The sequence below is a fragment of the Haliotis rubra genome, unplaced genomic scaffold, assembly GCF_003918875.1.
Source record: "Haliotis rubra isolate DU_JTF1 unplaced genomic scaffold, ASM391887v1 Scf587, whole genome shotgun sequence".
Taxonomy (NCBI): domain Eukaryota; kingdom Metazoa; phylum Mollusca; class Gastropoda; order Lepetellida; family Haliotidae; genus Haliotis; species Haliotis rubra.
The window spans coordinates 68,019-140,107 of NW_025767287.1; the positions used below are offsets into that span (position 1 = coordinate 68,019).

Consider the following 72,089-nt stretch of genomic DNA (forward strand, 5'->3'; position numbering starts at 1 on the left):
TATAGTTTCTACACATTCATGCGATACATAGAGATACTTTTGACAATTTGGCTGTTTTGTCATGTACATATTTGATAGTTCCTGGCCATTGGTTGTGTGACAGTATGTTTATGCATAGTACAATGCATTATATGAGAATACTTATGTACGTAAGGTAAGTGCCATGTTCACGCATGATATATCATTGCCTAGCCTTGCTCCAAGGCTGAAGTGAATGCTGAACCCATGGATGTATATAAATGGTATCCTTTAAGAGGGAGGGGCGGTGGGGTAGCCTAGTGGTTAAAGCGTTGGCTCGTCACGCCGAAGACCCGGGTTCGAATCCCCACATGGGTACAATGTGTGAAGCCCATTTCTGGTGTCCCCCGCCGTGATGTTGCTGGAATATTGCTAAAAGCGGCGTAAAACCAAAACTCAGTCAGTCCTTTAAGAGGCAAGTCTAGATAAGCGGACAGTAAGGACGCCAGTCTGTAAATTATTTATATTCATATTCATATTCTATATTCAGACATACATTATGTGTTAAGATGTTAATTCAGTGAATGAATCACAAAACAGTCGTTCACAAAACGTCATTTTATTACAAACATACAAAATAACATGCATGTAAAAGTACATCAAATACTATTTTACAGTATTAACACATCAAATACTATTTTACAGTATTAACACACACGCATAAATGAATACAAATCGTGTGTGTAAAGAGAACATTTTTCGTTGCAACACGTTTCACTCAAGTTATACCCTGTACGTCCAATTTCAATAAAACTGTGTCTAAAGTTCTACGTATGGCTGGATTGTTGGAACACTCAGGGGTCAACCAGGTTGGATGTGTTGTTCAGGTGACATGACGCATTTAGGTCATGTTGCTACAAAGGAAATATGAACCCCGGTCAAAGGTCAGCTGGAGACCTCAAAGCCGTAAACATTAGTGAGCTTCCTGTCCGTACCGGAAGTTGACGAATGATGGTCGAAGCTTGTGTGTAAATGAACCAGTTCTAGCCACAAGCCCAGCTTGAACACACTTGTGGTAACAACAAAGGTTGTAGCCAATAATATGATAACACTAATAATAATTACGTTTTTTACCATCTTGAATTTGTATGGTTTGGAAGGGAAAACGTGTGGCCAAATGGTATATTCAAAGTGCAGAATTGTGTCCCTTAGAATTCCGGAATGGTGGGTTCGACTCCCAAGATTTAACACTGATCGTGTTTAACCGAAGTGGTAACGGTCAATGACTCGCATGTCAGTCGCGATAATAATACTCATGATTATGATGATGATGATGATTATGATGATGATAAACTATGTTGATATCGCGCATCTTTTGCTATACAATGAGTTTGTGGAATGTCAAAATGAGTGTGTTTTGATTATTTGAATAGAAGTTTCAAGATTCTTCAAAGAGTCATTTTACTTCATATCTACATTCTAAAAATGGTTTTGCAAAAGGAAGATTTTCACAAGCGTTAGAGCAGCCCAGGATCATCCATGGTGATATTATGTAATATTTTGTTGGTGATTGTCACAGTGATGTTCGGCACAGATGGAAGACGAAGAACGTGATCTTGCGTGATGTTTGCAACGTTTTCAGTTTAGGATCCGAGCTTCCAAGCTTCATCAAGCTGATACATTGTGATGTACTGAAGTACTGTTCAAAACGTCTTAAATCCAACTCACTCACTCACTCACTTGCTGTTGAGTACAATAACCTCAAACTCGCAGGATCAAAGCAAGAGTCACGACTCTGTGTCATCTTCCGTCGGCCTTCGAGATTTCACGGAAACAGGCGATCAGTGGCGGAAGGAAAAGAGCACTGTCAGGCCGCACATGAGGATAGTGTTGAATGATGTTGTAAGGTGGAGTGATGGTTGTCCATTACTGCTGTCCGCAGCTAAATTCAAACCAATTTAAACACATTAGATGCAGTTAGTGTTTCTATGTCATACATTGGTTATTGTTTGTTAAAGGCACACAGAGTAATAGTCAAGCTATATGAACCTTTTATAATATTCAAGTCTGGACAAGCCAGTCCAGTGATTGACGTCATGAACATCAATCTACGCAACGTAGTAGTGCTATACGGTGATATTCAGTAAAACAGCTCTCTTGATCAGCCGATCACGCCAGTCGTGTCTTACAGGTTTTGCTTGCCGAAGATCAATGCTATCCCAGATCATTCAGACATTTAACCATGACGCATTTCTACTGGAGACGTAAGGAACTCTTTTTGTAGATATAAATGATAAATGATAAACATTCTTGAATTAAATCATGTACTTAGTTTTAACTGCATAAAATACCCCCATCCAACACCCTCAAACACAATGTATATGTTAAATCATACTTACGATCGCTTCGACAGTAGCCACATGACTGCGCACAGTTTTCGCGCATGTAATTGACAAACATGTCGGTGCAGTATCCTCGACGTTGCCAGTAGTTGCAGTTGGTGTTCATATCCTCACAGGTTGCAACTGAATCAAATAATAGCGAATTAATGAACGGGAAGAAGAATTCCCACAACCGAAGCCTTCGGTGTTTACATTTTACATTTACAAGATACACACAAGCATGTTCTTTCCATCGAGATTTCCAAAGATGGCGATAACATAGTTTATCATCATCATCATCATCACCATCATGATGATGATGATCATCATCATTTAACAGCGTCATTCGAGACTTACTCAGATGTTGTTAAGTTGTTTTATTGAGTTAACCAGGTTCAAATGCAAAGTAAGGGGTAGACTGGTGTAGACGAGATCGCAGCAATGGACTTTACACTTTCTCATGAATTGAGGAATAGATCTGTTGCTCAGAGGTGCAGTTAAGCTGCGTATCTGCGTAAATTACGCAAATATTTATGTGAAAACTGAACTCCTATTAAGTCTATTGCGTATAAGTACGCTTGAAGTTTTGTAAATACTCAATAAATGTGATCTTACATGCGTACACATACAAATGACCAATCTTAGCTTGCGTACCGGTGGATAGATAGAATAACTGAAGTATACTGAGAGGTTCTGTTTCAGGACATGAACTTGACAACTTGCAGTCTTTCTTATCGTTTCTCATATTACAGATCAAATGTAAATCACAAACACTAACATTAAAACTTTATTAGAGTTTTAAAATTAATGGAAAATGGAGTTTGAGTGAAGAGAGTACAATTTATTTCGTTACTCAAAGGATAATTAGGATACCCAACTGAGATGAAGACAAGCGAGTACATAACTCAATGACCCAAAACCTTATCTGTAGTTCTGGTTGCTTATATTGTAATCACGGGTGTATATGTTCTCTGACAGTCAAGTTCCACAACATTCTCTTGCTTTCTTGTTTTGTTAGTTTGCTGTTTAGTGCCACTCTATTCTATCTATATAACAACGGTCTGTAAATAATCCAGTCTGGGTCAGACAATCCAGTGATAGACATTGTGAGCATCAACTTGACATTGGGGACAACACGACATTCACCAACCTCCGCCCGGTAACATATTGTCTTGCCGCAAACACCTACATTAGCATTCGATGGAATAAATACATTTTAAGATAAGACTTGCCAACTTGGCCACTCACCTTTATCACAGACATTGCAGGATTCCTGGCAGTAGACCAACATGTAGCCTGGGTTTCGCTGGCACTCCCCCCGTTCTGCCCAGGCTTCACAGCTCTGGTGCATGTTAAAGCAAGTCCCAGTCACTGAAACAAACCAAAGTACACGGTGACATCTCGGGCATCAGGCGGCGACACATGGACGCCAAATCTAGCGGATCCAAGTACTAGGACAACCAGCTTCGTGTCTTGACCATCAACTGGACAACTCAGGAATATCCTGGGCTTCATTTAGGTTTCAAATTTGGAATCGACATTTTTAAAAAGCAGATTCTGGAATGAAAGTCGCCAGTTTGAAACTGGTTCTGGAAAGACTGGGTAAGCTGTCACCCGTAATGACCATTCGTAACTACTCGTCTCTTTCCGTGGCCTACAAGAAGACTCGTACCTGTATAGTACGCCATTATTGCCAAGAATCGTGGCGAACCAATCAAATCGCGCGTAGTGAAACGCCTTTCGAAGACTGAAAATGGCGGCAACCTCGAAATTTGAAACTTCGCTAAACTATGCAAAGCCCAATTTACACATAAACTTTGAGCTAACAGATCAGCAACTTTCAACACTGAAGCATCTTTACGAAGGGAATGACTTTATAGCAGTTTAGTCCACTGGATGTGTGATATTCTTGGATTAGTCATGCTTGGAACTTCCCTTGGATATTGTACTTGACTATTTTCATCACTGTACCCGTTTGCGCTTAGACAAGGCCCAGTCGTGAACATGGCCACGAGGGGCTTCGAGACACCACCCGGCTTGCCGGAATGACACGAGTAGTTACGAATGCCGTTATGACAAGTCTTCAAGTCTTTGTTTAGCGGAGCGAGAACTAAGATCCTATTTGAAAGATTCCCTGTTGACAGGCAAAGTGCCATCTAAAGTTAATTTCTCTGAACCAACCTGGTGCTTGTGTGACACCGCCGCCATCGCCACCGTCTCCACCGTCACCGCCGTCCCCGATGTCGCCTCCGTCACAATACTGAACTGGGCTGTTTCCAGTTCCGGGGCACCAACACTTGCAGTCTTTGCCGACGAAGCCCTCACCGGCACAGTCAGCATCGGTGATGCCAGTACAAGACTCTGAAAATAGTGTTTCAGATGTTAGATGTCAACTGGGTAAGCAGGTGCCTTCACCGGCACAGTCAGCATCGGTAATGCCAGTACAAGACTCTGAAAATAGTGTTTCAGATGTTAGATGTCAACTGGGTAAGCAGGTGCCCTCACCGGCACAGTCAGCATCGGTAATGCCAGTACAAGACTCTGAAAATAGTGTTTCAGATGTTAGATGTCAACTGGGTAAGCAGGTGCCCTCACCGGCACAGTCAGCATCGGTGATGCCAGTACAAGACTCTGAAAATAGTGTTTCAGATGTTAGATGTCAACTGGGTAAGCAGGTGCCCTCACCGGCACAGTCAGCATCGGTGATGCCAATACAAGACTCTGAAAATAGTGTTTCAGATGTTAGATGTCAACTGGGTAAGCAGGTGCTACTGGCGGAGCATGTCTGACACCCTATTCGTGGAATCCTGGTGTCATCAAGTTTCAGTGATTATTAATGTAATTTTCATCACTTTGGCTCATGATCCAATGGGATCTGATTCGGTACATGGGTCGAGACCGACCGTTCTCTTACGTGGACGTTTTCAAATACAAACAGTTTTGTGTCGCAGCTGAATGGACGTAGGTAAATACTTCGAGTTATCCAAGGTGGGGTAGCTTAGTGGTTAAAGCGTTTACACGTCACGCCGAAGACCCGAAGATATTGCTGGAATATTGCTAAAAGCTGACGAGCGAACGGTTTAACCATTAGGCTAGCCCACCGCCCCTTATCCACCATGAAACACAGGCGTTTTCTTTCTTTGTCATGCAGTGTATATCTCCCTAACAAAGTCCCGTTAATCCCCAAATTTGTTGATTTCGTTTTCTTTGTTTGTTGTTCACGCCGTATGGTATAATCGAGTCAGGACTAAACAATCCAGTGATCAACAGCATGAGCAGCATGAGCTTCGATCTAAGTAGTTGGTATACGATGACATGTGTCAACCAAGTCAGCGAGCCTGACCACCCGATCCCGTTAGTTGCCTCTTACGACAAGCATGGGTTACTGAAGATCAATATTCTAACCTGGATCTTTTGAACAATGTCCAACCAATGCATCAAACAATGTCCAACCAATGCATCAAACAATGTCCAACCAATGCATCAAACAATGCCTGAACAATGTGCAGTGGGTTTCCTCACCTGTGTCTGACACAGGATGTAGACGACACAGAGTGTAGCACAGTCTAAAGTGTGAGAATTAAGTGAGTTTAGTGTCACGCCGCAGCATTAACACGGCGTGGGAACACCAGAAATGGGCTTCACACATTGTACCCATTTGGGGAATCGAACCCGGGTCTTCAGCGTGACGAGCGGACGTTAAGCTACCCCACCGCCCTTGTGAGATGTGTACCTGAGCAGGTGTACATCTTGTTTGCCAGTTTGATGTCACTGAAGCTGTGGCCACGTCGGTTTCCGATCCTGTTTTGAAATTCCGGTCTGAGGGTCTCGATGGTGCGCCGACCATTCACAGAGAACGCCTGCAAGCATGAAGATAACGGAAGGTCAGTTACATTGTTGGAGGGGCGAGTGAGTCAGAGAGTGAGTCCAGACATTCTCGGTAGTGTGTACTGATCAATGTGCTGAGAGGGAGGGAATCCCGTTGTTACCTTAGATCTTCTGGCCAACACACACACTGCATCCTTACCGCAACACATCCACACCCCAACGTGTTTAATATGTCTAGATCATCGTGATACAGCTGGAATAGTGCCAAGTGCGGGGCAAATCAGTGAGTGAGTTTAGTTTTACACTGCACTCGGCAATATTCCAGCTATATGGCAGCCGTAAATAATCGAGTTTGGACCAGACGACCCAGTGATCAACAGCATGAGCATCAATCTACGCAATTGGGAAACGATGACAAGTGTCAACCAAGTCAGCGAGCCTGATCACCCAATCCCGTTAGTCGTCTCTTACGACAAGCATGGGTTACTGAAGATCAATTCTAACCAGGACCTTCACGGGTAAAAAAACAACAGACATGCATTTATCTTACCGTACTGCCATAGTGCATGATGCTGGTGTAGTCGTAAGGAACGCCGAAATCGTCGATGACTGCTGTGGAATATTTCTGGAAGTTGAAAAAGACGTTGGGAGGGATGTTCTCCCTCAGTATTCGTACAAAGCGGTCCCTGTCAGGCCTGGTCTGTTCGTGGTGGAATCCAACGGCGTGGCCGATCTCGTGAATAATTGTCCCTTTCTGTAAGTAGGATAAAACGACTGTTATCGATCTGTTCCTGTGGTATAGTGGGTGAGTTCAGTTTTACGCCGCTTTTAGCACTGTTCCAGCAATATCCGGGCGGGGGAACACCAGAAATGGGCTTCACACATTGTACCCATGTGGGGAATCGAACCCGGGTCTTAAGAGTGACGAGCGACCGTTTTAACCACTAGGCTACCCCACCGCTTCTCCAGGGATATAACGTTTAGTGCACGTGCTACTTAATCTGGTACGGATGGTGTTCATATTGTGATGTTTGGATCCCAATTTGAAATTTTATTTACACGATTACCAAATTGTATAATTACTACCACTACGGTCAAACCCAGTTAATCGTAAAACGACGATATAAGATTCAACAACACGTCACAATCCTTGATCAGCGGCTCCTGGAGTAGGAATCACTTGACCCAATTAGCGACGGGAGGTCATACGAGTATGTTAGGTATTCATTAATATCCTATAATCACCGTACATATTTAATTTTACGGTATGTTTTTTCGTGGTGATTTTTGTAGTTTTATGTTTGTTTTTGTTCATGAGTGTTTACCTGTCTGCAACCTTGTGCTAGAGTGACGGCCTGAGGACCACGCCCCAACATCCCCACGAACGAAGAACAGCTGAAACGAAGACCACAAGGTACTGGATCTGCTGACAACAATGCTGCATGAACTCCATATTGCACTTAATCATCAGTTAATTTGACATTTTAAATTACCCACAATGCAGGTCGTAAATTCGATGGTTTTTGGTTGGTTTGTTTTGCTTCTTATTGACCTTGAAAAGGTCAGCAGTGATGACCTCGTCCTTGAACCGTCGATTTAGGTCCACGTTGTTCTATTGCAATCATCTTGCAAGCGGTGCATTTCATATTAACTTAGATCACCTACCCGCCGCCATCTTGAAATCTCATTCGGTTCCCAGTGCTTCTCTGTGGAAACGAGAGGCACGTGTACATCTCCCAGTCGTTGATCGCATTCTGGATCTGTCGCTGGTCGTTGGTCGCTGAGAACAAACATCACATGACCTTGATTTCGTGCACGGTATACCAAGGTACCAATACCACGGTATTACCCACTCAAAAGTTGGTTTGTCATAATTTGTCACAGATTAAGAAAATACTCGTCTAAGTTTAGCTGACTACAATGGTGTAATTCTAGGTATCCAAAGCCTTTCGTCCTTTGCCTCAACCTAAGTCGCTCAGCTGATATCCTTACTTAGACACAATGGGGGCGGTAAGGTAGCCTAGGGGTTAAAGCTTTCGCTCATCACCCCGAAGACCCTGGTTCGATTCCCCACATGGTAGTCCCCTGCCGTGATGTTGCGGGAATATTGCTAAAACGGCATAAAATCATACTCACTCACTAAGTCCTACCGTTAACCAACTAGGTACAGCACAGGCAGGGCGAACAGCAGTCTATGTTAACTTAGGCTCAGTATTATTCGTTACACTGCTATGCTGAGTCTAACAAACACACAATAATATATTACAAATGATAACAGCGGAAACACTCACAGAATGTATTTGCGGTTATCTCGTATGGGATCCTCTTTGACGTCCACCGAAGTCGCGTGTTCCGGACGGCTTTCCGCTTCTCTCTGGTGTTTCCGCTGGTTTTATTTCTGAGGATTGGAATGACAATAGTCAACAGCTACAAATAGATTCTACCTAGTATCGGCAGGTTTAGTGTCGTAATGAACAGACACAAAACGATGGCATGCCTTGATAATAGTTTCCCAACAACTGATTTTGACAAAAATACCGTAAAACATGGATTCAAATAATCTATTATATGACATTAACGCGAAACACTGTTGATTCATCACGACTCACCAGAAATATTAAAATACTAATAACAATAACAATAATAATAATAACTGTAATCATCATCATAATGATGAATATGTATTGTTATTCTCCCAAAATAAACTGGGATACAATAATGTGATATATGATGGGATGATTCTATTTTAAGACTGTAAAACAAAACACAATAATTACGACTCAGGAAAATATTCAAAATGTCTTTGCTTAAAGACCGTGGGATATATGAATTATTAAATATAATATTAGATAATCATGATAATAATCGGCCCTTACAGTTTGATTATCTCCCTCCACTGGTCCATCGTGAACTTCATGTCGAGTTCCACCTGCACCTCGCCAGCGGCCTCATCCATGAAATCGAACTGGGCGCCTGTTGAGACAAGGGAGTGAGTGACGGTGGGGTACATTCGTAACCAACTCGTGTTATTCCGGGACAAGCCGAATAGACGAAAACCCATCATTGATGACACAACCATAAGGGATAGGATGGGTATTGCAAAGTACCTAAGAACCATGTTACATTGAAATTATTGTTGCATGGTATTTCACAGGTTAGTTCACGAATGTCAGGGCGATTTTCATCATTTGGATCAACTCGGTATTTTCCGCTAACTATTGAATGCATACGGTATTGAAGTGGGACAAATGATTCACATTGCCGTATTGGTTTACAACGTTCTTCTATAAAAGTTCTATATAAGTCACCGAGGTGTCCGAGCTGTACAGCGGTGTTCTGGTTCTAAGAAAGTAAAATACTATATGGATGACAAACTCTTTTATTATATTATGATGCGACGTTTCGGTATAGATTCTTATACCGTTGTCAAGCAAGAGTGACACTTGCTTGATCAGTCTTGCTTGACAACGGTATAAGAATCTGTACCCAAACCTCGCATCATAATATAATTATAAAAGAAGTTGTCATCCATATAGTATCTCACTAATATTACTCATGATAGTATCATAGTAAAATATTGAGCACATCCCGAGTGCCTTTGGCAATGATTAAAGACTTTAAATACTTCAGGCTATTCAATAAAGAAACAAATTTGCATTCATTGTCATATTCTTACTTGATGTAGCCGCGTTTTGAATAATTTGGTCCATCGTCAAGGAAGACACGGTGCTCAGAATCTGAAAGAGATATTGGTCAGTATGTCAGCATAGATATTCCAGTGGTCAGCCATCTGTATGTTTCCATCCATATAACGCTGAAGGCTGTTGGGGGGAGGTGGATCATGGGGGGTTACCGTCATGCGGAACCCCACGCACCCATCCAGCCATCACCCCCTCTCACCCCCTGGAGATCCTACTACGACAGTACCCTTAACTATATTTCGATGTAAGAATATATTACTATGTACTATAGATGACATATAAGACATTTTATACAGTAAAATGTTTCATTAAATGATAACTCGTAAATGTAGAGGAACACTCTTCTTTTGATAGACAACTTCTCTATTGCAACATATGCGACGGTGTTTAGCATCTACACCGAAACGTCGCATCTGTTGCAATAGAGAAGTTGTCTGTTCATAAAGTGTTCATCTTGATCATACCAGCTTGTAAATGCCACTTAAAGAAGAACTCGTAAATGTGTACAATTTATAGATTGTCAAAATCTATCTCACCTGAATAAATGAAATCACAGCGAGAAATGAGGCAAACTTTGTTAAGGCCATGTTGAATATGACCATTACTACAAGTCTGGTATGAAGTGATGTGCTGCTGTCGGTCGTTTATATCTTGCTCCTAGCACCCCTTACTTCCTGTGTGCTGTCCGGCTGACCGACATGCAGTGTGTCATCTGAACAAATCGTGCTCCTTGACCAACCCCGGGGTGACAATTCACTTTGGTCACGTGTACCCATGTACTTCCAAATATGGAAACTATTTCATATTTCATGTGAATTGACGACAGCTTTAAACTTCCGTGACGAAACATCAACTGTGAGAAAAGATCGAAACGTGAAAGTGACTAAACACAACGAGGTGACGAGTTTGCTTCAAAGAATGAATGTGTAACCATCACATTGATCTATGCGAGCGCTGTCGTGATCATTTCTGAACATGCTGTGTCACCAAGCAGTACGAGTTGACCCCGCCTGATATGCATGGCGTTATCACAAGGAAAAGGTGTTGTTGGGCAGACGATTTATGTAAATAGATTAATTTAAATGAAGAAATATGTGTGTGTAAAGCACGTTTAGTGTCAACAAATACCCAATATTTCCGCCTGGATAATATAGTCAGCCACAAAACACCTATTTGTTTAATATTGAACAAACTTTAAGGATAACAATTTCTTTTTATTCGAAGAAGTTGTTATCCATAAAGTTTGTTCTATATTGTAATTCCCAACTTCTAAGATGCCACTCAAAGAAGTTACCTATTTGTTTAATTATCATACCCCTAAAATATCCCCAAAAGGTTTCAGCGTAACGAATGTTTATTAAAGGTAAACATAATTGCTTAGTTGAAATAGCATACGGTGCGTACTCCTGTAATTCTTCATATAGATGGACTTTCGTCACAGATACAGCGTTTCTCATCCCTTGCAATGTCCATTACGTGGAACAGTAAGAAACTCATGGTCGCATCGGTCTATGGTGGTTGTGAGAAGCGATTAAACTGATCTAGGGCTACGGCATTCCTAAGCCAATGGTAAACAGTAGAATTACGACAGGTCGTAACGTTACGAATGCTTTGTGGATCAGTGCCCCCGTTTCACAAAGATATGGTAGGGCTACGACTGACGTAACTCCCCATACCGTAACATAGATTTCCGACAGTCGTAGCGCTACGATAACTTTGTGAAACTGGATTCAGGACCCTGCGGACCTTTCCACAAATCTGCAGTAGCGCTAGGCTGAACATGGCGTACGACTGTCGTGGCACTACGATCGCTTTGTGGAACCCGGCCCTGGTCAGACTTCGCTTTTTGTCATTCATCGTTTCATTTCCCAATTTGACTGGCTTGTAAGCACACAGAAACGCTTCATCCTTCGCTTCTTGATATTCAGTGAGTTGACATCAATGTCTAAAGCCTTTACTTTAATATTTCAATTCATCGTATGCTAGATTGATTTTAGAATATATTGACTTTCAACTAACTCTCTCTGAAACACAAGTTTTCTGTTAGCAAATTTCCGTTGTTTCGTTCCCCAGGTTAGAAAGGCGAACTCAACTGGAGCTTTTCTTCACGAAAGTTCATAAATGATAATTTAGTGGGAGTATAAGTTAACATGAATGTGAGTTACAGCATAAATATTCCTGGACAAATACTGACGATTAAACCCAGGATATTCGAGAATGCGTCAAGAGCTTATGTTACATCCAGTTCATGGTACATGGTAGCCATATTTTAACGTTATTATCAATCCCCCGCATAGTCGACGTTATAATGTAGCTGACTGCAGTATATAGTCGACGTTATAATGTAGCTGACTGCTGCATATAGTCGACGTTATAATGTAGCTGACTGCTATATATAGTCGATGTTATGAAGTAGCTGACTGCAGTATATAGTCTACGTTATAATATAGCTGACTGCAGTATATAGTCGACGTTATAATGTAGCTGACTGCAGTATATAGTTGACGTTATAATATAGCTGACTGCAGTATATAGTCGATGTTATAATGTAGCTGACTGCAGTATATAGTTGACGTTATAATATAGCTGACTGCAGTATATAGTCGATGTTGTAATGTAGCTGACTGCAGTATATAGTTGACGTTATGATGTAGCAGACAGCAGTATATAGTTGACGTTATAATGTAGCTGACTGCAGTATATAGTCGATGTTATAATGTAGCTGACTGCAGTATATAGTTGACGTTATAATATAGCTGACTGCAGTATATAGTCGATGTTGTAATGTAGCTGACTGCAGTATATAGTCGACGTTATGATGTAGCAGACTGCAGTATATAGTTGACGTTATAATGTAGCTGACTGCAGTATATAGTTGATGTTATAATGTAGCTGACTGCAGTATATAGTTGACGTTATAATGTAGCTGACTGCAGTATATAGTCGACGTTATAATGTAGCTGACTGCTGTATATAGTCGACGTTATAATATAACTGACTGCAGTATATAGTCGATGTTATAATGTAGCTGACTGCTGTATATAGTCGACGTTATAATATAGCTGACGCAGTATATAGTCGACGTTATGATGTAGCTAACGACTGCTGTATATAGTCGACGTTATAAAGTAGCTGACTGCTGTATATAGTCGATGTTATGAAGTAGCTGACTGCAGTATATAGTCGACGTTATAATGTAGCTGACTGCTGTATATAGTCGACGTTATGATGTAGCTGACTGCAGTATATAGTCGACGTTATAATGTAGCTGACTGCTGTATATAGTCGACGTTATAATATAACTGACTACAGTATATATTCGACATTATAATGTAGATGACTGCTGTATATAGTCGACGTTATAAATGCAGCCGACTGCAGTATATAGTCGACGTTATGATGTAGCTGACTGCAGTATATAGTCGACGTTATAATGTAGCTGACTGTAGTATATAGTCGATATTATAATGTAGCTGACTGCAGTTTATAGTTGACGTTATGATTTAGCAGACTGCAGTATATAGTTGACGTTGTAATGTAGCTGACTGTAGTATATAGTCGACGTTATAATGTAGCTGACTGCAGTATATAGTCGACGTTATGATGTAGCTGACTGCAGTATATAGTCGACGTTATAATGTAGCTGACTGTAGTATATAGTCGACGTTATGATGTAGCTGACTGCAGTATATAGTCGACGTTATAATATAGCTGACTGCTGTAGTATATAGTCGACGTTATGATATAGCTGACTGCAGTATATAGTCGACGTTATGTAGTAGACTGATATAGCGACGTTATGATGTAGCAGACTGCGGTATATAGTCGACGTTATAATGTAGCTGACTGCAGTATATAGTCGACGTTATGATGTAGCTGACTGCAGTATATAGTCGACGTTATAATATAACTGACTGCAGTATATAGTCGACGTTATAATGTAGCTGACTGCTGTATATAGTCGACGTTATAATATAGCTGACTGCAGTATATAGTCGACGTTATAATGTAGCTGACTGCTGTATATAGTCGACGTTATGTAATGTAGCTGACTGCAGTATATAGTCGACGTTGTAATGTAGCTGACTGCAGTATATAGTCGACGTTATGATGTAGCAGACTGCAGTATATAGTCGACGTTGTAATGTAGCTGACTGTAGTATATAGTCGACGTTATGATGTAGCTGACTGCAGTATATAGTCGACGTTGTAATGTAGCTGACTGTAGTATATAGTCGACGTTATGATGTAGCAGACTGCAGTATATAGTCGACGTTGTAATGTAGCTGACTGCAGTATATAGTTGACGTTATGATGCTGACTGCAGTATATAGTCGAGTTTATATAGTATATAGTCGACGTTATAATGTAGCTGACTGCAGTATATAGTCGATGTTATAATGTAGCTGACTGCTGTATATAGTCGACGTTATAATATAGTGACTATATATAATGTAGCTGACTGCAGTTTATAGTTGACGTTATGATTTAGCAGACTGCAGTATATAGTTGACGTTGTAATGTAGCTGACTGTAGTATATAGTCGACGTTATAATGTAGCTGACTGCAGTATATAGTCGACGTTAGGATGTAGCTGACTGCAGTATATAGTCGACGTTATGATGTAGCTGACTGTAGTATATAGTCGACGTTATGATAGCAGAGTCAGTCGACGTTGTAATGTAGCTGACTGTAGTATATAGTCGACGTTATGATGTAGTGACTGCAGTATATAGTCGACGTTATATAGTGACGACGTTATAGTCGACGTTATAGTAGCTGACTGCAGTATATAGTCGACGTTATAATGTAGCTGACTGCTGTATATAGTATATAGTCGACGTTATAATCGATAGCTGACTGCAGTATATAGTCGACGTTATGATGTAGCAGACTGCAGTATATAGTCGACGTTGTAATGTAGCTGACTGTAGTATATAGTCGACGTTATGATGTAGCTGACTGCAGTCGACGTTATAGTAGCTGACTGCGTATATAGTCGATGTTATAGCAGCTGACTGCAGTATATATCGACGTTATAATAGTAGCTAACTGCAGTATATAGTCGAATGAAGTAGCTGACTGCAGTATATAGTCGACGTTATAATGTAGCTGACTGCAGTATATAGTCGACGTTATGATGTAGCTGACTGCTGTATATAGTCGACGTTATGATGTAGCTGACTGCAGTATATAGTCGACGTTATGAAGTAGCTGACTGCAGTATATAGTCGACGTTATGATGTAGCTGACTGCTGTATATAGTCGACGTTATAATGTAGCTGACTGCAGTATATGGTCGACGTTATGATGTAGCTGACTGCAGTATATAGTCGACGTTATAATGTAACTGACTGCAGTATATAGTCGACGTTATAATGTAGCTGACTGCTGTATATAGTCGACGTTATAATATAGCTGACTGCAGTATATAGTCGACGTTATGATGTAGCTGACTGCAGTATATAGTCGACGTTATGAAGTAGCTGACTGCAGTATATGGTCGATGTTATGAAGTAGCTGACTGTAGTATATGGTCGACGTTATAAAGTAGCTGACTGCAGTATATAGTCGATGTTATGAAGTAGCTGACTGCAGTATATAGTCGACGTTATAATGTAACTGACTGCTGTATATAGTCGACGTTATGATGTAACTGACTGCTGTATATAGTCTACGTTGTAATGTAGCTGACTGTAGTATATAGTCGACGTTATAATGTAGCTGACTGCAGTATATAGTCGACGTTATGATGTAGCTGACTGCAGTATATAGTCGACGTTATAATGTAGCTGACTGTAGTATATAGTAGACGTTATGATGTAGCAGACTGCAGTATATAGTCGACGTTGTAATGTAGCTGACTGCAGTATATAGTCGACGTTATGATGTAGCAGACTGCAGTATATAGTCGACGTTATAATGTAGCTGACTGTAGTATATAGTCGACGTTATAATGTAGCAGACTGAGTTATATAGTTGACGTTATAATGTAGCTGACTGCAGTATATAGTCGACGTTATAATGTAGCTGACTGCAGTATATAGTCGATATTATAATGTAGCTGACTGCAGTTTATAGTTGACGTTATGATTTAGCAGACTGCAGTATATAGTCTACGTTGTAATGTAGCTGACTGTAGTATATAGTCGACGTTATAATGTAGCTGACTGCAGTATATAGTCGACGTTATGATGTAGCTGACTGCAGTATATAGTCGACGTTGTAATGTAGCTGACTGTAGTATATAGTAGACGTTATGATGTAGCAGACTGCAGTATATAGTCGACGTTGTAATGTAGCTGACTGTAGTATATAGTCGACGTTATGATGTAGCTGACTGCAGTATATAGTCGACGTTGTAATGTAGCTGACTGTAGTATATAGTCGACGTTATGATGTAGCAGACTGCAGTATATAGTCGACGTTGTAATGTAGCTGACTGCAGTATATAGTTGACGTTATGATGTAGCAGACACGAGTTATATAGTTGACGTTATAATGTAGCTGACTGCAGTATATAGTCGATGTTATAATGTAGCTGACTGTAGTATATAGTCGATATTATAATGTAGCTGACTGCAGTATATAGTCGACGTTATAATGTAGCTGACTGCAGTATATAGTCGACGTTATGATGTACCTGACTGCTGTATATAGTCGATGTTGTAAATGTAGCTGACTGTAGTATATAGTAGACGTTATGATGTAGCAGACTGCAGTATATAGTCGACGTTGTAATGTAGCTGACTGCAGTATATAGTTGACGTTATGATGTAGCAGACACGAGTTATATAGTTGACGTTATAATGTAGCTGACTGCAGTATATAGTCGATGTTATAATGTAGCTGACTGCTGTATATAGTCGACGTTATAAAGTAGCTGACTGCTGTATATAGTCGACGTTATGAAGTAGCTGACTGCAGTATATAGTCGACGTTATAATGTAGCTGACTGCAGTATATAGTCGACGTTATAATGTAGCTGACTGCAGTATATAGTCGACGTTATAATATAGCTGACTGCAGTATATAGTCGACGTTATAATGTAGCTGACTGCAGTATATAGTCGACGTTATGATTTAGCAGACTGCAGTATATAGTCGACGTTGTAATGTAGCTGACTGTAGTATATAGTCGACGTTATAATGTAGCTGACTGCAGTATATAGTCGACGTTATGATGTAGCTGACTGCAGTATATAGTCGACGTTATAATGTAGCTGACTGCAGTATATAGTCGACGTTATGATGTAGCAGACTGCAGTATATAGTCGACGTTGTAATGTAGCTGACTGTAGTATATAGTCGACGTTATGATGTAGCTGACTGCAGTATATAGTCGACGTTATAATGTAGCTGACTGCAGTATATAGTCGACGTTATGATGTAGCAGACTGCAGTATATAGTCGACGTTATAATGTAGCTGACTGCAGTATATAGTCGACGTTATAAAGTAGCTGACTGCAGTATATAGTCGACGTTATGAAGTAGCTGACTGCAGTATATAGTCGACGTTATAAAGTAGCTGACTGCTGTATATAGTCGATGTTATGAAGTAGCTGACTGCAGTATATAGTCGACGTTATAATGTAGCTGACTGCAGTATATAGTCGACGTTATGATGTACCTGACTGCAGTATATAGTCGACGTTGTAATGTAGCTGACTGTAGTATATAGTCGACGTTATGATGTAGCTGACTGCAGTATATAGTCGACGTTATAATGTAGCTGACTGCAGTATATAGTCGACGTTATGATGTAGCTAACGACTGCTGTATATAGTCGACGTTATAAAGTAGCTGACTGCTGTATATAGTCGATGTTATGAAGTAGCTGACTGCAGTATATAGTCGACGTTATAAAGTAGCTGACTGCTGTATATAGTCGATGTTATGAAGTAGCTGACTGCAGTATATAGTCGACGTTATAATGCAGCTGACTGCTGTATATAGTCGACGTTATGATGTAGCTGACTGCAGTATATAGTCGACGTTATAATGTAGCTGACTGTAGTATATAGTCGACGTTATGATGTAGCTGACTGCAGTATATAGTCGACGTTATAATGTAGCTGACTGCTGTATATAGTCGACATTATAATGTAGCTGACTGCAGTATATAGTCGACGTTATGACGTAGCTGACTGCAGTATATAGTCGACGTTATAATGTAGCTGACTGCAGTATATAGTCGACGTTATAATGTAGCTGACTGCTGTATATAGTCGACGTTATAATATAGCTGACTGCAGTATATAGTCGATATTATAATGTAGCTGACTGCAGTTTATAGTTGACGTTATGATTTAGCAGACTGCAGTATATAGTCGACGTTGTAATGTAGCTGACTGTAGTATATAGTCGACGTTATAATGTAGCTGACTGCAGTATATAGTCGACGTTATGATGTAGCTGACTGCAGTATATAGTCGACGTTGTAATGTAGCTGACTGTAGTATATAGTCGACGTTATGATGTAGCTGACTGCAGTATATAGTCGACGTTATAATGTAGCTGACTGCAGTATATAGTCGACGTTATAATGTAGCTGACTGCAGTATATAGTCGACGTTATGATGTAGCTGACTGCAGTATATAGTCGACGTTATGATGTAGCAGACTGCAGTATATAGTCGACGTTATAATGTAGCTGACTGCAGTATATAGTCGACGTTATGAATGTAGCAGACTGCAGTATATAGTCGACGTTATAATGTAGCTGACTGCAGTATATGGTCGACGTTATAATGTAGCTGACTGCAGTATATGGTCGACGTTATGAAGTAGCTGACTGCAGTATATAGTCGATGTTATGAAGTAGCTGACTGCAGTATATAGTCGACGTTATAATGTAGCTGACTGCAGTATATAGTCGACGTTATGATGTAGCTAACGGCTGCTGTATATAGTCGACGTTATGAAATAGCTGACTGCAGTATATAGTCGACGTTATGAAGTAGCTGACTGCAGTATATAGTCGATGTTATGAAGTAGCTGACTGTACAGTATATAGTTGACGTTATGATGTAACTGACTGCTGTATATAGTCGACGTTATAATCTAGCTGACTGCAGTATATAGTCGATGTTTTAAGTTAAGTACAGCGTTATTCAAACTTGACTAGGTTCAAAACATTTGCCAAAATACTCCAAAGGAAATATTTCAAAACTATTATACCCACTTTAAACATGCCACAGTCTAATGACCTCTTCCGTGTTGTACTATTTCGTTCAAGGAGTTACCCATTACGTGAGTACTTTGCGCCTTCCTCTCTAGTTTGTTAGCTCGCTTTGTTAGCTCGCAGTTTACAAAAATCGAATTATATAGAAGCTGCTATTTAGGTTTGTAAATAAATGTTTTGCAAGATACGAATCGTGCTAGCTGTTGAATCAACAGTATCCACAGAGAGATATTCGTGTGTTAGCCTTTGTAGCTGATCAGAGATATATAGTGTCCTATCAGTGGCTTAGGTCCGATTTTGAAATTGATCGTTACATGCCGGACTAAAGCATGAAACTTTGCATATTGAAAGAATATTGTGGGTTTAATCAAACAAAAATTGGGTGCCCGATTTTCAATGCGTGGTTTGCCTTTAATAGTAAGTTCATTTTAGGGGTACGATGACGATAACTTCAAGACTGAAGAGGATGTGTTGTCGGTAAGTAGTATACCATTGACGTCACTGTATTTACTTCCTGTTACACGCATATCTTTGCGTCATACCACGTAATGCTAAGTAAAGCAAATATGGAACTAAGAAGTAGAATTTAGTAAGTTATTAACATCAATTAAAATCATAGTTGATTATTTTTACAACTCTATGAAATTGTAAACAATACTAAATCATTGATTTCCCGTCATTGACGTCCGATGTAATATGCAACGTCGGCTGAGGCTATTCATATATATTTCGCAGTTGCAAACTAACCCAGTTGCAGAAATATTTTTTGCCAAATAGTCTACGATACACGTTTATGTAAATAACATACCAAACCTATCAAATTTAATTTGAAATAAGGACATACACGTAAATTCTGGTCGGCCTGATAGTTACTTCTGTCAAGGGAGATAACTCTCTATCAGACTCTCCGATAATAATTTCGTATCAACACATTATAATAAGTATATATTAATATATGAATCTGGATGTTTTTGCTTGATTATTTAGATAAGTAGCTATTGAACACGGAAGAAACTATCAACATTAAATTTTACAGAAAGGCAACATAATACAATTTGTTTTTTCATCACGTTTTTTTTCTAAAAATGGGTAGGTAGGATATATTTTATTTGTACTTATATTTTTTTTGTACACAATGTAAATGTGAAACCTGGGAGCAGACACGGATTTCACAAGTCTGTTGGCTTTATCCATGCCACATTTACCAGTGCAAAAGATAAACAATATTTAGTAATAAGAACAAAAATCATTCTTACATGTGGCCTAATATTATGTTTATTAAGATTTTCTTGTAAAGGGCATAAACAGAGTTGTATATTTTTTGTTATTTTCTCGTGCAGGCTGTATGCAGTTGATGGGTATTCTGAAATGTCGTCAGATATTTGGGAACAGTGCATCATTTGTGGTACAGCTGGCAGTGAACTGAGATGTCCTGGAAAAGGAAACAACCCTCAACCGCTTGAATGTTATGAAGATTTCATAAGATGTATGAAAGGTTTTGAGGAGTTAGGGAAGTTACCTTTCAATTTACAAAACTATGATTACCATAATGCTTCACAGTTGTTGAAGAATCAAGCAAAATGGCATAAGGCATGTCGTCTGAAATATGCATCATCAAAACTCAGCAGATTACAAGAGAGGGAACAAAAGAGAGCTCGAGAAAACATGTGTGAGACCCCGAGAGAAAATCAAAACGATCACGTGAATCACGTCAGATCTGTGATGAGCGATGTATATTCTGTCAAGAATCAGAGGGTTTGTTACACAGGTGCTCTACTTTATCACTAGATGCCAATGTCAGGAATATGGCAACAGACATCCAGGACACTGATTTGTTGTCAAGGATTGCAGGTGGAGACCTCGTTGCAATCGAGGCCATGTATCACAATGCATGTCTGAGGATTTACAAAAATAGACACAGGGCGTTAATAAGGGAACAGAACGGACTTGAATCCGATGATTCACATCAGATGAAGGAATCTCAGGTCTTTGCAGAGTTGGTTTCCTACATTGAAGCCTCTGTCGAAGACGGAAAGTATATATTTCCCTTAGCAGATCTATATAAACTGTATTCTGATAAACTGTTCATATTTGGCTATGACAGGATCACCAACAAATCAAGGTTGAAAGAAAGAATACAAGATCAGTTCATCGGTCAATGTCAAGAACAGACAGATGGAAGGAATACTTTGCTTGTTTTTAATGATGGAATGCGATCGATGATGAGAAAGGCAATGCAAAATCGTGATTTAGAAGATGAAGCCCTTACACTTGCCAAGATTGCTAAACGCATAAGAGGAGATATGTTCAGTGAGGACCTCTTCCAGTTTTCTGGTACATTTCCTGATGATTGTGAACAGAACTCGGTACCCCATAGTTTGAAATCATTAGTGTCGACGTTACTGTATGGTCCCAACATACAGGATGACGACATGACTAACACAAGAGCATGTCTCACAATTTCTCAGCTAATCCTCTTCAATTCAAAAGAGAAAAGCGCAAATCTTCAAAAACCTCGCCATTCCAAGAAAAGAGAGCCCCCACTTCCACTGTATATCGGCTTGGATGTTCACACACGAACACGGAATAAGAACATATTGACTCACTTATATGAACTGGGACTCAGTGTCAGCTATGAACGTGTTTTAGATGTAGGAGATGCACTCACTAGTGCCGTTTGTCAGCGCTATACATCCCAAAACATGGTTTGCCCACCACAGGTTCGTAAGGACATATTCACTGTTGGGGCTCTTGACAATATAGACCATAACCCATCATCTTCTACAGCTGAAGGCTCATTCCATGGAACAAGTATCAGCATTCTGCAGTTCCCAACCACTGATAACCCTGGCATTGTCATGGAACCCGTCACTCTCAATCCGGATTCCAGCACAGATACTCCTTCCCTTCCCGACAAGTACTGCATCGTCCCAGCCGTATCCTGCAGTATTGACGCTTTGTCAGTGCCTGAAGTGATTGTCACAAATGCTTCTGGAGTGGTTGAAAGATCACAAGAAGAGGAAAAGAAATGGACCCTCCAGAGCATATCTCTCCTTCAAAAGGACAAGCTTGAAAAGACTGACTGTATCTCTTGGGGAGCATACCATGCATCGCAGCAGCCTGAAGCATCAACTGAAGCCGGTGTTTCTTGCCTTCTGCCACTGTTTGATGAGAAAGCCGCAACCATTAGTATGGTCAAACATGGTATGGGTATCATTAAAGAAATAACTGCATTCTGTAATCCAGGTCAGGTTCCAGTTATGGCAGTGGATCAACCTCTTTTTGCACTTGCAAAATACGTACAGTGGGGCTGGCCAAACACTTTTGGAGAAGATATGTTCACAGTGATGCTTGGTGGCTTACATACCGAGATGGCTTTATGGAGGATGTTGGGAAATCTGTTGGAGGATTCAGGGTGGACTGTGGCTCTGTTTGAGGCTGGAGTGGCATCTTCGGGAACTGCTGATTCATTTCTTACAGTATCCCACGTGACAAAGACTAGGCATGCTCACCAGGTGACCGCTTTGACTCTGGCGAAACTGCAGAGAGATGCATGCAGAACATTGAATGGAGAATGTGAAGAGGAAGCATTTCAACAGTGGAAGAAACAAATGATGCAGGGGAGGCCAATGTTCAAGTTTTGGGATCTCATCCTTCAACTGGAAACACTTGTACTGATCTTTGTCCGATCTCACCGTGAGAGGAATTTCCATATGTATGTAGAGGTAATGGACCTGCTTGCCCCATGGTTCTTCATCTTGGACCACACCAATTATGCTCGCTGGCTTTCTGTACACATAAGGGATATGAAAACTCTCTTGGCATTGTATTCGGTCGACTTCATGAGAAATTGGTGTTTTCCAAAGACTAAACGAACATTCTCGGCCATGCCATTAGATCAAGCCCATGAGCAAAACAATAAAACAGTCAAGGACTCTGGTGGAGCAGTGGGTTTGACAGAAAACCCAAAAGCCCTGAAAAGATGGATGATTGCTGGACCAGAACAATCACGTCTGCTTCAAGAGTTCGACAAGCAAACAGACAAAACACAGTGCGATTCCAAAAGCCATGAACAGAGTGAATCTAGGCAGAACAAGTTTAAGACTCAAGCATGCCAGCTTTATTACACAATCGCATCAATGGGAAATCCATTTCTGGAAGAATCCACAGATTTGATGACCCTTGATGATCATGATTGTGTAGATGAATCCGTGAGCAAAGCTCTCAATTCTCTTGAATCTGTAGGTAGAGAGCAGTATGATCTCTTCGTTCAAGATACCTTTATGAAGAGAACACAGTCAATCCATGCCCCAATCAAGAAAAACTACGTGCCACTGTTCAAGAGGAGACAGCCTAAAGCCAAATCCAAGATTAGAAGTCAGGTTGATGATATCAAAAGTGACTACAGTCTGTTCAGTCAGATGTTCATAGCCTGCCAAGTGCGCCAAGCTGACTTGTCCGAGTTCTTTTGCCACGAAAACCATCATTGGCCAGTTTCCTTGTCTCAACATGGAAAGCTCCGCCTGCCATCCTGCAAATCAGAATTGCTTGATTGTTTTAAGAAGCATGTGCTTGGAGGAGAACAACCTCATGTGGATGCGAAGATCTTTGATGGAGCAGCCGTTGTCCATTCTCTACCAACTGGCGAAGCAAAGACATTTGGTGAATACTGTGACATGGTGTTCTTACCATGGACAGAAAGGCAGTTGGGCAACTGTAATAGAATTGACATTGTGTGGGACACATACATAGATGGGAGTCTGAAAGAGGCAACCAGAGAAAAGCGAGGAAAGGGGAAACGGAGGAAGGTGTCACGGCAAACAAAATTACCAGCAAACTTTCCATTGTTTCTTCGAGATTCGAAAAACAAGGAGGAACTATTTGAACTTCTGACAGGTGGAGTCGCAGGATTCACCTATGAGACAGGCAAAAACGTCTTCATCACCTCTGGTAGAAATGTGTCCTCAAACAGCAGTGAAGTGATGAATCCCAGTGATCACGAGGAAGCTGACACGCGTATTTGTCTACATGTTGAGGATGTTCTGAAGAAAGGTGGCTCAAGTGTATTGGTGAACACTGTCGATACTGACATCATCATAGTACTGGTGGGAAACTTTTCAAAACTAGAAGTTCATAACTCATCTCTTCAGATATATGTGGCTTTGGGAAAGGCAAACACTTCAGGGTGTTTGACGTCAATTCCATCTACAAAGAACTTGGACACACTAAATCAAATGCTCTTCCATTCTTTCACGCCTTTACTGGGTGTGACACCACTTCACAATTTAGTGGGAAAGGGAAAAGGACAGCTTGGAAGACATGGCTTGCATATCCAGAAGCTACCGAAGGTTTTCTGTACCCCGCACTTGAACCATTTAGTCCGGTCAACGAACACTCATTAGCATTTGCTACCATTGAACGATTCGTGTGCATTCTGTATGACAGCAGCACTTCACTTGACAAAGTCAATGACCTGAGACAAGAGATGTTCTGCCAAGGAAAACGGGTGAAAATGATGAACAATCTGCCACCAACACAGGATGCTCTCATCCAGCACACAAACCGGAGTATCTACCAAGCCAGCATATGGTTGGGTAGTCTAATACCAGAGTTGAATGCCCCGGACCCAAGTTTCCTCGGATGGAGAAAGGAAGACAATACTTGGTGTCCAGTTTGGATGACAATACCCGAGGCATCAAAAGCCTGCAGGGAACTTATCAAGTGTGGATGTAAATCCCAGCCACTCTGTTCTAGAAAGTGCATATGCAAACACTCAAAGCTCGATTGCACTTCCCTTTGCCACTGCAAAGGCAACTGTGAGCACTGAAGGTGCGTAAATGAGATTTCATGTCAATTTTGTCATCTCTGATTTGTAATATGACTCTAAGAATGACATAAAATAATATAATTGGCCTTTGAAATGATTATTATTGGATTCCTGACCATCGAAAATGTAGATTTTCCTTTTTGAAGTACCAGTTTCTGATAGGTATTTACGAAAATAGAACAAAATATGGATTTGGCCGCCATATTGGCCGCCATCTTGGATTTTGAGAAAAGTAGGTCACCAAAATCGGGCACCCCTACCTATTATGATTCAGCAATGTATTTCAAGGTTGTATGCAAAGTTTCATGCTTTAGTCCGCCAAGTATCTATTTTCACCCTAAGCCACTGCACTAGCAGCACAAAATAATTCACTAGCCCGTAATTTGAATGTAGACACGGGTTTCACCCATTCGGGTTGCTAATATGATGAACATTTTTATCAGGCCATAATCTTGCATGATTTAAAAGTGTGTTATAGCTTAACAAATCGGAGAGAGTAATATATTTACAAAATGATCCCCTGAAAATTCACTAGACAGTCCAGCCAGTGACTGTGGAGATTTAATGGCCAGACTGGATTTTTACTAGCCATAGGCTAGCAGCCCAGTGGCTATTTCGATCACTGCCAACAAGTACCATATTTTAACATCTTTAGGTTTGACGCAGCAGGGGATCGAACCCGCGACCTTCTGCTCTCCGGGCAGACACTCAAACCACTACACCACAGAGGCGGTCCTGCAACTAGGTGCTTGTGAGAGATGTTGAGTGAGTGAGTGAGTATGGTTTTGCACCGCTTTTAGCAATATTCCAGCAATATCACGACGGGGGACACCAGAAATGGGCTTCAGAGAGATGTTGAATAAGATAAAGTTTGTGGTAGATAACTGAAGCTAGCACCCCATGCATGCACACACATTGATGTTCAACCCAGGTGAGTTTGGGATGATAAGGTGCCAGTGTAATTGTGCAGCTGGCAGGAATCAGTCCTGAACAACCAATGAACGTATCGTGACACATTAACAAACAAAATTTATTCACTGAGATGAACAGACTGTGACAATGTAGAGGCAGTTGTTTAGAAGATAAACCATGTGCCTATTGGACTGTTTGTCCTTATCCTGTGTCAACCTTCTTGATTCAGATTATCTGAACTGTATACTGAACCAACCACCATGCAGAATAAAGATTGTGAAAATACTTTAAAAAAATGACAACGTACAAGTTTCTATATACAAAGTGTGAATTCAATACCCTCAGTGAATGAGTGAATTTTAACAGTATTTCACAACACAAGCGGGTGCTGGTTGTAGATGTTTCAGTTAGAACTAGCGGCTACTGACAATGGATCAGGACAGAATCTGGATCGGAATCTGTTGTCAGCTCGATACAACTGTACACGGTGCTCACATCAGCCTTCAGACTATATAGTTCAAAGTAAAAAGCTGCCTACATTGCAAAATTTTTCAACAATGTAGATGGTCACACATGCAAACTGTTTCTTTATCTACAAGCAATGGGCTTTTCAATATCACATTTCCACTGCAGACGATATAACTAGTACACAGTTCCTGGATCGATTTTGTCAGACGTGTGAAAGTTTTCCAGCTGTTGCATCCTGACACAGATTATATAATACAACACCATCCATGTAGAGTCGTAGCTGCCATATATGGAACACAATCCAGAGACACGATCCTACTAAACATGTACACATGGCGTTTCCCCTGCAAAAACTGTTGCGATACCATTATGAATAATAATTACATTCATTTCTCTCACAAAGCTGTCAAATAAATGACACTTGCAACACTTGGCTATTGAGCATCATACACTGACGGAAGACACAGACATGCCACATGCTGATGTGCTGGAGTTGTATTCAGTGTATGATCTACATTTAACCACAGAAGGTTGTGGGGTAGACGGGTGATACAAGGGTCTGCTGACCCCCAACACTGCAGATATGTCTACAGCTTCAGACATCTTTAAGATCCTTTACCTACATCTTCAGACATCTGGAAGATCCTTTACCTACATTTTCAGATATCTGGAAGATCCTTTACCTACATTTTCAGACATCTGGAAGATCCTTTACCTACATCTTCAGACATCTGGAAGATCCTTTACCTACATCTTCAGACATCAGGAAAATCCTTTACCTACATCTTCAGATATCTGGAAGATCCTTTACCTACATCTTCAGACATCTGGAAGATCCTTTACCTACATCTTCAGACATCTGGAAGATCCTTTACCTACATCTTCAGACATCTGGAAGATCCTTTACCTACATCTTCAGACATCTGGAAGATCCTTTACCTACATCTTCAGATATCTGGAAGATCCTTTACCTACATCTTCAGACATCTGGAAGATCCTTTACCTACATCTTCAGACATCTGGAAGATCATTTACCTACATCTTCAGATATCTGGAAGATCCTTAACCTACATCTTCAGACATCAGGAAGATCCTTTACCTACATCTTCAGACATCTGGAAGATCCTTTACCTACATCTTCAGACATCTGGAAGATCCTTTACCTACATCTTCAGATATCTGGAAGATCCTTTACCTACATCTTCAGACATCAGGAAGATCCTTTACCTACATCTTCAGACATCAGGAAGATCCTTTACCTACATCTTAAGACATCTGGAAGATCCTTTACCTACATCTTCAGACATCTTTAAGATGAAAAAAATATCCCTTATCTACAGTTATATCCAGCATAAATGTTGTTTATGTCTATAATGCTATGGAATACAGTCAACATACGTTCAGTGATCATGTTACACAGATCTCCTTTACAGTTTCAGAAACATACATTCCCCCAAACCAACAGTGTTCAACTCACTTCCCTCACTCCCATCCTCTGTCTGGTGTTTGTAAACATTTCCACCGAGGTTATTGCCCTCCCCTTACTCAGATCCGGGAGGGAATTCCCAATGTGTTGTTTTACCCCACCTTGGGGTTGATGACCTCCGATACACAGCACCCAGGTGGGTGACCGACCCTGAAGAGCAGCTGACACATATTTACACAAGCCTTTACCTGATTCATGCTTATTGATAATGTACATCCTTCTGTTCCCGCAGCACACTGGCTGACTGTCACTTTAGTCTGATACTGTGCTCTAGCTGCCCAGCACTAGTTTGTGTGGTTCAACATAACAGACCTAACATTGTTTTAGTCTTACAAACATGGGTATCCACCAAGCAGGAAGAATCTTGGCAATTGGCTGCATATGATGCCTACTTGCTCAGTTAGCTTAAACAGTCCACAAGCCCATAAACATATTATGTCACTTAAGGAAATCCTGCATGGGGAACAGCGGTCTTCATTCTTTCATTGAACAGTGATTGAGTGACTGATTGGTGTTGTGGCCCCTGGTGACTGTGGTGGTGTGTTGTGGCCTCTGGTCACTGAGGTAGTGTGTTGTGGCCCCTGGTGACCGAGGTGGTGTGTTGTGGCCCCTGGTCACTGAGGTGGTGTGTTGTGGCCCCTGGTCACTGAGGTGGTGTGTTGTGGCCCCTTGTCACTGAGGTAGTGTGTTGTGACCTCTGGTCACTGAGGTAGTGTGTTGTGGCCCCTCGTCACTGAGATAGTGGGTTGTGGCCTCTGGTCACTGAGGTAGTGTGTTGTGCCCTCTGGTCACTGAGGTAGTGTGTTGTGGCCCCTGGTCACTGAGGTGGTGTGTTGTGGCCCCTGGTCACTGAGGTGGTGTGTTGTGGCCCCCTTGTCACTGAGGTAGGTGTGTTGTGACCTCTGGTCACTGAGGTAGTGTGTTGTGGCCCCTCGCCACTGAGGTAGTGTGTTGTGGCCCCTGTCACTGAGGTGGGTGTGTTGTGCCCTCTGGTCACTGAGGTAGTGTGTTGTGCCCTCTGGTCACTGAGGTAGTGTGTTGTGGCCCCTGGTCACTGAGGTGGTGTGTTGTGGCCCCTGGTCACTGAGGTGGTGTGTTGTGGCCCCTTGTCACTGAGGTAGTGTGTTGTGACCTCTGGTCACTGAGGTAGTGTGTAGTGGCCCCTCGTCACTGAGGTAGTGTGTTGTGGCCCCTTGTCACTGAGGTGGTGTGTTGTGCCCTCTGGTCACTGAGGTAGTGTGTTGTGGCCCCTGGTCACTGAGGTAGTGTGTTGTGGCCCCTGGTCACTGAGGTAGTGTGTTGTGGCCCCTGGTCACTGAGGTAGTGTGTTGTGGCCCCTGGTCACTGAGGTAGTGTGTTGTGGCCCCTCGTCACTGAGGTGATGTGTTGTGGCCCCTCGTCACTGAGGTGGTGTGTTGTGGCCTCTGGTCACTGAGGTAGTGTGTTGTGGCCCCTGGTCACTGAGGTAGTGTGTTGTGGCCCCTGGTCACTGAGGTGATGTGTTGTGGCCTCTGGTCACTGAGGTGATGTGTTGTGGCCCCTGGTCACTGAGGTGGTGTGTTGTGGCCTCTGGTCACTGAGGTGGTGTGTTGTGGCCCCTGGTCACTGAGGTGGTGTGTTGTGTGCCACTCAAAGAAGTCATACCATAGGACCTCTAAAACATGGTACATCATACTGTAGGACCACTAAAACATGGTACATCATACCATAGGACCTTTAAAACATGGTACATCATACCATAGGACCTCGAAAACATGGTACATCATACCATAGGACCACTAAAACATGGAGTCTGAATATACTTGTAAAGTGGAGTATCCATGTTAATATGTAGCACACTATCTCAGGAACAAATTATACTACAAACTACACTTCCACAACGGCTATTATGAAACACACCTACATGCTGATTAATGATATTTCATATATATTCCCCTTGAACTGTTCCGGAAACTTATGCCAGCCATGCCTGCATGCGTCCTTGGTCTTATTGGTGCTGAGACAATGCCTTCCTTTCATAAACTACATCAACCAATATTCAGAAGCAAAACCACATGTGTTTCAAAAAATTACACCAAAGACATTAGAGTTATTTTAGCCTTGCAATGCAGCCACTAGGCTCTGCTAGCATAGTTAAGCTTCCTACAGAAATAAACATCTTCAAACCAAATTCACACAGCTAAATGGAACTCTGAATTGAAAACAGGTGCCCCCTTGCTAATGCCTCACAGTTGAGAAGACAGTTGGCCTCCAGTTTGTTTATTCAAACACTGACAAGGGTTGGATAAAAACTACATAACTGCAAAACTGGTTCATATTGTCCCTGGAGACATGGAATAAACTGGCATGCATGATATGTTGATGAGTGATAAAACAGCACTACCTGATGTCATTGATGTGTTCTGTGGTGTATGATGTGGGCCAGTCTGTGGTTAGTAGACAGTAGAAAAGAATCAAAGCTGGACCAGACAAACCACAATCAACAATGCAAGTTCCTGTGCCCCAGGTCACCACACAGTCAGCCATCTCACACTATCTAACCACCACGTGCACCCAGCTTCTACAAGATATTTGGGACCTGTCCATCCAGCAAACAAAGGGCTAAATATCAACACAGTCACGCTTACCGCTGCCACATCAATCACAGCACACTTACGTCAATGTATGAACTTTGCACAGATACTTGCAAAAAAACAATAGTGAGTGAGTGAGTGAGTGAGTATGGTTTAAAGCCACTTTTAGCAATATTCCAGCAATATCACGACAGGGGACACCAGAAAATGGGCTTCACACATTGTAGGGGAATCGAACCCGGGTTTTCGGCATGATGAGCGAACACTTAACCAATAGGCTACCCCACCGCCTCTCAAAAAATTAATAACTAAGGGCACAAAGAAAAGAAAAAAGAGATTATTAGCTACATGTGTTTTGTAATATAATCCAGATTGTGCAAGCCTGTGGCCAATATAATACCTACTTCTTATTACTAATTCACACAAGGATATTACTTTCATCACATTGTGTCATAACTGTTATATTTGGTTTAAAGACATAGTTTCAGTCACAGGGGTTCGAATCATTGTTTGGACAATACTTTTAAAAAATTAAAATCTAGACTTTTGCAATCATATATTGTTTTTATATGTTATAATTAACAAATATTTCAAATTTGAAAGAAATGAGTGACGAAATGACTATTTTAGAAAATTCTACCGCTACACGCATTACATAAAATACACAAGGGGTGACTAAAAACCTGATCGAAAAACCGGACAGCCCGACTATTTTAACGTGAGGTTCAATCAAACCGTACCTTTTTTCACAAAACATTGTGTTGAGCTTGTAGGTCATTCTTTTACCTTTCTGCTCATCGTATTCAATTTGTCTAACTGCTTTTCATATTTGACCACTGACCCTCGCATTAGCACTACCCTCTGCTTTGAACAAACGTCTGAGCACTCTTCAGTAAACATCGACTGTTTCAGTAGATCTTTTAGTGTGCGGAAACATTATTAAAGCAGTTTTGAGACACTAAAATCATCACATGGGCATAATGTAAACAAGAACAAAGATCCATTTTCAACACCGACATGTGCGTTGATATTTCATGTCAGCTCGCTATTGTCTCGAAAATTGTACACATAAAACATGGATCTTAATGACCACATTGATTGAATATAGTTAGCATCTTATTTTAGCAAATTTGATGACTTGGTCCCATTTTCTCCTTATGTATGCTGGAATTAATTGAAATGGTTGTTAACACATTATATAATTAATAATAAATAGATCTAATACGTTTGAAACAGAAAACTGATTAATTCAACAATGTATTTTTTACAATATATGTGCTTTCAAAAATGGAATAATAATAAAGAAGAACATATTTATTAATTTTATTTATTTGGCATATATCATTTCAATAACATCCATATCTATTCTTCCATTTTGCATGGGGTTGATCATGGTGATGCAATAGGCATAATGATCCCGGTATTACAACTTTTGGGTGATGCCTGTTATGTACTGGATATGGAAAATCACATGACTATGATATATATAAAACTGAATATACTCCATTTCCCATCCCACTCCAACTCCAGATACAGCTACAGTTTTTTTATGTAATAGGAAAACGGACACATTATGAAATATTAATAGATGGAATCAGATTAACTGTTGACAGAACTACACCCTGATAGTTGTAGGTTGTCACATATTGTGCTGGAAAATAAGAGGCATATAACAAAATTATAATAGCTCTAAATTATTTATTTAAAACCGAACGAGTAATTTCGTTATATACCTCTGATTTTCCAACACAATGTGTTTATCTCCATTCTACCATGACCTCATTATTAAGATTTTAAAGAGATACATACTGTGTTGGAAAACCAGAGGTATATAACATGGTTATATACCTCTAAATGACTTTAATTAACCAATCACAATCCAGTATTTATTTAAGTCATGGTAGAATCATGGTTTAAAAAGGTGAATCAATATCTTCACATTTCCCACATCTTGTGTTAACCTCACATATTTAAATCCAAGTCTAAACACAATATTTTTAATATGAATAGCCTATGTGGTACAGCCAGAGTCGTCCATTAGGTAGCATTGGCAGTCTGTGTTCATCCAAATATAGGCGCCTGCACCAATACTTAATAGCCCTTGGTGTAGACAAGTTGGAGAGGGGCCTGGCCACATTCTTCCCAAACTATAGCATTGTTTGTTGTTTTACACATTTAAATGAGAAACCATTTAAACATTTTATGTAATGAGCGAAGCAGTAGAAATTTTTAAAATATTCTTTTCCTCACAGATTTTGATCAAATTTGAAATATATGTTAATCATAACATATAAAATAAATATACAATTGCAAAATTCTCTATTTTTATTTTTAAAATAATCATTGTCCAAACATTGATTCGAACCCCCGTGGTTTCAATCATGAAAGAGACTTTAGAAATAGCATAGGAATACAATGTCTGATTGAACTGCAACCTTTCTATAATACATTCAAATCGCTACACCCTAAGGTTACATGGTTTCCTCTTGTGGAGTGATACATGAAGGTTTCTGAACACGTGCTTCCTTTTGGGGGACTTCATTTGCAAATTGTTCTGATCGTCAAACTAAGTTTATCAGACTTGTAAACTGGTAATCATACCTTTTCTTATTTACTTCTCAGATGGTTCAAACAGAACATGAACCGAAGCAGTGTAACGTAATGAGAACTGCCATATCCATTTACTGTGACCTTGGATTCATTCGCATATTTAAACACTTCAACACTTTTATTTATTAGTTTAAAAATATTTCACCTAAATTAAATTTACTACCCTAAAAAGTTTTCTCACATGAAAGTATTCTGTCTGCAGGGACAATGGCCTGTGAGTGTGTGGTCCCATTAGCATCTATACATGGCCTGATTACAAGCAGACCCACTCCAGCTTGGTGTGTGGGCAGCTAGCTTACAACACCACAGGCTGCAACATGAAGCCCATCTGCAGGCCCAAACTCAGAACATACCGGTACCTCACTCATCTTGTCCTGGGTTTGTGACAGCATTTACCTTTTATCATGAATTTTTGCAATTAGAAGCTATCAGATTGTATTGCAAAAAGTATAATAATATTATTTAACATATAAATGGATAAGATTATTTATACACAAAATGAAAACCAATTGGATAAACTTTGTATCACAATTCAATAGATATGCAGATTAGCAGGGAATTCTTTGGTTATTACATCAACGTATTGATGGTTGGCTCAATATGTGTTCTCAATATGTTCATATTTGGGATTGCTGATTTTCTGGTTGTTTTGTATACAAACATGGCTGTAACTCATTTGACACAACATGGCACATAAGGTGTTTTCACTAAAACATTGCGTTGATGTGTGGCTTCTAAATATACTCTATTGAGTAAAATTATGTATCATTTTATTGATGGAATAACATAAACAGAGATAATTACCCATGTTTGTTCAAATGTTAATTCCACATATTAGGCATAAATGACATGAATTGATATTCCATAATATATATTGCACACAAAACACTCAGTTAATTATCTCTATATCTGACCCTCTGCTCCAAGGTCCAATTATTGTTTTTCTATCAATAATGCAACAAGTTTTTGAGAAATAAAACATGTCCCGAAAGCCCAGAGCCGAAAGCTTGCGTTGCCATGGAGAAAGTAGGTTGTGAATCCTGAAAGTAGTTCATACAAACTCGGTAATAGGATCCTACTGTCTCAGATGTTTAAAACATGACTGTAGTCAAAACACGGTCAAAACAAAACCCGTTAAAGGTAAACACTTAGAATGATTAAGAATAGAGTCTACACTGGAGAGGTCAACAGTTTCAGGAATAGGACACCAACCTAAACAACTTGTGCCTGTTTTTCTATGAGTTCAGTACGAAAATTATTCTATTATAAAAAAATTAGCCAAGTTGAGTGTGTCTGATTGACATCTATCTCAGCATGGCTGAGTTTATGACAACATCAGCGTACATCACAAGATACATCTAGCCATGTCAGGTTACTATTTGTCTCTAGTTTGACTCACTCTTCATCAAAGACGGACACAATCCATAGAGAGGTCAGCCTCCGTTTGGCCGGGAGTGCGGCACATTCCTCCTCCACTAAAGCACTGTATAATTAAATACACGTTATCTCGCAGACAAAATGAATAAAAACTTATTAAGACCAACATGAAAGAGTAACCACAACTGACAAAAAATTGCCATACTTACAAAACAAGTCTTAATTCTTTGGTTCTGAAATAACTCGCTCTATTGGTATTGAAATCAAAGAGGAACCCTTTGAGAAAAAGTTGCATGATGACATAATACAATAAATCTCTGATTTTATCTGACATTTTTACATATTATTCCACTTCAAAGGGAAAGTTTTGGAAATCATTCAAGAGATCTTCTGTGATAAAATCTTCATTTGGGATGATTAATGGAGGACTGTACATAAGTATGTATACTGCCATCAGACCGTTTGGCCAACAGACGCTCAGTGATGGTTTCATCAGTGACCCATTCCTGGTGGTCCTGCTGTGCCAGTGTTCCAAATCCGCCATTTTCCATTACAGGTTCCTTTCAGCAGCTAAGAGGCAAGCCTGATTGAATTAGAACAAAAGTACTTCCTATGGCGACTGCCTATGAAGTCCCTACTTACTGAATGCAATGAAAGAGGCAAGGGGATCATCTGAGGGGATACTGCTTGGGGCTTGCGACGATATGGACAATGTACGTCATGGTTTCACTCTACAAAGAAGCAAAGGACAGAATAGACAGTCCACCACCAGCGCCAGACGCAAATGCCAAAAGAAGAACTAAAATGGTTGCCGCAGCAGACGTCATTGTTGGCTGTATAGCCTCTGGGCCAACTGTTAACTGACCAGTAGGCAACAGGTCACATTTGTCCGAACTGTAATTATCAGTTCACCTTAATCAAAGTCAAGAAAAGGACGTATTTCACAGCATCAGTTTCGCATTTGGAACAAGACACATATACCCAGGTCTGAAGTGCCACCTATTATATAATTACTGCTCCCTCAGGGGAAGGGTTTCAATAGATGGTACTCATTGGCTTCTTTCTTCAGTTTATGAATTGAAAGATGGAAATCTGAAGGAAGACAAAGTAATTTCATTCTGCTTTAGTTTCCAAAATCAATCATTGTTGTATACCAGATACTGGATGGCTAACTGTGAAAACACAGTTACTTTTCAGTTTTATTGTGAAAGGTTTGTCACTTGTCCTTCCATAACCATATTGCGATGTTCTATGATCTTGTTCAAGGGAGTCACTGTTATGGTGAGATATAGGAGTTTGGTTTTGAAGCACACAAACCATCATATAAGGCGTGTTCTATGACCACAGCAGGTCAATGGAGCTAAGCAGGATCCTGACCTCCACATAACCCGTCAGTGACGCTGAGCGTGTGGAGTGCAATGGCCAGCAACAGTCAGAACGGACACTGTATTGTTCTGAGGACAGTCGTGACTATTTGCCTAGCTACACCTATCTACATGCATGTCACCAAGTGTACATGACATGTCTACCGTTGACTGACCGCTTGCTGACCAGTGGGGGGCAACTGGTTGAACTGTGGGGGACCGGACAGACTGACCCAATGACCAGGGTCAAGTCAATAAGGCTGGTTTAAGCATGTCCAGCTGGAGCTGAGTCAGCACTTCTGACTACAGTAAGACACCTTACATCAACCCATGTGTCCACCACAGATATTGTCTGTCTCTGAGTCGCATTATTTACCCTTCCGCCCAATCCTTTGTACAATGCTAAATCCCTAAATGAAGCAAGTCTAGATTTCCTCAATTTCTGAATCTTCTTGTTCGTTTCTGTCAAAGTTATATATATTGAGAAACTAAGCATCAGTCTACCACACTTACATTTACAAGTCATCCACTGTGATATTTCCCTTCCATTAATATAATCTGTTTGAGTAGCAGTTGGTGTTTCCCATCACAATAACCTTTCACCTTCTGTACAGTGTTCCAACTTGCTAACCAGTAGTGTAGGAGTATATGTGCTTGCTACAGACAGTCCTGGTTTGATCCCCCAAATGGTGTAAAACATAATCTTCAGTACCCTTCCATAGCTGCAGTGGTATTAAAATCAGCACGAACTCTCTGCACTCAATAGCAATACAAAATTTCAAACCTCTGCCAATGTAACTCTTTTCAAAGCCAAAAATAACACACTGTAGCTGTTTCTGACAAGGATATGCGTGAATCTCAGAACTTCGTAACTAAAAAACGTAGCTTATGCATCAAATATAGAAGAGTAAGTCATGAGAGTGTTCCAAGCTGGCAAACTCTGGCATGCTCATGAACTTTGACAGATATACATGTGAAACTACTTCCACAAGAAACAAAACCTGCACGCGAGTTTCATGGCTAATAAACACCGCTACCATTACTCAAAACCAGGGCTACAAAGTAGTGCATCTCAGGATTGTCTTCCCTGAAACACAACGTGCACCAAACAATATGTCTCCAGTACACTAAGTAAGTCGACGTGAGACTTGTCTCATCAACCACTGGTTCACCAGACTCAATATTCACATGCTGCCATTACATTGGTGGACTATTACTGACATCAAACATTGTTCACTAACAATTTTCACGTCATCAAGAGGGTACCCTTCACGGGTCTACACTGGAACCCCAACAGGGCTCATAAAGTATGAAGCATGCTGATGATGAATATAACCATCCCGTCCCAGCACTAGTTGCTGGTGATACCATCTACAGGTGTTTGGGAAATCCCCCGAAGTCATCGCTGTCAATAGCATCATTGTCATATTGCATACACCTGGAACACACCTTTTCTGTCACAGCAGACCATGGTCATATCTGTTAAAATAATCAAGAACCTGAACTAGGGAAAGTTCTAATGTTGTTTTCCCACATTAACACCAAGCAACACAGCAGCTGGACGGTTCGTCATGGTAGACCTAATATTCAATGACAACATTTACAACAAAACCACTTTCCCTCTGTTAGTCATGATTAACAAATAATGAACCAAATAGTATAGAAATAATATGCTACCATGTTTTTTACAACTTCATACAAATCTAGAAGATCTCTAGATTGTCTTTGGTCATTATACACATTGTATCAGTATATGCATTGTTACTTTGATTCATTATATATCTTGTTTATGTAGTTTATAGAATCTTGTCACGGTTTCTACATGGAATGTTTGCGCAATAAAATATCTTGTATCTTGCATTTTAACTCACAAAATTATTTGAAGCACATTTCTCAGCATACAGAAACAGTACTGTTTCCACTGTGCCGTGCAGTGCACTGGAACGTCATATGTCCTGTGTGCCCAGCATGCAACAGGTCTTACTTCTAGGATGGAACGTGTAATGACAAAGTTTTTTCTGGTGCTATTAGATCCATTGTTTGTTTCAGACAGTTTTATATGCTTTTGCTACTTAAGTTGTGTGGCTGTGTCATCTCTACACAAACTAATCAATATTCCAAACACAACAGTGAATTATTGTGTGAGTGAGTTTAGTTTTATGCCGCTTTTAGCAATATTCCAGCAATATCACGGCAGGGGACACCAGAAATGAGCTTCACACATTGTGCTTATGTGGGAAATTGGTAAATGATTGTGGCAATAGGATGCTTTGCATCAATGTGTTTTTCACTAGATGTGTTTTGCCAACTTTAGAAATGCAACATCAATTCAGCCAATAGGACAACAGAGATGGTAAACACCAAATGTCTCCGACAATGGTAGGATTGTCATGATGTCAGAAATCAAACCGATCGTCTACCCTATGTAAATGTCTGGGTCAGTTGGTTACCTTGACCATTATCCAAATGTGTAATCGTTGGAGAAAGGGGGATAGTTAAACTATAACTAAGTTAAAAGATAAAAGATACACATCTGAGACAAATAAAAGTACACAAACGAAGATATACTATGACAGAACTGACATGAAAACACAAAAAGATCTCAAAGCTCAACATGAACTTCATAATACTCTGAAGATCACATTGCCATCAAAATTAACACACTTTGAGGGTCACATTGTCTAAAAGTAACAGTAAACCATGAGGACAACAATGGTCCAGCCCTCGACAGAAGTGCCAAGTATGCCCGTCTTGAAGCCTTTGGTTGCCTTGACACTGATGGATGTTATTGATGAACTCCGATGTGACAACAGTAATGATGACGAGTATCAACACTTCCAGAAACAGCATCCCTCCAAATAGCCGCTTCTAATCTGGGCTGCACTCAAGGACATTGCAGGTGCTCTATGTAATTGGTACCTACAGCAAATACTGACAAAATCACCCCAAAACATTCACTATTTATTTCTACTCTTCACAGTTAACACAAAAACAAAATAACGAAAGTAACAGAGAACATTGACACCTTTTATCTTGTTTCAGCATAACATTCCTCATATAATAGATATGTGACTTATGAATTCTATTTTTTTCATATTGAAGTCTAAGTGTCAAGTTTCCATGGAAATGAAAACAAAACAAAACACAACATCCAAAGTTATATACAGACATAAAAATAATCATGATCAAACAGATATTTTGTAATCTCCCTCAGGTAATCATTTCCACTGTAAAATCATTGGTCCAACAGCAAATGTTCACATATTTCTCACAATGTTACAGTAATTTTGTCTTTTCATTCTGTTGGAGAAAAACAAAACAAAATGTAAAATCATTGGTCTAACAGGGACTGACAATTTGTACATTTATAAACTATGAGTGTCGCATTTGTTGCAGATGTTTCAACTCCTATAACAGATGGCATTTTAACATATTTCTCCCATTACAAAGGTACACAGAAGGATTTGTTGCAGATTTGCTAACAGATATCTTTTCTCAAATTACACCAACAAATTCTTATATTGGTCTAAGGTAAAAATAAGCCCATGTACAAATTCTATTGCCATAAATATAAGAAATGCACACAATATTAACATAAAGAGATAAACTAAAATGATTTAATTTTGCTTGAACAAAACAACAGGTCAGTGTCCCTTTTCACAGAACAATTGTAGTGCTAAGTCTTTCGTAACATCTATACTTTAACATAGACTTACGACAGTCATAGAGCTCCAGTCATTTTGTGAAACGGGTACACAGAGATGCCAGAAAGGTGCACTTTCAAAGTATCATTAATAAGTGAAGACACTCCCAATGTACACAGTCATCACTCACAAACTGATGATACAAAGTTAGGACAAGAGAGCCAAATTGCTGTTTAAGATCAATACTTCAGCTTTCCAACATGGATAGAATGTATGACGCCCATTCTATGTCTCCATCTAAGACATGACTTGAACAATGATAAAACAGCATGGGTCACAATACGCACACTTAAACACTGCTGTTGACGAGGAAGGGGAATTTTCCCTGCACTGCATCAATAATGTTGCAACTACTTTGCATTCATCGCAGGATGAGATTTTAAACAATTTTAATAGAACTCAGCGCAAGTGGTTTGATTCCCAAGGGCTTTATTAAAAGACTTGAAAACTATTTTAAAAAATCAATTTTTAAACCACATGACAATTGTACTTTGATTGGTGACCCAATGTTTCAGTGAGTGAGTGAGTATGGTTTTGCGCTGCTTTTAGCAATATTCCAGCAATATCACGGCAGAGAACACCAGAAATGGGCTTCACACAATGTACCCATGTGGGGAATCGAACCCGGGTCTTCAGCATGACAAGCGGACGCTTTAACCACGAGGCCAATGTTTCAGAAATACAGCAAACTAGTGATATAATGCACTCAAAGGGACATCTCATTTTGGTTTCTTACAACCATAGTTCGTTCATTCTGAATAAAATATACAGTCCATTGTATCCAGAAACGCAGTTACTGTATTGCTGAACCACTACTCAACTCACCAGTCCACTCACTCACTCCTTAAATAATTTTTCACAGATTTCTTCCAATACAAAAAATTTATAGCAATTGTGTTAATAAGTGCTTGTCTTCAGATTTGGCACTTCATTTACCTCAAACCCTTTATTCCCTTTAAAGATCATCTTACAAAAATAGGATTCTAATCAATTCTCATTTACCAACAGCAGACATCTTGTTGTGTAAACTGTCAAAAAACAGATTCAAAGACTAATCTTTTAACCACTTATCAGTGAATACTACCACCCACACAACCAATTCTTACATTACATGACTGTCACTTCTGATAAAGGTACGCCCAGACCAAACAACACATTTCCAATATATCTTCCTTGTTTATGTCAGTAAAACCTTCATGACAACACCGTGGGTCTGGTTATATGTGTGAGTCTATCTATGACCGAGTCCTCGGGCAGCTACAAGACTACTTGCACTAATTGGGAAGGCAGTGATAAACAAGCGATGTTTTCCTGCTACATATAACATGATCTTCAACGCAGGGACACAACAGCTCTTAAGTAGGGGAGCAAGGGCATAAGACCGACTTAACATTCCTTGAGAGCCCTTATGCCCAAACACAAGATCATACTAGAAAATGCTACAACATGTATGAGTGGGAAAATCAAATGTCGGCAATTTATATGTATTCCACAATTCTACATTGATTTTCAGGAACAGTTTGCAAAAAAAAGATGCAGAAAAGATGGAACCAAATTTGTTGAAAGATGATAATTACATACTATTATTTTTTTTTTACATTAGAAAGGGATAAATCCCAAAACTTATACATAATTTGTCTGAAACAACATATCATGTAACAAAACAAATTGTTTATCAATGTCATCTTCTGATTGAATGCAAAGGAATCTTTGAGAGGTTTTCAGTATTGGAGCTATCTGTTTGAGTCTTGATTGGATGGTCAATAAGATCCTCTCTGTGAGGCCAGACTTGATTATTTGGTACTTGCCACAACCTAAATGTGATGAGGTTAAGCATGTGCACACTTAAAACTTTTACTGAAATATCAAAGTAACGAACATCACTCATCAGGCTAAAAAAATAATGAGTTTCTTTGTCTGACTAGAAGGTAAACTGTCCCCGTACTAAATGTGTGAAAAGGTTTCTTCCATATGCCATGTCTCATCAATGCACGCTTGAAAATATGTCCAGATTATATCAACATGAAATTAACATATACGTGATATTCTGGACAATTTGAGCAAGAGCTTAACTATTTCAGCTTTTCATCTAGTCCTTTCATGAAAGCTTTTCACCAAGATTGGAAAAGTCTCCAGTCACATGATGTTTTTGATGTTTCTTCTTCCCTTGTCTATTTCAACCAAATGTCAATATCAGGAAAAGGTTAATGTCGGACTAATCCAGGCCAACCAACAGCTGAGCCAAGGGTCAGCTGAAAACTAAACTGACCACACTGCCTATCATGACAGTAGTTTATTTCTCTGTGGGTAAGTGTATATCATCACAGAACTGATTCAACATGGGGTAACAACAGGGATGCAGGTCATGTGAAGTTCACTGTGTATCTACATTGGAAAAAGGATGACCTGTTCAGCATCTTGTCCAAGTCAGCACCTGGATTCTCCCCAATCCTGTCTGACTTCCTTAAAAGTTTGAGCCATTTTGAAACTTGTGTCATAAAGCACCAGAAAGCTAATGTTGACTTCCTGTAAGTCAATTCATTGGTCACTCAAAACTCAAGAAAGGCTGTGGTTCGATCCCCGACCGCGTCATACAAAAAGATGGTACTTGTTGGTCCCTGCCTGGCGCGCGGCATTAATGGGTACAACAAGGACTGGTCGGCTCGGAGTCAGTATAATGTGTCTGAGTGGGGTATTCATGCTTCACTGCGGCATGGTATCTCAGTGGGCTAGCACTATAAACCAGCTTCAGTCTGGGCTAGTACAAGCAGCCGCACCTCCACACATACACACGATGCACATCGTCATATGAGCGAAATATTCTCAAGTACGACGTAAAAGCCAATTTCACCTCACCTCACCTCAAGAAAGGCTGTTCTGATATTACATGTAATGGGACCTCCAAACATCGGTTTTTGAATGTGTTGCAAGCCCACACAGCTGATTTGTCTTTCACAAATAGAGGATACCAAACGACCTTCCATGTAATATCATATATACTAAACCAGTTAATAATTTAGTATCAAACGAGCACGCGTTTTATAAAACTGGTATTTCATGGAAAAGAGTTTAGTATTCTGTTTATTACTCTCTAACATAAATTGATAGAAACAAGCAAGGTCTAATACCATTGTGATAGAGGTATTAGCATTGTGATGTCATAACTGACATCTTACACACGGCATCACATGATGTTATTACACAATGTGTAATAACATTATAGATTTATTAAACAGTGATATCTTCAACTGGAGAATAATAATGGGGTATATATGCAGCTCTTATGCTCGTACTCAAGTCATAAAAACTAGGAGAGTCTAGATTGTATTTAATAGTTGTGATGACAAACTATTTTACAGATGTCAATTTTCCATTTCTTATTCTAAAAGAGAAGAACTCAGATTAACAGAAAATCTATACATTTCAATGTTGAACCTTTGTATGAATGCTGGCATGTATTGTGTGTAAATCCTGGCAGATCCCAGGGTGTCCAGACCCTGACCTGTGCTGGTCAGTGACCTGTGGATCAATCACCGGCCATCAACTCCCTGTGCTGACATCAATGTGCGATCATGTTCCTGCACCACTTCAACCCATCACCGATCTATCGATAGTTCCGTCACTTGAGCCTGTCCTATTCCCCAACAGCTGCCTATTTTCCCAACACTTTACCATTATCTACCAAAAACTTCCACACGCCACAATATCAAGGCAACACCAGTTTATCTGTTGTCATAGACAACCCATCTATGGGAAGGATTATGGGGGGCTGGGAAGCATCAGAAAGGTAGCTTGAATTCTTCCTTCACAATTCAACATGGTATGAAGAGGCTGGTGAGGTTGGTTGGTTGGTTGGTTGGTTGGTTGTTTAATGCAGCACTCAGCAATATTCCAGCTATTTCGCGGTGGTCTGTAAATAATTGAGTCTGGACCAGACAATCTAGTGTGGTGAGAAGGTGAAATACACAATGATAAGTTTGTTTAATACATTACTCAGTAAAATTAAATAAAATGGAGGTCCTGACCAGACAATCCAGTGATTGACATCATGAACTGTTACCTGTGCATTGACATCTATGCAAGACCATAAGATGCTTAAAAATCAAATTGCTAGTGTTTCTACAGATTTGTTTTTTCTAAATTCTCTCACACAGGATCTATTCAATTAATTACTGTAACCACACATATATGTTTCTAAAAATGCAATTCAATATAAGGAACAAAATATTGAACTGGGGCCCACGATGATTCACTCACTCACTCACTGACTGTTCCGGAGAAGCAGAGGTACAACAGTTTCTCTCAGACACAAAATGTCAGCACAACACCATGTTATTTGATGCAGTCAGCCAACAGTTTTATAACAGATTTCACTTTTCTGCATTAATCCTTGTCCCAGTCATAAAGTACAGAATGGCTAATCATGCCTGTCATTGGTCTGATACTGTATGGTCATGTCATACTCCATGCTACTACTTCCACCGAGCCGTCTTTGTTGCCCTGTAATTCTGCCATATCAAACTGATACCACGTCAAACTGGTTATATGCACTGACAACAATACTTGATCATTCAAGTTTACAATTTCACTTTTGCAAGTTATCATTGGTTTTCACTCATCCCTAAGAAACTGCTAAAACAAATGTTAAACCTCTCTGTTCTCAGAGGACTGACCAGAGCCCAAAGGAAACAAATACCCATAAAAATACAACTGAATCTATATTGTGGGTTGCTCTATCTTTGATGGATTAGAAAACCAAAACCCTACACTCCAACATTATCATTACTTTTGAATCAGGTCATTTTAACCTTCCACTTCATCTAAAACATCATCAACAACTACAATTGTCAAAGAATCACTGTTTGCTTCATTATTATTTCTTCTTTTAATTCATCTAAACTTATCCAGCTTTTCACAAGAAAGCTGACTGATCCATTAATCCAGCACAGCAATCCACCATCAGTGTCTCCAACATTCTGAACAGGCTCTGGCAGATGACCTCTGTCCAAAGGTCAGTGGCCTGCAAGCTCCTCCTCCTGCTGCTAACCACCACATGTTCAGTTGTCCCATCAGCCCTAACCCAGCATGATCACACACCCAATACTCTGTATTACACCATGATGACAGCTGACAATGTAACGCAAATGTCTGCCGAAACAAATCAAGCAACTCACATGCTATAGCTGATAAAAAATGGAAATCAAGACTTAGAAATATTTCATCATGCTGAAAGCAATGTTCTTGTTGTCTGAAACAGTGTAAGATTTACAAAAGTATTTTCTGAAATAATTTAAAGGGATATCATGTCAGTGTATATTTCTGTAACAATGGTCTCTGAAGTCAGCCATGATGGTAGTACATGTATTAGCAGATGTTCACCGATTTCCGATTATGGCCAGATTATCTGTCCCCTACTGTTCCTGATGGGGACTGACCAAGCGGACATCGACCCTTCTCGCTACTACAATGCCATCTAATGGTGTTGCTGTCATGAAGAGTTATTTTAAGTTAAAGGAGAATACGAGTGAATTACAATAATTTGCTGGGTGAAAGATAAAGTCATCAGAAACATATTCCCAAATTTTCAATTAAAAATTATGTATAAGTATGTTTTAATCGTGAAAACAGTTTCAGTAAATCTCAGCTTCGGCCATTATAAATATTTTGCTGGAACCCACGTGACCTTTCCGTTCGTGACGTCAAATGTGCCTGGAGTCCGCCATATTGCCAAAGACCAAGAGCTACAGTAGTACAAATCGTGTTGTTTCTGTCGTTTTTGTAAATGGTACGATGGTGTATTCTGTTGCCTGGGGATGCACGGAATCATCGAACAATAGAAAGCCACCATTTCTTCCGTTTTCCAAGTAAAGAGACAGACTTAGGCAAGAGAAATGGCCCGATCATGCCGAGTCGGACGCATATGAAAGTGACAAGCACACATTGGGCATATAAATCCCAAAGCTAGGTTGAAGAAGGAAGAATTACCCACGATATTCATTTATACTCCATCATTCCCTGTTACAGTTTACTGTCAGTGGTATTTTTAACATAAATTAAATCAAGTACGATTGCCAGTCGAATTGCCCCCGCTGCAAATTGCCCCAGCAAATTTGGTCAAATTACCCCGGAGTTTTGGTCAAATTGCCCCAGTGGGATAGTTAAAATGCCCCAATTTATTTAAAATGATTAAATAAATGCATAGTTTTGTCAACTTTGATATTATGTTCTTCATATAAAAGTATATACATAGTATTGAGTTTACTGATGGAACATTTATCAGAAATATTACTTCTTAATAACTTTTATATGAAGAACATAATATCAAAGTTTACAAAAAATATGCATTTACGGCATATATTTAATCATTTTAAATAAATTTGACCAAATTAGAATGAATGACCAAATTTGCTGGGGCAGTTTTGTCGCTGGGGCAGTTCCACTGGTACCCATGAGATATATATTATCAAAATCAGTAAGAGATTTCACATGAGCTTGAAAATGTTTCGCTATGACGTTCTTTTCGGTTTGGAGCCCTAAATGCTGCAGACTAGCCGAAACATTGCCGAATACAACGGCAAATCATGAAGTACTTGTTGCTTTCATTGTTTTCCATTTTGTCCAATTACGCACGTCGGCATCAGACTCGCTATTTGTCAGTAGTGTGTGCCGTGAAAGTTGTTCTGTGTTCACATTGGCTGACAAGATGCCATTCTAAGGCTATGGCCGAATACCATAATATTTCCATAACCAAACACTGGGGAAACATACATTGTCCTGACAAGTATTTTATAATTACATGACACAAAAGGAACTGCAATCACATGGCAAAAAATATAATTCTTAGGGACTGGTCATATACTTATAGGGGTGGGTTTGCTGGTTGGAACTGTATCACATTTTGCTGTCAAATAGTATTCTTGTTAAATGATATGGTATATTTTAAAATTTATTTTGAACTCAAGTGGTGACTCCGTTTCGCTTGATTCTTCTTCTTCATCTTTACTGGAAGATTGTCTTGCAAGATGTAAAATCGGATAATACTGATACGGTCTAACATCCATTTCAGAAGTGACATCAGGAACACCTTTTACTGCTTCAGAATCCATGAGCACTGTTTAGTTGTGAGGTGAAATCAAAGAGGCAGCCATCAGCAACAAGGCACATATACCCATACGTGATACCCCTCTGCTCATTAACTTTTGGGTGTTTCCGTAAAAGGCGGAAATACGAGTACGTGTTTTGTGTTTTTATTGCTATTTTACAAACTTTTTGTTCAATTTTAATCACGGGCGGTGACTTTTAGAACATGCAATAAATAAAGAGTTTTGTTTCCGTTCGGATTCTGCTCTAAAGGACAAAATAAGGAAGTGAACCTACTTTAAATTTCCTGGCAATCTATGGCATCATTAAACAACATTTGTTGAAAAAAAAGAATAGAGTATCATTACACAAAATGTCCATGTTTGCATGCAAACCTAGAACAGGTATTCTAAACTGGTCACAGCAAAACAGCTCATTTTGCCATGACATATAGACTACAAACGCAAAGATAAGAATTGCATACATCAGGTAGGAATATCAAGGGTACTTTTGTTTGAAATAAATCTAAGTGTATTTTCAATATCTTTAAAAAGAATATTTCATACACAATGTTTCAATTTGAGCTTACTTATTCTTTTGAGATGTTCATAATATATTTTGTCATTAATTTTCTAGTCAATTTCTGGCATTGCTGACATTCTGCTTTACTATAACAGGGGCACGATAGTGAAAGGTACCGGTGTTCTTTGTTCTCTGACCATTTACATTCACATACACAATGTTTCATGAGGTGATCAATTCACATATATCCTCTTTCAAATGGAATGTTGTTACAAATGAGGAAAACACTTTTGTATGTAACAAACTTTGCTGTATGTTTCAAGGGTTTCTGTTAGTTAATTTTGAACATATTCTTTTGACAAACACAACTTGACCAAAATGATCCGCTAACAACAGAAATTTATACAGCAACATCAATGAAATTGTCTTGTCAAGATCCTATCTTAATATGATAAGGCCAGTATATAAGGGCTTGGTAGCCCAGTAGTACTAGTAGCGGTGCACAACTACTCATCAGTCATAAGGCCAGTATATAAGGGCTTGATAGCCCAGTAGTAGTGGTGCACAACTACTCATCAGTCATAAGGCCAGTATATAAGGGCTTGATAGCCCAGTAGTAGCGGTGCACAACTACTCATCAGTCATAAGGCCAGTATATAAGGGCTTGGTAGCCCAGTAGTAGCGGTGCACAACTACTCATCAGTCATAAGGCCAGTATATAAGGGCTTGGTAGCCCAGTAGTAGCGGTGCACAACTACTCATCAGTCATAAGGCCAGTATATAAGGGCTTGGTAGCCCAGTAGTAGCGGTGCACAACTACTCATCAGTCATAAGGCCAGTATAAAAGGGCTTGGTATCCCAGTAGTAGCGGTGCACAACTACTCATCAGTCATAAGGCCAGTATAAAGGGCTTGGTAGCCCAGTAGTAGCGGTGCACAACTACTCATCAGTCATAAGGCCAGTATAAAAGGGCTTGGTAGCCCAGTAGTAGCGGTGCACAACTACTCATCAGCCATAAGGCCAGTATATAAAGGGCTTGGTAGCCCAGTAGTAGCGGTGCACAACTACTCATCAGTCATAAGGCCAGTATATAAGGGCTTGGTAGCCCAGTAGTAGTGGTGCACAACTACTCATCAGTCATAAGGCCACTATATAAGGGCTTGATAGCCCAGTAGTAGTGGTGCACAACTACAAACCTCACTTGAATTTTGAAGGTAACATGAGGGCGTAAGCAAGTCATTAATGTCAAGGTGAAACAAAACTTGTCAAAAGGGTAAGGAAGGAAACTGGTACTGGGCAGATAGGTTCTCAAGTTGATGGCACAGAATCCAACTAAAGTCCACATAAGCCTGTCTCCTCCCCTGACGGATCATCCTGGATCATATATACACACAGCGTCGGGATCAAAAACATCATCATATTGTCATTCCACTGGATAAAACACATTGATCACTCGATGACATTAGCATAAATATGTCTTGAAAGTACAGAAAGTTGAATCTGTCCTTGATGAAGACACAGCTTGTGTTGTCTGGGCTCTGGGAGTACAACAGTGTCACATCTCACACTGACAGGCCTTCTTGCAATCTCATTAACGTCAAATTAGGATTATTTTAACTACCTCCATGGAAATCTTCAGTACAGATATCAGACAAGGAAACAAATGTACTTTCAAATATAGACTACAAGAACAGTTATAGACCCACAACAGACTGTTTACCCTAAGTGTACTGAATCTCATTATAAACGCGAGATCACACAAAAGCTTTCGGCAACCCACACCTAGTATCCTGACACGAAGTTTAGGTCACAGTAGTCTCAGACACTCACACCAGCGTGGTCTAATTAATTATTTTCCTACTTTCTTCCTGTTTACACAACATGTGGCAGTGACATATGCAAAAACAACATTTTTTATTTCAGTCAAATAAAATCTATCTCACCTGACCTAAGCACATGTGTCAGTGGGAGGAAATGACTGAAGCAACGGTAAAATGTCAAGCGTTGTAGTAATAGAGAAGCAACAGGAAGTGTGAATTGAGTTACCCCCCTTATTTGTTGACCATTTGAGATGTTTCAGCAGAGTTTTCTAGAAGGCCGGATGTACCTATACAGAAGCACAATGAAGGCAACTAATGACTTTTTACAACCTCACCTGTGTCAAATAGCCAAATAACAAAAATAACCGTGAAATTCCTGCTCACTTCCAGCACCGAGCCAGATGTTGGAACAGAGACTTTCAAAACATTCCTCAGTGACATATTCATTCATTCAGTTTGTTACATGGAATCTCAATGGTTTAGTCATCATTTAACAGCCGTACAAATATTGTTTCTAACATGGTTGTGACTAGGACCCTACCGCAAACAGCCCCGCAGATCTCATAGTTATAAATACTGGCCATACTTACAGCAGTGCAACATTATATAGGTGCTACTTAAAGACCTGTATAAGGAACTGTTCATTTAATAATACTTATCTCTCTCTCAACATTCTTTCTTTAATGTCTCTCCATGTGTTGTTTCCAATGTAATTGCAAAATATAAAAATACTAGAGAGAAGACAACCTAAGTTTGGATAACTTGTCCCCAAATCTGATGAACTTTTTGTGAATAAATATTTATAAATCAGTACGTTAATTACTTGCTGATCTTGTAATGTGTTATAATTGGGGTGTTGCTTTCTCCATCAAGTACAAGTTTTAGTTCTTGGTTTTTTTAGTCTTTTATGATTAAAATGGACACAGTAAAGGGAAAGCTCAATTTTTAACATTTGACAGATCAACCATGTTCAATAAACTGACTTACTGCTGGTCAAGATAGGCTATCTTTTATCAATTCACACACAGAAAAAGTAAGTTTGTTATCAATCCATATATTGTTCTATTATTTTCATGATACACAATCACTTGAAGAAGTCCCTAGTTTTAAATCTTGAACCAAACTGGTCTGCCATTTGAGTCCATCTAAATTAGGGTACATGGAAACTTGTTGCCCATCAAGAAGTTCCAACAGAGAAGTAAGTGATCAACAGCAGTGCTGTGGGGTATAACTGTAGATATTCCTGGTCTTGGGAACAACATCCACCAATTCCAGGCTATTTATCACCACATTACTCTCATTAAGCCCTCCTCCTTCAAGGCATGTAATAACATACTGGAACATACGGCGCTGCTAACTGCATTGCACAGTGTCCAACATAGAATAATTCTTTTGCCTGAACAAGATTCCATAAGAAGGCTATTCTGCCATTCTCTTTCTAAAAGATAATGGCATGCTTTTCAGAAAATTGAACATGTTGGCTGTTCCACAGCCAAGACATTAAAGCATTTCTGGCCATGTTTGTTCAATATATACTTTTGAAACAGCCAACTTGCATCACAGGGCATTCAGTTTAGAATTGTGTTAAGTCATACCTGTTCTTTCAATCAAATGTTGTTGATGCAGAGCTTCTGAAGGATGATCATCAATGGTTTCTACAAGCTACAAGTCATGTTTATGTACTCAGCCAATCAAAGGAGTGCACAGACACTTGTTTGTCCAATGAAATCACTATTTTCAGTATCACCCACAAACATGTTCAGTACAGGTCTTCAATCAAGAACTTCTGTAACTAGCTACCAGGTTATGTCCACAACATCAGAGACAAACACACCAAACTGATCGGACAATCTCACAGCTTAATGAATTTAGACAAAGCAGATTTGAGACACAAGCAAAATGTTTCAATAAAAACAAAAAAATTAAAAACAAAATAGTGTAGTTACATCATTAAAAGACAACTGTCGGCCATATTGGTTTGATGCCTTTAATAAGGTGGCACATGAAAGTGTGGCTATTTGGAAACCTTGCCCTAACCGAGCTGTACGATTTAATATGCTTTAACACTAACATCAAACTGTGAGGGAGTACATTTAACCTGTCATGGCGACATCTTAAACTACAAATTTTTAAGTTTTGCCAGTTTCAATCATGATGTTCTTTTCCCAAAGGTTTGCTTACAGTCAGGGTATAGATTCATTATCACCACCAGCCAGTCCCTCAACATCAATTCTTTGTCTATATTTTATATATCTTTCCTCCACATGCATCCTCTTCTATACACCTCCATCATCCTTTCTTCAATAAACGTCAGTTATTTTCCATTTCAAAGGACTTTTTACGTACATATGCTGTCTGCATTCGCCTCATACAAACTTCAATTCTGATCATGACCAATTAGATGTCTCTGAATAAAGAAAAAACAGACTCTAATTGACCTACATGTATATGATAATCTATGTATTCTGCAATTGAGAGACAAATACTTTGCAATTTAGTTAATTCTTACGTAGATTCAAAATTAAATTGACTGAGAACTGAGAAATCTAAAATACATGTGTAATTATTTTTCTGCATAACCTTCTGACAATCTTGTTTGTGAATGTTAAATAGACTACAACAAACACTTTCACTAGTGTGCTGCTTCATAAAGAATGTCAACAAGGACTGGCAAACTTTTGTCAAATAAAACAATAGAGTGCTTTAACTTCTTTTGAATTTTAAGTTTGATAAATGATCAATACCTGATGACTATTTAGTCCAATAATGATCCAATACAATACAATACCTGTCCATAATAGGCCCAGGATCAATCTAAAAAAACCGACATTTTTTTGCAAAATGAAAATATATTTTGCATTAATGTCATTTTGACATTTGTAACAGCATGTCAGTAAGTAAGTTAATTATAATTTCATTCAAAAATTACAAATCCACATATACCGGTTTAACCTCTTTTTATGAAGTTTTAAGAAAAGACGTCTTGAAAACATGGCGTACAGGTGTAAAGTTGGACATATATCTGAGAACAAATGGAGTCCATGTTGGCTCCTTGACACTTATATATTGTTGGACGGCCATTGTTTTCTTGTGTATAATATGCATGTGTGAGTTCTATTCTTTGTAATGAACTTCAATGGGGGAAAGTATATTGCTCTCTTATGTTCTACGAACATTTACAAATACAGTAAACTAGTCTTTGAAAGGCATTTATAAGTGATACACATAAAGGTGAGAATTTATGGATGTCAAATTCTTTATTTTGAGGGACACGATGTTTTGGAGTGTATTCTTACAGGTGATGAAGGAGTAAGAATATACTCCGAAACATTGTGTCCCTCAAAAAAAGAAGCTGACATCCATAAATTCTCGCCTTTACAGTTCACTACAGTTATAACAAACTACAAGGGACTGCGAATTTGAGTTTGTTAAAACCATTGTTCTTTAGACACATTTCCAAAAATGCACAGCAAGAGGCCAGTTTGTTACATCCGGCAGTTTGTTTTAAGTGTGTTTGTGATACACAGTTTACTGTAACCCCCTTTATTAATACATAAATAAACCTTATATAATGTCACTTCACACTACAAACCATTACGGGAGTGCATGCCTGCTTGTACTAGTCGAGACTAGTGTGACAGTGCTAACCCACTGACATACCATGCCTGCTTGTACTAGTCGAGACTAGTGTGACAGTGCTAACCCACTGACATACCATGCCTGCTTGTACTAGTCGAGACTAGTGTGACAGTGCTAACCCACTGACATACCATGCCTGCTTGTACAAGAAGTCGAGGACTAGTGTGACAGTGCTAACCCACTGACATACCATGCCTGCTTGTACAAGTCGAGACTAGTGTGACAGTGCTAACCCACTGACATACCATGCCTGCTTGTACTAGTCGAGACTAGTGTGACAGTGCTAACCCACTGACATACCATGCCTGCTTGTACTAGTCGAGACTAGTGTGACAGTGCTAACCCACTGACATACCATGCCTGCTTGTACTAGTCGAGACTAGTGTGACAGTGCTAACCCACTGACATACCATGCCTGCTTGTACTAGTCGAGACTAGTGTGACAGTGCTAACCCACTGACATACCAGGCCTGCTTGTACTAGTCAAGACTAGTGTGACAGTGCTAACCCACTGACATACCATGCCTGCTTGTACTAGTCGAGACTAGTGTGAAAGTGCTAACCCACTGACATACCAGGCCTGCTTGTACTAGTCAAGACTAGTGTGAAAGTGCTAACCCACGGACATACCAGGCCTATGTTAAATATGGATACCTATTCCGACACAGTAGACAGACTAACTAATGGCCAGTTCTATCCCCTTGTTGCCAAGCACCAGGTAGGCAGAGAACAAACATCTTCTGGTATGAAGTGACCAGAGATTGCTACTCAGGTTTATTCACTAGAAAATGGAGGCAGTATACCTTTCTGTGAATGTGCAGACTTGTTGTGTTTGACATCTGATATAAACATGCCTAGTCAGCTAGATTTACTCCTTATCCGAAAACACCAGATGCAACTTTTAACAGAATTACAGATCCATCTATCCAGTGTTCAAATATGTGAAAGGAAATTAATATTTATCCAGCTTTTAAAAGGAAATGAAAGACTGAACTTATTATTGCATTGTGACTAATAATATATGTTCTTGTCACTAATATTATGATCTGAATGTAAACCACGCTAACAAAGAGCCACTGTCAACCAGGTACCTGCAGCATTTATTACATGGCTATATTATAATCCACATCAGTTCTGGGATAAAGATATAAAGCAATATCACCTTGTATATCAGTTCCTATTGGCATATCCCGATAACATTCACCACGTGAGCAGCACATCAGGGCGTTATCAGCATGATAGTGTCTAGCAATAATGGCATGTACACCTGTCTCAGACGGCATGGCATTACACTCAGGGGAACTAACCTTGGATGGGAAAGTTGTCTGGAATTTGGTAAATTTAGAATTAAGGTCAAAAGACCTGAGATGAGTGTGAGAAAATTCTGAAATATTTCAGTATCTGAAGCCTGAATATTTTCAATGGTGCATCAAGATTAGATACCAGATGAAAGCCACTTCCACCAAATTTATCACGCTAACATCAGACTTAAAATAATTCTTGAGGCACCGCAGCTCACTTTGACTATTGTATGATAATAGAAATCATAGATATGCCAATATAGAACTTTTCACACAAGTGACATTTTTTACAACAGTTGCAAAATTTGCACCATGTGTTGTCCGACAATAGTCTCTTCTGCATATTGAATAACACATAACAACCCAAATGGGAAAAATGGCAGCACTTTTCAAATGGATTTAGGATTTCCTGTTTCTTCACCTACCAATGCTAACATCAGGGCAGGTTTGTTAGCTTGACTGCTGATATCTTCTACATAAATGTCCACAACATCCACTTTTAGCAAGCTTCAGAATGTTACATAACAGCGATGCTGAATTATCCAAACTTAACAATATTGTATCATGCACTGCAATTTCTGTGCAGGTAAGCTACAGTGCCTTCTTTTGTGAAACATGTCTCACATACACTTGTCTTCCCATGTGAAACAGACACCAAGTAATTTGTTCCGGTACACAACGGCACAATGGGTATTCCTCCCTCTATAAGACATGCTCTGATTGATCATACAGTGTACAGGGAGGAACGATAAAAATCCCATCATAAAGGTTAATATTAAATATATCCCTAATCTATCATTTTCCACATCTAAAGAAACATTGTATGATCACCAAAAAAAATTTTGAAGAATCAAATTGAAAAGAACACAAAACATAATCTTTGGTCTAGACCCATAATATCCGCTTGAATAATCACAGCTGCAAAGCAATAACTTTTCTTTGAAAGTAAGTCATGTGACTGTCATGTTTTGACAATACATATACAGAGGGTCCTGTGTATAGAAACAAACCTGTGAGCAGAGAGACACAAACACTGATACATGGCTAATGTAATTTACTGGGATAAAGTAAGCATAATGTGTATCTGGCCATATTATTCAGGAGTGGGTTGAGACTTTGTGTGTTTTCATAGAGATGAGAGCAGTCATGCCTCACACAAGACTTACTGTAGAATGAATCATGTGTTCCCTGCTCACTGCAGATGAGTGAGTGAGTGAGTTTTATGCCGTTTTTAGCAATATTCCAGCAATATCACGGCTGGGGACACCAGAAATGGGCCTCACACAATTTACCCATGTGGGGAAATTGAAACCCAGGTCTTCAGCCTAACGACTGAACGCTTTAACCACTATGCTACCCCACATCCCCCACTGATGATGAAGTGAGTGAGTGAGTGAGTATGGTTTTATGCCGCTTTAGCAATATTCCTGCAATACCACGGTGGGGGAAACCAGAAATGGGCTTCACATGTGGGGATTCGAACCCGGGTTTTCGGCGTGACGAGCGAACGTCTTAACCACTAGGCTACCCCACCGCCCACTGATGATGAAGATGATGATGATGATGGTGATGATGATGATAATGGTGGTGACCACCATAAGGCAGAAGACTGTCTCACACTGCAGACTTTCTTATCTTTAAGTATCTCTTGACATTTCACCTTCAGACGATATGTAATCTTGCAGTTTTATATAAATATACCAGTGATAAGTCACTACCGGCAAGATAAGCTGGTGGAGACACACACACCATCAGTGTATGATCGTTTACTTCACCTACGTGGCCACTAGCACAGGTAAAATGATACCACAATGAAAAGCCATTACACATACAAAAAGTCATTTCACAAGTATTGAAGTATATGATGACTACGTAGGTAAATGATGATAACACAAGTGAATGATGATTACACAGGTAAGTGGTAAACACCCAAATAAACAATGGTGATTATATAGGTAAAAGTTGTGATGTGTAAACGTTGATTGCAGGTGGGTTTTCTTCCTGAGTGTTCCCCCATTGAAAAGTCAGCACATTCTTTAACATTCTTGTGAGCCTTGCGTAGAGTGTAGACTATATAGAGGTGACATGAAGAGTTGTGTGGAAACAGCACACTCAGAGAGATATACTTTCAAAAACATACAGAGTTTCAAATGTAGTACATACCTAAAGAGACAATGAAATATGGTAGTTTGAAACTCTTGGCCCAACCTTCACTCTACCACTGAATAGCCACAGTATTGTTGATTGAGCTAACCAATAAAATACATGAGGTATATTCATCACTAATAATGTATTCGTTCTTGGAACATATAAGTCACAAATCAGACGAATATACTGATGAGCAAAAGATAGTTTACACCCCTGTCCAATTGTTATTCACTAGTGATGTATTTGATACGAGCATCACAGTTATGGTTTTCAGCCTGGGTTACACATGACAGTTTATATAGAGAGTTCATTATCTACTTTGTACAAAAGTATTTTGTAAAGTGTACATTAGAAAGGTTCCCCATTACATCCCCAAGTTACTATCTGAGAGGTGGGTCACATGTTTTCCATGTGATCAGATTTCTGTTTGCACCAAAAATTATCTCCACAAGTATTATTTATCAAAATTCGAAAACGTGAAGCGATGATCATGCTAGTTGTTGAATGACATGACAAAAAATACCCACAAAAATTCAGTGTTGGCTGTTATGTTTCAACTCAGACAGTTAACCTGCACAGCATTCTCACAGTGAGTGAGTGACTTCAGTTATACTTACTTGTAAACATTGACATCATTTTTAATTGGAATGTATATTTGAGGATTGATATACCTTGTCAAAATGACAACACATCCAATCTGTCAGCCTGATGTCGACCATGGGAACCAACACATTTGTGTAAGCCAGCTTAAACATTGTGTCACAATTGAACCGTACAATGTTTCACTTAGAAAAAATAATTATAAATGGTTGTATATAAACATTTATTGTGGCCGAGGTCTTTCCATCATCCATGTCCAAAAACACAGAAACAGTCATGGATGATGGGTGAGGTGGGTTTGTTATGTGGTGCAGGGGAAGTAACTCTCCCAATCTTCAATTTAGCAAACCAGTTGAAGGCAGACATTCTTCAGAGATAGAATCTGTTAAAATGGCATTCTCACCATGGACACTTGACACCAGGTGCTTGACACCAATGATTCTAACATGCATTCATACCAAGAATACCTGCAGGTGCTTGTCCCAAACAATAGTAATAACAATTCACACCAAGAACACAAGCACGTGCTTGTCACCTGGAACTCTAACCCCAAAGAACAACTTATTGTCAGCTAAATTTTCATGTAGGTTCAAAAATATGCTGTAAAAAAATATATAAAAGACTGTAACATCTTCAATGATTTTCATTGGAGAAAATGTATAGCTGTTTCACACTACTGGAAGTCTTGCCACATGATATCTCCATAAACCACAACAGTTATACTACATGCTAGATGACAAACAACATTATCTTACCTTCATGTAAAATACTTTAATTTCATTGGTCAACGATGGTTTAACAATATTCCGTGTCACGCTCCCAGGAGGGTGACAACTGGAAAAAATATTACCCGCTGCCACGGCAACCGCCAAGCTCTCCGCCGAGAAGCTGAAGCGCTAACAATCCTATAACGTCATAATATGACGCATGCCGTGCCCGGAGTTGAAATACCCGTTCGATCAGCTGTTTTTGTGTTCACTTTGTACAGATATATTTTACCGACTTTCACTGCTTTATTAAGCTATTTTATTCATTGAGTGGTTTGCATACTCAGCTTAAACATAATTGACATTTTTTATAGCAGTTTTATGCTTGTCAGAATATGTTTCACTGATGTTAAAAATGCAGTCGAGAGGCAGACGCCATTTTGTTTGCATGTCATATAGTTGGTAGCGATCTTTAACATAAAATAAAATGATATTTTGTACATTTAACATGGCGGTAAGATAAATACGTTGTATGCTTCTCCCTCGGGTAATACGGTCTGATGTACGCCTCTTTGTAGCAGTGTCATCCCTCGCCTACCGGCTCGGGTACCCCCGAGAGAAGCATACAACTTATACTGTGTCACTGACATTGGTTGTCGTCATCACATACTGATGTTCTGTCACCAACATCTTTGTGGTCCAGGGTCTGTATAAAGGAAAAATTCTCAACTTACGTCTAGGGGTGCCTCCATAGCCGCTGTCATCACAGGTGTTGTCCAGCCCATTGGTCAAAGATGGCCGCCTGGCCGGAATCGGCATCTTGCGAATGAACTCAATGTACGGGTGACCTGGGAACTGCCCCAATGTCCCTTTGGTCAAGTTGCGACCATGAAACCAACCTACTGGCTCCTCGATGTCATCCGTCTGCAGATGTAAAACAGCTAGCTGTCACAACAGGAACATAACACAAGTAATTGTAACATGGGCACAATCCATATCATATCATCAGACAAATACATGTATACAATTACAACACTGATTTACAGTTATTAGACATAGGTTTCTAATCTTCAATTTTACAAAGCCACAACAAATGATGATGTATGGGTATTTGTGTCAACTCTTCAGTCTTAGACTCAGAGAATGGTTTGGTGTTGGTTTCAGCAATATTGAAACTATATGACTGCACATTGTCTTCAGTCTGATGAGCAGTCACCTTCACCACTGAACTAGCTACCCGACCAATCTAAGAACAATTATTAACAATCAGTACTTCTGAACACAAACATTTTGCAGATCAATCAGTTTTCATGTCTTTTATCATCAAAACTTTTATCATGTATGATAGGAATACATAGAAGTCTTACATTACTTAGAGATTTACATGTTTAAATCATTAAACTGGTGACAACTAGAGGGTATTCCGCAGGGCACACCATCAATGTATTGTGGCTTGTAACATCAGCTTACAGTTCACTCACACAAACACAGAATTCAGACTGTACATTTTGTTCACGAAATTACATGATATGTACCACTCAACTTTTACTAGGGATATTCCTTTCTTTCAATGAGGCAGAATTACTGTTTGAATATATATATATACTTCAGTACCTAAACAATGCTGAGACCTAATACATACAGCAGCAACACTGTACAACAGAATCTTGCAGGACATTTGGATGATTACATTGTAAATACGTATATGATTAACATGTTCTTTTTTACTAAGATTACTCAGACACAATTTTACAAACATCTAGAAACTCAAAAAGATTGGATATATTTGATGTTGTCATTTAGAAATGTAAAAACTTTAGAAATAATAACGTATAACCAACAAAAAGCACTGGAGTCTGGACTCTGGAGTCAAACACACTGTGTGACACTGTTATATTTAAATGAACCATGATACAGACTTTGGACCCAAATTTCAAATCAAAAGATTACTATTGAATGTAATTCTCATGAATGCTGTCTCATGTTATAGTGTCTAACAGACACAACAGAGTGATAGAAACTGGGAATCGATGACAAAGATGTACTATACATGTTCTGTTAAATGACCAAAAAGAGTTTGTCTACTTGAATCATAAAATTCATCAAAATTGCCGATTGCATTATACATATTACTGACATTAATATTCTGTTCATATTTTAACATTCCTCGTTCAGGGTGTCAATGCTTGATTTTCTTCTATCCAAACCTGAAATGTCCGTCTGTTACAGCAGGAAAGCTTAGAACTTGTGCAATAATTTAACTTGAGGGCACTAGTACTTGTCACCCTTGCCTGATTTGAATATTCATGGGTAAAGTCATTAAACAGATGTTCCAATCATGGGTATAAGATTTTTAAAACTTATTTTGAACGTTACATTAATCAATGAAGCAATGTTACTGTGATCAGTTTTTATCCTTTTTCCAGTAAGTTGTTTGTCTCCAGAATCCATACCAAAACAACACAACCAAACAAACAATAAGGTAAAAACATGCAAGTCCCCGTACTTGATCCAAATCGGCTGAAGTTAATTCTAGATTATCGCCAGGATCTATCTGGATGTAACAACTACTGTCATGATTATGTTCTTCCGGGCTGTAGTGATGTAACGCCTTGTACAGGTACAAGCGTCGTCATGGCAACTAGTTTTACTGCCACACTCTGCTGGGGAAAAGCCAAACCTTATTACATATTACATTTCATCAATAACTTGATGCTCCAAAACAATCGTAACACTCAATCAACATCTTATTTAATCAACTTTGTTGGTTGTTTTCATTTAATGATAATTTACTAACACAATTTTCCCAAAAGTAAACCTTTCTTCATCATCATTTTTCACTGGTGGTACTGATGGCAAAAATTCCCTTCCCAACCTCTCTCAAAAAGAGTAAAGCTGAGGAAATGGTCCAAGGGAGATAACTCTACCAGAATCAAAATGTTTTGCTCATGAGTATAGTAATTTATACACTAGCTCCTATTTTTCCCTTCCTTCCACCCTCAACCATTTATATCTGACTCCTTTCCTCAACAATTCCAAGGTAATTATAACATTTCAAACCTTCTTTAATCAAGTATATCTTAATAATAGCAGAAAGATTTGGAAGATTACAAAAACTTTATTGAAGTGGTCTGCAATTATTTTGATATATCACTCTGTCACAATAGTAGTGATGGATCTGTATTTCTTTGTTCAACTTTCAGTGTGTTAGTTCTCAAACAAAATGGAATTGGGATATGGAAAATAAAACCAAACCATTAAACATTAAATAAATTCCAAGGGAGCCCAAACCAATAATACAAGGAAAGAAGAACATGGGAATGAAAACTCTCACAGGGCATGTGATATTCCAAGAAATATATCCAAACTCAATTTGTCAAAACTGGCTTAATTCCTGTTTGAAGTTCAGTCAAATGGCTCAAATTTGTCTTTGGTTTCCATTTTACCCATCTCAGAAAGAATCCATTGTTGTGTAAAAGGGCATTTGTTTTTCCTCTAAACATTTGGCCTTTTATATTTTATAACTTTGTTTACAAAATGATGGGCCTAAAATTTGGTGGAGATGGTTGAAATTGTTTTCATTTTAAACTTTCATGTAAATAGAGTTTCAACACCAACATTGAAGATTGATGGCAAAATGTAATCAAAAGATAATACACAGGTTATTGTCAGAATAAAGACTTTCATATGTGTGTTTTGAACATCAGTGATAAAATCATAGGTTATTTCTCATTTCAATTAATTGTAAAACTGTCAGCCCTCCAAAAGTTAATTTCAACTTTTTTTCTTATTCAAGGGTGGATTTGTCAGAAAAAAATAATAAGGCCTCATAAACAAAAATGGATGGAATTGATTCCTTGTTCTAACTTAATCAGTCTAATTGGTAAACATTTCTAGGATAAGAAATTATTCAAACTGCCCTAGTAGACGGTTTTGTTAGAATTCTTGGAAAACCACTGCCAGGAATAATACTACAAGAACCATATGAAAGATGCAGGATCCCACCAACCATGACAGTACTGACTTCCTCAACACATCCCTATACGCCAGTCATTGCAGACTTCTCAGTGAAATTCCTAGTGCATACGATTACCACGGTTACAATATGGAACATCTGCATGCAAACTACTTTCAGCATCACAATATCAACACAACATTAACAGAATCACAAACCTGTTATCAGCTTTCCATATCATGATATTTATTTAAAATTTCATTTCAATAATTACATCATGGATTTTTATCATGTTTATATAAGAAGAAAAGAGATGGAAATAATCTTTCACAAATATTATATTTTACTTTGATGAAAGTTGAGGCAGTGCACTACTTCCAGTGTCAATGTGCATGGGGGTTAAACCATTAGCCCTGGGAACAAACCTGAACACCGTGGTCAAATACTGCTACCTCTGGCTGTCCACGTGACACTGACACCACTAGCTGCAGTCCATTCCCTGAAACAGATGACATTTCACACCCACTGTCAGGATTAATTTCGGAATGTCATGGCCAGAGGATGCGTGGTACCTAACCTTGGTGACACTCATCCCTACAATTAATCAGCAAACTCAAGGACAGCCCTGTCCAAATAGATGTGACACAACTTTATTTCATTTGATTAAAATGTCAATGCGTAAGTGTCTACAATTACTGATATTATTACATCAACATGAGGGTTTTAAACATTTTAAATATTTTGTTCAATAATTTTAAATATTTTGTTCAATATTCTTTATATTATTTTTCAGAACATAAAAAACAACTTTGGAGACAAAAACATGTGATAGTGCTGTGTTTCTTGCCTCTGCTGACCAATATTGAGGCAGTGACAGTAGATATTGTCCCATGTTTTGGAGTACATGTTTGTTATTAAACTCTACTTCTCCAGTGTCGTGACACTGTGCTACATATCGCTGTATAGTATTTCAATATACTGCAATGTTCATACAGTACCGATGTGTGTTATAACTAGCCATCAGGACACAGGTTTTATGTGCAGTATCGTCCGTATATATCATTAAATATTACATGCATTGTCTTTAATTAAAACTTCTAAAATATTCTTCCTTTGCATCCAAGCAGAGTCAGTTTTCTAAGCAGAGATATTTAAATCCCTGTAAAACTTTGCATGAAGCCACCTGTCTACAATGGACATGTATGTAAAGTCCCTGTCTTGATAAATAAGGTCGTGTTTTCAATCTCTTCTTTGTGATACTTAATCAGATGTACAGATAGGCTGCTTATCTGCGTAAATTACGCAAATATTTATGTGAAAACTCAATTCCTACTAAGTCTATTGCATACAAGTAAGCTTGAATTTTTGTAAACACTCAAAAATGTGATCTTACATGCATACACACAATAATGTCGTATCTTAGCTTGCGTACCGGTGGATAGACAAAATAAAGGAAGATATACTGAGGTTCTATTTCAGGACATAAACTTGGCAACTTGCAGTCTTTCTTATCGTTTCTCATATTACAGATCAAATATAAATAATATACACTAACATTTATACTTTATTATATTTTTACAATTAATGAAAAATGACAAAATACCCAATTAAGATTGAGTGAAGTGAGTTCAATTTATTTGGTTACTCAACGGAAAATTAGGATACCCAACTGAGATGAACACAAGTGAGTACATAACTCAATGACCCAAAACGTTATCTGAAGCTCTGCTTAATGTTGTAAAATTGGTGATTGGTTGAGGAATATATTATTATATAACAGACACCATCCGCTGCTCATTGTTTGAAACAGGCATTGTTAAATCTGTACCAACTGTATCGGATCACACATTCACCACTATTGTAATGTGCCCACTTTTACTTCCTGGTTGCCACAAGTTGACTCCAACGTAGTTTCTAAGTGTTTTGGGTCACTCATGGTGTATGGTTCAACACAAAACTTGGGTCTTCTGAAAACTGAATCAGCTGCACTGACCTCTAATCTGTATATCTGACCACGTCTCGCTAACCCTTTTAAGACCCACAGAGAAAATATTAATGCTGCCTTCACATAGTCCCAACTTCACGCTACATGGTTGTTCTGTGAGATCATTCATATTTTAGGCAAGAGAATCTGAGAGAGCATAACCATGAAAATGTAACAAAAACAGAACAGGTCTAGTGTGGACTGGGCATTATTATTATTATTACAGACTGCTGGCAACACTTCCAGATGGATCGACTGGGGAATCTCGAGGGATCTTACAATATAGTATTACTGGTTGTAATATTTAAAATATTAAAATATTGTAAAATATCTGTGGTACACTTACACATCTGTATATATAGATTCGGGTTAAAATGTCAGTGAAGACAAATACCTAACAATCGTTGCAGGGACTGTGAGGTAGCCTAGTGGTTAAAGTGTTGGCTTTTTACACCGAAGACCCGGGTTCGATTCCCCACATGGGTACAATGTGTGAAGCTCATTTCTGGTGTCCCCCGCCATGATATTGCTGAAATATTGCTAAAAGCGTCACAAAACCATACTCACTCACTCACAATCACAGCTGTCAAGGGTGTCGTAGTCTAAACCAACCCCAGCACTGAGTCTGTTGTGAGTAGATCTTACAGGAGTAGAGATCACATCAGTACTATAACTGGTTTAAATAACAGCAGGCTTATCATCACTGATATCCACATATTTTCTGCATAACTGCTGAAGAGCAAATAAAGAAAAACACAAAAATCTTATGATTTCAACAAAATAACACAATGTCATCTTAAGCATGTTATGAGGATGTCTATATGTCGTAACCACTAGGCATTTTGAAAAGTATACTTGATGTATTATGTCTTATCATGTCTGTGAAATAGAAATAATGCTTTATTCAAATTCAGGGAAACAGTTGTGCAGACAGCACAGCTATGAACTTCCGTGGGAGACCTATACATATTACCGAACACTGCGGGGTCTCTTCACTCATCACTGAGGTCCAGAGGAGAGGAGGGGGTACAGTGGAAGGGATAGGGTCCAGAGGAGAGGAGGGGGTACAGTCACAATCCACCACAATAACTTCTACCTTTCAACATCTTATGTCCTGATACCAGGATCATTCCACGTCTGCTGTCTGGGCAGGGGCTGCATTTGACAATGGGTAGCATGAACTTGATCTAACAAAGCTCTTGATACTGATGATTGGGTTATCAACAAAAACAAAAGCTTTGTCATTGAATTAGACATGTCACAGTATTTTTAATGCTGCAATGACGTGTAGTAACAAAACCTTGCTCGTCGAAAATTTCTACTTTTCTCAGATGTTCTACCTGTCAGGGTCAAGTGCATCAAGTGAAACATTGTGTGTATTGCTGACTAGAGATGCACAGTTTTACCAGTGTACCAGGATATGAAAAGCTATCACAACAGGTTTGGTATATACGGATGCACTGAATTGTCACATGCATATCTTCATCTTCCTCAAAAAATTTAAATAAGTGAGAACAATTGACAGATCGAATTGAAATAACAACATTTTGAAAATAGCTGTTTCCTGTCATCAAAAAAGCAAAATTATTTGGGACTTGTCTCCTGTCCATAATGTGTTTACTACTTTATATGTTACATATGTCATATTTGGGATTACACTTTCTTAGTTTCTGACCACTTTCTAAAATGGCATTGTGTATTTCATACTTTATATGTTGTGATTACATCCAACATAAATACAGTTGTCAAACATTCTGGGGGCAAGTATCTTTCAATCACATTTTTTCATTCCGCGACACCAGAGCTTCTTGAAGCATAAACTTCTTTGGTAATAAACAACTATAATTGATAGGGCTGACTTTCAGCCAATGAAGGGAGCTCAGGGCACCATTCCACAAGTCAATCGTAGTGCTATGACTGTCATAAGTCTATCTTAAAATATGGGAGTTACGATCGTCTTAGGTTTATGATCGCTTTGAGGAACGAGGCCCTGGGCACAGAGGGTCAGCATGTTTAGATTCAGTAATAGAAATACCTGGCAGAGAGGTAAAAAACAATCAATAAATATTCAAGGTACCAATATTAATGTCCAATCAGTGACATTCGTCAGCCTTGACAATGACATACCTGCATGGAGGTGTTGGTGAATATCTTACTACACAGCAACAGTGCCTTCACTTCACCACCTGGAACAGAGAACCACACATCACAAACATGGTGGCAGTCATCAATGGAAGCATACGATGGGAACCTCAAACATGCAGAATGCTCAAGAGAAGCAGTATGTTGACTAACTAATCATTCAGACATAATAACAACATTGGTAAACATGGAAAATGAACCTCATTCGATATCAACACCGTAAAATGTTAACACTGTAAGATAGCATGTCATATATAGTCAACAAAATATAGGTGTAAACATGCCTGGAGACAAAAAGGTGATCTGTGAAGTGTACAGGCATCTGCCTGGAACAAGATGGTCTGGGGTTTGATCTGTAGTGTACAGAGCATCTGCATGGAGACAAAATCTGTTTCATCTGTGTAGTGTACAGAGCATTTGCCCCGGAGTCAAGATGTTCTAGGGTTTTGATCTGTGTAATGTACAGTACATCTGCCTGGAGACAAGATGTTCTGGGGTTTGATCTTGAGTGTACAGAGCATGGTCTGGGGTTGATCTGTAGTGTCTGAGAGCATATCCGAGCATCTGCCTTGAGACAAGATGGTCTGGGGTTTGATCTGTAGCATACAGAGCATCTGCACGGAGACAAGATGGTCTGGGGTTTGATCTGTAGTGAACAGAGCATCTGCCTTGAGAAAAGATGGTCTAGTGTCTGATCTGTAGCATACAGAACATCTGCCTGGAGACAAGATGGTCTGGGGGTTGATCTGTCGCGTACAGCGCATCTGCCTGAACCAGAACCCCTGGGTGTTAAAGCCGTGCGTCAGTCGGTGACCATCACCAACAATCCGAGCACGATCGATCAAAACCAAACGCTGCTGGTTCGATTCCCCAACCTGGGCGGGAACGACGTCATCGTCCCTGGCACGGCTCGACTGGCTTTTCACATAACTTTGGAGTCCACGAACGATAAATGCATGATCGTGCGCAATCTGGGTCACGCCATCGTCAAGAAAACCACCATTAAAATAAGTGGGAACGAGGTGCTAAGCATCGACGACAGCGACGTGTTTTACTGTTACACGGACCTCTGGAGAATCAAGAACGAACGCGCTGACATGTTGTATCAAGGAATTTGTTGGGCTAACTGCCGTGCGAACGACATGCGTGTGGGAAGAGCTTTCACACAAGACAAGCTCAATGGGATAGCGGCAGGGGACAAAGCCATCGCCGAGGCATACGGGAACTGGTTTTGCATACCGCTCGACTTCGAGCTGCTCGAGGGGCACATGCCGTTTTACCAGGCCGCGGGTGACTGGTTGGAATAGGAACTCACGTTCAACGACTATGGCAAAGTTATATTTACGTCGGATGGCACCGAGGCCAGCTACGTCATCGACAACATCTCTCTGGAATTCGACATGGTCACGAGCTCGGAACTGGCCTGGCAGATTCGAACCCAGTACTCTGGAAAGCTGTCCATCCTGTACAATCCTGCTGTCCATCCTGCTGCGGCACCAGACGATCATTCCTGTGACAGAATACAAGCCGTTTCGAAGAGACAGCGAACTCACTTGGAATCCCGAGATCACGAAAGTGGAAGTGACCGTCAAGGCCTGTTCAGCCAAGGCATGCGAGCTTACCAGCAGTGGGACGCGATAAGAAAACTACCGGCCATCAAGCGACACTCGCCGGAAGTCAACAATGTCTTCAAAGACCTGAGTTTATCCTACATGAGGATTGATGGTTACCTGGATAAGCATTACTAGCTGTGGCTGGATATGCGATTCACGGACGACGACAGACTACACAGCAGCGGACGTCGCATCGACAATGGCAGCGAGGGGATCATCATCCAAATCACCAAAAAAGCTCAACATCCGGCGAACAAGTTAAATTTATATTTGTACGTGATTATGGCCGCGCAACTTAATATAGATAATGGAAGATTCGTGCTAGCCATTTATTGATTTACCTCGCGATCCCCACTGCGCCATCGTGTGCAGTCAGACGGGATGCGGCAAGACGGCATTCGTGTTGGACACGCTAGAAGGATACTATCGTGACGTATTCGACCACATCGTCATTCTTTGCCCAACTTTACGGGTGAACAATACATACATGGAGACACCGTGGGTGATGACGGACCCAGACGTGCACAAAATCGATCCTGGAATTCGTCTGCAGGACTGGTTGCGCACTTACCACGACAAGCTGAAAGGAGAATAGACGCTGTTCATCCTCGACGACTGCAGCGTCAACAAGGAGATGGTTAAAAAACGAGCAGGCGCTGTTGACCTGGCCTTCTCAGGCCGACACACGAAACACAGCGTTTGGGTTTTGACGCAGAAATTCAACTCGTTGCTGAAAGATTTACGGGAACAGACGCGATGGGTCGCCCTGTTTCACTGCAAGGACAGGGATTCGTTCGAGGACTGCTTGCGAGAAAATGACATGATCCCGACCAAACAAGAACGAGAACGAGTGAAGAAACAGCTCGCCGAAACGAAACACACCAAACTCCTGTTGAAAACCGACCAACCCATGGTGTATAAAGTCTGCTAGCTTAAAAGCAAAATTCTAGCAAAATTCAAGCAAATTCTAGCATAACTCAAGCAAATACGATGTTCGAAACTATCGTTGTGTGCAACTTGACTTTCATCTCGCTGTGTTTCGCGTACCTCCCATTCAATTTTATTAGACTTAAAAATCGTTTATTACATTATAAGATGGAGTGCGACGAACTGCTCAAACAAATGGTGGATGATGATAATAATAAACACAAGAAGACAAAGTCATTAATATCCCCCGCAATGGCAAAATACTCTTCATGATTATGTCTACGAGTTATGATTATGTCAAATATTTAGGTGTGTATATAGAAAAGTGGAAGGAGAGTATTGAAAGGTTTTTAAAGTTCTGCTCCAGAAAGCAGCACTATCACCAATTTCAGTCGAACTTGTTGCCATGGAAATGCCAAAAATATTTTATTCAGAATTCCAAAACTACCAAAAAGCACCAGTACACCACCAGGCCAATCTATGTGCCAAGTTTGGTGAAGAAACATTGAACGGTTTTAGAGTTCTGCTCCAGAAAAGAGCACTACTACAATTTCAGGCTAAGTCAAACTTGTTGCCATGGAAACGCCAAAAATATTTTATTCAGAATTCCCAAACTACCAAAAGGCACCAGTACACCACCAGATCTATCTATGTGCCAAGTTTGGTGAAGAAATATAGAATGGTTTTAGAGTTCTGCTCCGGAAAAGAGCACTACCACCAATTTCAGTCTAAGTCGAACTTGTTGCCATGGAAACGCCAAAAATATTTTATTCAAAATTCCCAAACTACCAAAAGGCACCAGTACACCACCAGATCTATCCATGTACCAAGTTTGGTGAAGAAATATTAAACGGTTTTAGAGTTCTGCTCCGGAAAAGAGCACTACCACTAATTTCAGTCAAAGTCGAACTTGTTGCCATGGAAACGCCAAAAATATTTAATTCAGAATTCCAAAACTACCAAAAGGCACCAGTACACCACCAGATCCATGTATGTGCCAAGTTTGGTGAAGAAATAATGAATGGTTTTAGAGTTCTGCTCCGGAAAACAAATGTGCACGGACGGAGTCCATTTTAATACCTCCCGCAAAACGCGTTGCGGGGGATAAAAAGACTGGATAGAGAGACTGGTGGCACTCGCCAAACAATACATGGGTAGGGGCAACCACACAAAATTCACAAAATGCCAGCCTAAGAAATCGACAAGCTGTATGCGAGATACGAAGGCAGACTCAGCGCCGAAATGACGAAAACCATAGGGTCTGTCATAACGCAAGTCTATGCCGGCATAGCGTCGTACTTCCTTCCCATTCCGCCAGATCGTTGACTTTACCTGTGGGAAGATCTCGAGATAGATCCATTCATCGACCTCGCTTTGAGCGCCGTCAGCTGCGTGCTGTACCACAGATACGGCATGTTTTTAGCTCCGATGACTGCAGCGATCATCACGGCAAAGCATTGTCAATTTAAAGGGAAAAAAATAAAATAATAATGATAATAATATACAACATGGATGTGCAACAGGAGGAGGAAACGCCGACGGAGGAGGAAGCAACGACACCGATACGACTAGTCACCACCACCAAGAATCCTAAAAAAGTCAGCCTTACTTCAGAGGCAAGCAAGAAGTCGCGACTCAGCCCGAGTCCGTCGACGCGTCCATCAACACCTCGTTTGCAAAAATACGAGAATCCCTGGAACGCTACACGCACATGGGCTCGGGCTGGGTCGTGGACACGATCGATACGATCTACCTGGACGTAGCGAACTTCGTGCCATTCAAAGGAGGGTTGTACCTAGACTTGCCACCGTACTACAAGAAAAAGCAAGCCATGGTAAACGTCAAAAACAAAGGCAATGATTGCATGAGGGTTGCTATCAGATACGCGAAGTTTCCGGCCAAAGCACATTCAGACAGACTTTCGAGCTATCCTGAAGACGATGGGATCAACTGGGACAGTATAGACGAAAGTGCCCCCATCTCCAAGGTCACCTAAATCGAAAAACAGAACGACCACATAGCCATCAATATCTTCGGACACAAAGGGAATAAAACTATCGTGCACAGGATGAGCTCCCTCACAAACCAACACTGCAAGACGATCAATATATTCATTTCCCAGCAAGGCAACAAGTTTCACTACATGTGGATAAATATTTCAACAGACGGTTGTACGATCAATCGAAGCATAAGGAAAAGAAAACACGCTAAAATTCTTCAACCACAAACATCAAATACCCGTGCCCTATGTCATCTACGCCGAAGCCCTCATCAAAACCGTCGACACTGTCGCGCCGTCGTCCCCGGAAAAAAGTTTCACGCATAAAACACAAGAACACAAAGCCTGCAGGTTCGGTTACGTGGTCGTTCAATCCGACGGTGAAACCGCTCCCGTGGTCTACCGAGGTCCCGACGTGGCCGAACGATTTCTCACGTGTTTGCAAACGAAGAGAAAATCATCAGGAAACAGTTGTACACCATGCATATAACCCAAGACGACCGGCGAACTCATAAGAAAGCAAAGAATTGCCACGTGTGCGACAACCCCTGAACGGGGATGTCGTGAGAGATCACTGCCACATCATCGGCAAGTACAGAGGTGCCGCTCACAACGCATGTAACTTGAAGCTCAAAATCAATCCCAAGACCATCAAAATCCCTGTCGTGTTTCACAATCTTCACGGTTACGATTCTCACCTGATCATGTAGGCCATCACGAAGGTCGACGGCAACATAACGTGCATCCCCAACAACACAAAATACATCTCGTTCTCGTTAGACGGTCTGTGATTTATCGATACCGTTCAGTTCCTGCTGTCGTTTCTAGACAGTCTGGTGAACGCCAACAACCGGGATGACTTCGTCATCACCAATCGATACACCGACGCCGAGACTTGACCTCTGCTGCTGAGGAAGGGCATCTACCCCTACGAGTACATGAACGATTGGTCTAAGTTCGACGAAACGTGATTACCTCCCATTGACCGCTTTTACAGCAACTTGACCGATTCCAATATCTCTCAGGACGACTACGCGCACGTACAGGGCTGCAAGAATTTGGCCGATTACCACGACCTGTTCTTGAAAACGGACGTGCTGCTGCTGGCCGACGTGTTCGAGATATTCAGAAAAACGTGCTCAAAACAGTACGGCCTGGACCCCGCGTGGTATTTCTCATCCCCTGGTCTCTCTTGGGACGCCTTGTTGAAAAAGACCGGCGTGGAGCTGAAACTACTGACGGATTACGACATGCACCTGTTCGTGGAAAAAGGCTTGCGAGGTGGGATTTCCATGGCCTCCAAACGATATGCCAAAGCCAACAACAAGTACGTTCCCAGTCACAACCCCGGCAAACCGACCAAACACATACTCTATCTCGACGCCAACAACCTGTACCACTGGGCCATGAGTCAGTATCTTCCCACCGGGGGATTCAAATGGGTCTCCTCACCCGAGATGATTGACGTGAATAGCATCGTGCCGGATTCGAACAAAGGCTACACGCTCGAGGTGGACTTGGACTATCCCACAGAACTACACAAATTGCACAACAGCTATCCGCTAGCTCGAACAATTGGCGGTGAACCCGGACTGGATGTCCAAATATCAACAAAACTTACTGGGAAACAACAAGCTGGCTAGCGTCAAAAACTTCGTGCCAAACTTGATGAACAAGTCAAAATCGTCATTCACTATCGCAATCTGCAGGTGTACTTGTCGCTGGGAATGAAACTCGGTGCGAAAATACAGTTTGATCAAAGTCCATGGATGGAACCTTACATTCGGTTGAACACGAATCTGGCGAAAACAAGCCACGGCGACTTTGAAAAACTTTGTACAAGCTCATGAACAACTTCGGTGTTCGGCAAGGCGATGAAGAATTTGAGAAAACGGTAGCGTGAAATCAGTCGGATCCAGCGAGGAAGAAAAACTCAGGAAACTTATAGTCAGCCCGGCATTCAAGCGAAGCAAGATATTGACTGCACCGACTTGGCAGCTGCACATGAACAAAAGCCACATCAAATTCAACCGGCCCGTTGCGTGGGGATGAGCATCCTCGACTTATCCAAACGCGATAATGCGATTTCTATTACAGCGAGCTGAAAAAGCGATGATTGCGACGACAGGTGCAAAGTGCTGTACCGCGGACACAGATTCCCTGCTGATGGAATTCACACCGGGGACGTGTACTAGGACATGAAGAAACACCAGTACGACACCAGCCACTACCCTAAGGATCACCCTATGCACAGACAAGTCAACAAAAAAGTGCTCGG

General features: G+C 40.0%; 2 protein-coding genes and 2 long non-coding RNA genes across 5 annotated transcripts in view; 2 read left to right on the forward strand and 2 right to left on the reverse strand.

Annotated features, from left to right (window-relative positions):
- Positions 1-951: 951 nt before the first annotated feature.
- On the forward strand, positions 952-19,080 carry LOC124254927. Its single transcript, XR_006892580.1, has 3 exons — positions 952-1,104; positions 12,193-12,198; positions 19,070-19,080. It is a non-coding gene; the product is annotated as an uncharacterized LOC124254927 (long non-coding RNA).
- Positions 1,102-10,551, reverse strand: LOC124254926 (zinc metalloproteinase nas-13-like). Its single transcript, XM_046688769.1, has 12 exons — positions 10,405-10,551; positions 9,844-9,904; positions 9,044-9,140; positions 8,459-8,565; positions 7,833-7,947; positions 7,493-7,562; positions 6,718-6,921; positions 6,073-6,199; positions 4,521-4,700; positions 3,588-3,710; positions 2,358-2,483; positions 1,102-1,900 (listed from the first exon to the last, which is right to left on the reverse strand). The coding sequence occupies exons 1-12, from the start codon at positions 10,468-10,470 to the stop codon at positions 1,800-1,802; spliced, it is 1,377 nt and encodes a 458-aa protein (XP_046544725.1). The 5' UTR covers positions 10,471-10,551; the 3' UTR covers positions 1,102-1,799.
- Positions 19,081-19,337: 257 nt separating the features above from the next.
- On the forward strand, positions 19,338-44,463 carry LOC124254923. Its single transcript, XM_046688767.1, has 3 exons — positions 19,338-19,530; positions 20,394-24,224; positions 44,359-44,463. Exons 2-3 carry the CDS (start codon positions 20,859-20,861, stop codon positions 44,461-44,463), a joined length of 3,471 nt encoding a protein of 1,156 aa, XP_046544723.1. The 5' UTR covers positions 19,338-19,530; positions 20,394-20,858.
- A 13,440-nt stretch (positions 44,464-57,903) lies between these two features.
- The window catches only part of LOC124254928, a 27,662-nt gene continuing 13,476 nt past the window's right edge, over positions 57,904-72,089 (reverse strand). The window contains exons 2-5 of one of the 2 annotated variants that reach the window (XR_006892581.1): positions 65,258-65,316; positions 61,572-61,645; positions 59,698-59,851; positions 57,904-58,115 (exon numbers count right to left, since the gene is read on the reverse strand). This is a non-coding gene — a long non-coding RNA (uncharacterized LOC124254928). Of the gene's footprint in view, positions 58,116-59,697; positions 59,855-61,571; positions 61,646-65,257; positions 65,317-72,089 lie in introns of both variants that reach the window. The other variant, XR_006892582.1, reaches the window with a different exon arrangement.

Excerpts from the sequence above, each read along its gene's own strand:
- LOC124254926 (XM_046688769.1), bottom strand. The coding sequence starts at position 10,470 with ATGGTCATATTCAACATGGCCTTAACAAAGTTTGCCTCATTTCTCGCT. Across the intron at positions 6,922-7,492 it reads TAGCACAAGGTTGCAGACAG|AAAGGGACAATTATTCACGA; the intron begins GTAAACACTCAT and ends TCCTACTTACAG. Across the intron at positions 2,484-3,587 it reads CTGCAATGTCTGTGATAAAG|TTGCAACCTGTGAGGATATG; the intron begins GTGAGTGGCCAA and ends TATTTGATTCAG.
- LOC124254923 (XM_046688767.1), top strand. The coding sequence starts at position 20,859 with ATGGCAACAGACATCCAGGACACTGATTTGTTGTCAAGGATTGCAGGT. Across the intron at positions 24,225-44,358 it reads TATATGTGGCTTTGGGAAAG|GCTCTGGCAGATGACCTCTG; the intron begins GCAAACACTTCA and ends CATTCTGAACAG.